At 39.1% G+C, this 72,089-nt stretch overlaps 2 protein-coding genes across 2 annotated transcripts; both read right to left on the bottom strand.

The window, feature by feature from the left end:
* Positions 1–15,050: 15,050 nt before the first annotated feature.
* On the bottom strand, positions 15,051–23,001 carry Ankrd7 (ankyrin repeat domain 7). Its single transcript, XM_036181861.1, has 6 exons — positions 22,760–23,001; positions 18,304–18,418; positions 17,978–18,151; positions 15,838–15,944; positions 15,162–15,299; positions 15,051–15,087 (listed from the first exon to the last, which is right to left on the bottom strand). Exons 1-6 carry the CDS (start codon positions 22,999–23,001, stop codon positions 15,051–15,053), a joined length of 813 nt encoding a protein of 270 aa, XP_036037754.1.
* Positions 23,002–36,063: 13,062 nt separating this feature from the next.
* On the bottom strand, positions 36,064–42,765 carry Lsm8 (LSM8 homolog, U6 small nuclear RNA associated). Its single transcript, XM_036182784.1, has 4 exons — positions 42,605–42,765; positions 41,590–41,630; positions 39,049–39,176; positions 36,064–37,164 (listed from the first exon to the last, which is right to left on the bottom strand). Exons 1-4 carry the CDS (start codon positions 42,633–42,635, stop codon positions 37,074–37,076), a joined length of 291 nt encoding a protein of 96 aa, XP_036038677.1. The 5' UTR covers positions 42,636–42,765; the 3' UTR covers positions 36,064–37,073.
* Between the last annotated feature and the right edge of the window lie 29,324 nt (positions 42,766–72,089).

The following is a 72,089-nucleotide window of genomic DNA, read 5'->3' on the forward strand; positions in this document are numbered from 1 at the left end:
AAAAGGCCAGACGAATGGAAGCACGTGAATTGTGAACCAAAGGCTGTGGAGCCCCCAGCTGGATCAGACCCTCTGGATAAGTGAGACAGTTGATTAGCTTGAACTGTTTGGGAGGCACCCAGGCAGTGGGACCAGGACCTGTCCTTAGTGCATGAGCTGGCTGTTTGGAACCTTGGGCTTACACAGGGACACTTTGCTCAGCCTGGAAGGAGGGGACTGGACCTGTCTGTACTGAATCCACCAGGTTTAAATGAATCCCCAGGGGTGTCTTGGCCCTGGAGGAGATGGGAATGGAGGGGAGGGGCTGGGGGAAGGGGGGGGGGGGCAGGAGTGGGGAGTACAGGGGAACCCATGGCTGATGTGTAAAATTAAAACACAAATATAATAAAAAAGGGAGAAAAATGAAAAATTATATTCTTTGAGGAAAATGAGAGTAATCAAAATTTTACAAATTATCTATTCAGAGACTAAGATCGTCAGTAATGTTTTCTTTCTTACTTTTTTTGTACTATCATGATTATGAACATAACTGCAATAAATCTAAAATAAAGATAATGTAAAGTCAGTTTAAGAAGGTAAGTTGGCCTGAGAGATGGCTCAGTGAATAAAAGCACTTACTTCCATGCCCCAAGACCTGAGTTTGGTCCCTATGGAAGAGGGGAACTGACTCCCAATAAGATATTCTCTGGGCTTCACCTGTGCCTGTACAAGGACACAAGTGCTTGCACACATGCACACGTGCACATACACAAACATGCACGCACACACACAACTAAATTTTTTTAAAGATTTAAGTTCTTGCTTTTGAATGTGACAGAATTACAGTATTTATGTTTGCCACTCTCTTGAGCGTCTGTGTAGCTGACACCTATTCAATGAAGTGTGGCAGGCATGTACTTGTCAGACTCCATAAGCACCTTTATTGTCCTGTCTCCCACCATGACACTTGGCTTCACTTTAGGCCCAGAAACAGTGTAGCAAATTCGCATGGACTGAACTCACTCCCAGGTGGTGGGAAAGGAGTGAGCCCTGCCTCCTTTCAGTTTTTTCTGCCAGCTAATTGTCCCAGCAATCAAAGCGGAGCACTATGGTTACCTGTTCCCACCATGATTCTGCTGTGCATGTTGGTTTTCTGTTTTCTATGCTGTGAATGAAGGTGAGGCACAAAAACATGCACGAATGTGTGCACACACATAAACAAACACACACACACACACACACACACACACACACACACACACACACACACGTTTCAGTGTAGGTTCTAGAACTCCCATAACTTAGAGCAATACATTTTGAAAGTTCAGCCAAATGAATTTTCATAGCATTCGCAGAAACTACTTATATGAAGAAAAGTTAAGTAATAAACTACTTGTTATCTTGGAGGACATGAGGAAATTTCAAAAGACAAACATGTATAACATGGCCAATCAGCTGAATTACTTATTCAGGCTGAGAGGAATCTGTAAGATACGTGTGTGTGTGTGTGTGTGTGTGTGTGTGTGTGTGTGTGTGTGTGTAATTTATGGCTTAAATATCTATATGTACTTTTGAAAATGAATACCAAAATCATTTCTTACATACAAGTAAATTCAGATCATCAATGTGCCTTAACTGTTAATTTTATGTCCTGATTTTATCACATTAATTGCCAAGGATATTTATCCAAAGTACCTTTCTACTAATAAGTTTAACATTTTTGTAGTACATTACATCTACTACAATCTCTGTATAAATGCAAAAAATTTTCTTCTCATAATAATTCAAGAGACCATAGAAAAGTTTTCAATCATTCAATATATCATTTCTAGTTTTTAGTACACATAGTGTCAGGAAGTTTAATCAAGAAAGTCTTTGAAATGATTTTTTATTTCTAAACCGAGGAAAACTTTAATTCCATAGTTAATTATTACACTGCACAGAAAAGGCTGTTTCCTTTCTTGAAAGCAAATATAAAGCAACAAGAACAACTGCTCAGTCAGTCAGCTGTTGACTTGGTTTTCTTCTTGTTTCCATGATTGGCAATTATCTGATGATACCTATCCATAAAAAGAATACACCATAACTTCCAAATTCATTAAGAAATCCCATCCATATTACCGAATTCAACCCTTCTCCAGCACTTCTCCGCTTTAGTTTGTCTCTCAAGTCATCTCTGACAATAGGCACATTTCTTTTCATGTGGTCTCACTCTCGGCCACCCCCATCACAAATATGATTTTTAGAAGTGACCCATAAAGTAGAAATAAAAAGATAGCCGTGAATCATTGTTGGTGTGTTCATTTGATAGGACTGCCATAACGAAGCACTAGCCATGCAGTTTAAACAGGAGGTTTGGTTTGGTTTGGTTTTCCTCCATTGTAGATGAGAATGTCAAGATTAAAGTTTTGGTTCCTACTGAAGGCCAAGAGAGGATCTGTCCTCTGCCTCCCCTTGCCTTCTGGATTCCTGTCTTCTTGCTGAGTCTCCACATCAGTTGTCCCTCTGTGTAACACCTTCCTTTGTTTCTCTCCTTGTGTATTAGTCTGATTTTTGTCTAAAGACATCAAATTGGATTGGGGCCTGTTCTACTGGCTTTTTTTCACCATAATTACCACTTAAATACCCTATCTCCAAATATTTATACATTCATAAAAGAAAAAAATGGGATTAAGGCTTTAATATATGACTTTGAAGGAAACAAAATCCAGCTCATAACCCTTAGGTTTAAGAGAAAATTTATGAAGTGAAGATACTAGTCAGGAACTCAACTAAATCAATACTTGCATCATGCCTGAAAGGAACCTAATCTAATCATTCACTAGTAAGCCTATGTTTCCAACATTTCAGTGACTTGAGATGAGTTAAAGTTAACTGTAAAATGAAGAGCTAAATACTATTCCATCCTTTGAGACAGTTCCACCCTGTTTTGTTTTGTTTGGGGTTTTGTGTTGCTTGCGCATGTTCCCCAGATCCAACCCAGCACCTTGCAAGGCAAACTAACACTGAGCTATAGCTCCAATTCCAGTTTCACTTACTATTTTAAAAAAGTTTCCACTTTTAGAATGTCATAGAACCAGAGAGTGATGAAACACAGTATCTACCTGTTAAAATATACTGAACAGACAACATCTACTCAAGCAATAAAAATCCCAATAAGTCTTTAATCCCAGCACTTAGGAGGCAGAGGAAAGAGAATCTCAGTGAGTTTGAGGCCCAGCCTGGTCTACAAAATGAGTTCCAGGACTGCCAGGACTGTCACACAGAGAAATTCTGTCTCTAAAAACACCCCCCCCAAAAAAAACACAATAAAAAATTATCTTTTTAAGTATAATTGAATTTGATTGCCAAGTATTTGATGGAGAGTTTTACATCTAGATTCATCAGGGAGGTTGGCCTTCAATGGTTTGTTTGTTTGTTTGTTTGTTTGAGACAGAGTCTCACCATGTAAACTTGTCTGACTCAGAACTCACTATGTGACCAGGCTAGCCTTAAACTCATAGAGATCTACCTGCCTCTGCCTCCCAAGGTGTGAACCACCATACCCTTCCTGGCCTATAGAGTTTTCATCTGTCATATTCTTGTCTGGCTTGGGTATAGTGTAGTATTGGTTTTGTAAATGGAATCTGCCAGGATTCCTTCCCTTTCTGAAGTATGGGATAATTTGAGAAGCATTAGTGTTAATGCTTCTTTACAAGAAGTCTAGTAGAGGGTTGGGGATTTAGCTCAGTGGTAGAGCACTTGCCTAGAAAGTGCAAGGCCGTGGGTTCGATCCTCAGCTAGAAAAAAAAGAAAAGTCTAGTAGAACTGGGCTGCATATTCATCTGGGCTTGGGATTTTGTAGAAGGGAAACTTTATTATTATTGAATGTTGTTGATATGCTTAGGTTGTTTATAGTACCTCAGTTTAAGTTTAGTAGGTCATATGTTTTCAGAAGTGTATTCATTTCTTCTATATTTTTCAATTCATAAAACACAAAATTTCTAAGTATGCCTTAATAATCCACTGAATTCCACTGGTAGCTTATAATCTCTCTCTCTCTGTCTCTAAATTTATTAATGTGGATCCCCTAGCTCAGTTTTTTGTCTTGTTTATTTAAGAACATGCCAATCTTCTTTAACAATCTTTATGTTTCCTTAATTTTTATATTGATCTTTCTGTTTCCATTACATTAATTTCTGCCCTGGTCTTTATTGTTTCTTTACACATGATGAAATTTACTTCATTGTAGAGTGATTACATCATCTGCTAGGAAATGGGTGGGATTTAAGATCATTATATTAAAATAAATCAATCCAAAAAGATAAATAATGTGTATTTTCATTCATCTGTGGGTTCAAGAATTCTTTATTGATACATAAAATGGTGTATGTGTGTGTGTCTGTGTGTGCATGTGTCTGTGTGTGTGTCTGTGTGCATGTATATGTGTGTGTGTGTGCATGTGTGTGTGTGTGTGTGTCTGTGTGTATGTGTGTCTGTGTGTATGTGTGTGTGCATGTGTATGTGTGTATGTATGAGAATGGAAGAGAAGCAGGAATTGGGAGAGAGAGAACTAAAGGTAGGGAATAGTAAGGGGTAAATTTGGTCAATGTATATGATATACATGATGGAAGTGGCTATATGAAACTCAATACTATATAAATTCAGTAAGTGCCAATAAGTACTCAAAACAAAATAAACATTAAGCAGATAAGGTATCAATTGTTTATGCACTAAATCACAAAGAATCAATGAGAAGTTTTGAAATTCATTTAATTAAAATAAAAAATGAACATCTGATTTCTCTCCACAGTGATTCAAAAAAATGTTGCTTAACTATAAAAAAAAAAAAAAAGTTGGGTACGAAGCTCAGCCAGTAAAGTGCTGGTCTTACAAGCACAAGGACGTGAGTTCAGTCCCTAGAATCTGTGTAAGAAGGGTAGCACTGTGAGCTGCTGAGAGACAGAAATGACTGAATTCTGTGGCATCCTTGGCCAGTCAGTCTAGTCAAGCCTAACGGTTAGCATCAGACCCTGTGTGAAGAAGGCAGATACTATTGCTAATAAAGGCACCCAAAGTTTACTTCTGGCCTCCTCACACATACACATGCACCAATACACACACACACAACAAGCTAGGTGAAAAAAGACAGCACAAACCTACAGCTTAGCAATGGAGAGGATGTGCAAAGGGAATCAGAAACCCAAAACCAGCTGGGATTATACAGATACTTCAAGATCAGCTTGAGCTACATAGAGAGACTAACAGAAAGATGCAGAAAGAAGATAAAGAAGAGAGAGAGAAGGAGGAGGAGGAGGAGGAGGAGGAGGAGGAGGAGGAGGAGGACAGGAAGAAGAAGAAGAAGAAGAAGAAGAAGAAGAAGAAGAAGAAGAAGAGGAGGAGGAGAAGGAGGAGGAGGAGGAGGAGGAGGAGGAGGAGGAGGAAGAAGAAAAAGAATAAAGAACATAGAAAAATGAGAAGAGAGGGAGGGAAAGGAAAGATCAAGAGGAGGGAGAGAGAGACCAAGCCCAAGCTCCCATCTGGACCAGAGGTGAGTGCCTGGGGTTATAGCCAGAGAGGGAACTGCCCCTGGGTCCCGCTGCCGGACACAGGCCATCCCGGGAGGACCTGCCCAACTCAGCCCCAGATTCCAGCCAATGGGCAGGCCCTGCAGGAAGGCTCCCCATTTCCAAGACTGCAGGCAGACACTGCAGTCTCCACACCCTGTACCCACACCCATCTGCCAGAGAACCCAGCCACTTCCTGAGAATCAGAGACCAGCCCCCAGCTTCCATCCTGCCCTGGAACTCCCATCTGGACCAGAGACCAGAGGAACTCCCATCTGGACAAGAGGAGCTCCCATCTGGACAAAATAAGGAGACCCCAGGGACTTCCCAAGACTCAGAGTCCAGCACCCCAGCTCCTATATGGCCAGCACTCTCATCTGGAACAGCGCTCCCATCTGGCCAAGAGCTGCCATCTGGACCAAAGAGAGGCTCCCTAAATTTGTCACCTCTCTCTGGACCAAGTACACTGATAAGACCAAGAACAGACCAAGACCAAGAGGAGATGGGCAGACATCAAGGCAGAAGTAGATACAACAAAATGAAGAGCAATACAGCATCACCAGAACCTAGGCCTTCTCCAACAGCTAGACCTGAACATTAGGGAATGGAAGAAGAAGAAGAAGAAGAAAACAACCTTATAAGTAACATCATGAAGAGGCTAGAGCCTTATATACAAGAAATCAAAAATAAAGTAGAGGAACAGACAAACAAAAAATGGGAAGAACGCTATAAAAAACTAGAGGAAAGGACAATTAAAGCACAAGAAAACAATAAGTTCTTGAAAGAAAATCAGAAAAAACCAACGGAGACAGTACAAGACCTGAAGAGGGAAATAGAAAAACTGAAGAAGACACTAGAAGAAGGAATGCTGGAAATAGATTATCTGAGTAAACAAACAGGAACTTCAGAGGCAAGTATAACCAACAGAATGCAAGAGATGGAAGAGAAGATCTCTGCTGTTGAAGATACGGTATAAGAAATAGATTCATCAGTCAAAGAAAACACTAAAACCAACAAAGTCATGACCCAAAATGTTCAAGAAATTTGGGACACCATGAAAAGACCAAACCTATGAAGAATAGGGATAGAGAAAGGAAAAGAATACCAACTCAAAGGCACAGAAAATATATTTAACAAGATCATAGAAGAAAACGTTCCCAACTTAAAGAACAAAATGCCTATGAAGATACAAGAAGCCTATAGAACAACAAACAGACTAGACCCCAAAAAAAGTCCCCTCGCCACATAATAATTAAACAACTAAATGTACAGAATAAAGAAAGAATATTAAGGGCAACAAAGGAAAAAGGTCAAGTGACTTATAAAGGCAAGCCCATCAGGTAACACCTGATTTCTCAATGGAGACTTTGAAAGCCAGAAGGACCTGGACAGAAATAATGCAGACACTAAGAGACCATGGATGCCAGCCTAGACTAATATACCCAGCAAGGCGTTCAATCATCACAGATGGAGTGAACAAGACCTTCCAAGACAAAACCAGATTTAAACAATACTTATCCACAAACCCAGCCCTACAGAAAGCACTAGAAGGAAAATTCCAACCTAAGGAAGGCAGATACACCCATGAAAACAAAGGCAATAGATAACACCACAGCAGTAAACCCCAAAGGAGAGAAGGACACACACACACTACCAACAAAAAATAAAAATGACAACACGAACGAACAATCACTGGTCATTAATATCCCTGAATATCAATGGACATAATTCACCTATAAAAAGACACAGACTAACAGAATGGATATGAAAACAGGACCCATCTTTCTGCTGTATACAAGAAACACACCTCAAATTCAAAGACAGACACCTCCTAAGAATAAAAGGCGGGGAAAAGACTTTCCAATCAAATGGTCTTAAGAAGCAAGCTGGTGTAGCCATCCTAATATCCAGCAAAATAGACTTCAAAATAAAATCAATCAAAAGAGATGATGAAGGACATTACATACTCATCGCAGGAAAGATCTACCAAGATGAAGTCTCAATTTTGAACATTTACGCCCCAAACAAAAGGGCAACCACATATGTAAAAGAAACATTACTAAAGCTTAAATCACATATAAAACCCCACACATTCGTAGTGGGAGACTTGAACACCCCACTTTCACCTCTGGACAGATCGGCCAAATTGAAACTTAACAGAGACATAATGGACTGAACTGATATTATGGCTCAAATGGACTTCATCGATATCTACAGAACATTCCACACAAACAAAAAAGAATATACCTTCTTCTCAGCACCCCATGGAACCTTCTCTAAAATCGACCACATACTTGGCCACAAAGCAAATCTCATCAGATACAAAACAATTGGAATAACCCCCTGTGTTCTATCAGACCACCAAAGTTTAAAGTCAGATTTCAAAAACAGAAAAAACTACAGAAATCCTACAATCTCATGGAAACTGAATAATGTTCAACTAAATCACCAATGGGTTAAGGAAGAAATAAAGAAAGAAATTAAAGACTTCCTAGAGATCAATGAAAATGAACACACCACATACCCAAACTTATGGGACACTATGAAAGCAGTGCTAAGAGGGAAATTGATAGCACTGAATGGCTACATAAAGAAGCTGGAGAAACCTCATGCTAGTGACTTGACAGCACACCTAAAAGCCCGTGAATAGGAAGAAGCAAAGTCTCCCAGGAAGAACAGACGCCAGGAAATTATCAAATTGAGAGCTGAAATCAATAAAATAGAAATAAAGAGAACCATACAAAGGATTAATGAAACAAAGAGTTGGTTCATTGAGAAGATCAACAAGATAGACGAGCCCTTATCCAAACTAACCAAAAGAAAGAGAGAGAGAGCATCCAAATTAACAAAATCAGAAATGAAAATGGGGACATAACAACAGACAATGAGGAAATCCAGAGAATCATCAGGTCATGCTTCAAAAACCTCTACTCCACAAAACTGGAAACTCTAAAAGAAATGGATCATTTTCTGGATAGGTACCACATACCTAAGTTAAATCAAGACCAGATAAACCATTTAAATAGTCCAATAACCCCTAAGGAAATAGAATCAGTCATTAAAAGTCTCCCAACCAAAAAAAGCCCAGGACCAGATGGCTTCACTGCAGAATTCTACCACATCTTTAAAGAAGACTTAATACCAATACTCTTTAAATTGTTCCACACAATAGAAGCAGAAGGTATATTACCAAACTCCTTCTATGAGGCTACAATTACCCTCACTCCTAAACCAAAGATGCAACAAAGAAAGAGAACTACAGACCCATCTCCCTCATGAACACTGATGTCAAAATACTCAATAAAATTCTGGTTAACAGACTCTAAGAACACATCAAAACAATTATCCAACATGATCAAGTAGGCTTCATCCCAGGGATGCAAGGGTGGTTCAACATATGAAAGTCTGTCAATGTAATACACCATATAAACAAACTCAAAGGAAAAAAACCACATGATCATTTCACTAGATGATCATTATATCTTACAGAAAAAAGCATTTGACAAAATCCAACACCCCTTCATGATAAAGGTCTTGGAATGATCAAGAATACAGGGAATATACCTAAACATAATAAAGGCAATCTACAGCAAGCCAACAGCCAACATCAAATTAAATGGAGAGAAACTCAAAGCAATACCACTGAAATCAGGAACAAGGCTAGGCTGTCCCCTCTCCTCATACTTATTCAATATAGTACTTGAAGTTCTAGCCAGAGCTATAAGACAACACAAAGGGATTAAGGGGATACAAATTGGAAAGGAAGAAGTCAAGCTTTCCCTATTTGCAGATGACATGATAGTATACATGAGTGACCCCAAAAATTCCACCAAGGAAATGATACAGCTAACAAAAACCTTCAGCAACATAGCAGGATACAAGATCAACTCAAAAAAAAAATCAGTAGCCCTCCTATATACAATAGACAAACAGGCTAAGAAGGAAATCAGAGATACATCACCCATTACAATAGCCACAAATGATATAAAATACCTTGGGGTTACTTTAACTAAGCATGTGAAGGACCGATATGACAAGAACTTTAAGTCCCTGAAAAAAGAAATTGAAAAAGGTGTCAGAAAATGGAAAGAGCTCCCATGCTCATGGATAGGCAGGATTAACATAGTAAAAATGGCGATCTTACCAAAAGCAATCTACAGATTCAACACAATCCCCATCAAATTGCCAAAACAATTCTTCACAGATCTGGAAAGAATAATACTCAACTTCATATGGAAAAACAAAAAACCCAGGATAGGCAAAAGAATCCTGTACAATAAAACAACCTCTGGAGGCATCATGATCCCTGACCTCAAGCTCTACTGTAGAGCTATTGTAATAAAAACAGCTTCGTATTGGCATAAAAACCGACATGTGGACCACCAATGGAATCGAATTGAAGACCCTGACATTAACCCACACACCTATGAACATATAATTTTTGACAAAGAAGCCAAAAATGTACAATGGAATAAAGAAAGCATCTTCAACAAATGGTGCTGGCACAACTGGATGTCAATGTGTAGAAGGCTGCAAATAGATCCATATCTGTCACCATACACAAAACTTAAGTCCAAGTGGATCAAAGACCTCAACATAAATCCAGTTACTCTGAACCTGATAGAAGAGAAAGTAGGAAGTAGTCATGAATGCATTGGCACCAGAGATCACTTTCTAAATATAACACCAGTAGCAAAGACACTGAGAAAAACAATCAATGAATGGGACCTGTTGAAACTGAGAAGTTTTTGTAGAGCAAAGGACACGGTCAACAAGACAAAGTGACAGCCTACAGAATGGGAAAAGGTCTTCACCAACCCCACATCTGACAGAGGGCTGATATCCAGAATATATAAAGAACTCAAGAAATTAGACATCAAAATGCCCAACAGTCCAATTAAGAAATGGGCTATAGAACTAAACAGAGAATTCTCAACAGAGGAAGTTCAAATGGCTGGAAGACATTTAAGGAATTGCTAAACATCCCTAATTATCTGGGAAATGCAAATCAAAAGGATTCTGAGATACCACCTTACACCTGTCAGAGTGGCTAAGATCAAAAGCACAGAAGACAGCTTATGCTGGAGAGGATGTGGAGCAAGGGGAACTCTCCTCCACTGATGGTGGGAATGCAAGCTTGTACAGCCACTTTGGAAATCAATATGGAGCTTCCTTAGAAAATTGGGAATCCATCTCCCCCAAGACCCAGCTGTAGTACTCTTGGGCATATACCCAAGGGTTGCTCAATCATACCACAAGGGCATTTGCTCAGCTATGTTCATATCAGCATTGTTTGTAATAGCCAGAACCTGGAATCAACCTAGATGCCCTTCAAGTGAAGAATGGATAAAGAAAATATGGTGCATATACACAATAGATTACTACTCAGCAGAGAAAAACAATGACATCATGAGGTTTGCAGGCAAATGGTTGGATCTAGAAAAAATCATTCTGAGTGAGGTAACCCAGACTCAGAAGGACAAACATGGTATGTACTCACTCGTAGGAGGATACTAGATGTAAAACAAAGATGACTAGACTGCTACACAACTCCAGGGAGGCTACCTAGAAAACGGTACCCTAGGAAAGACACAGGGATCACCCAATGACAGAGAAATGGATGAGATCTACATGAACAACCTGGACGACAGTGGGAGTAATGAAGGGCAAGACTTGAGGGAAAGAAAGCTTAGGGGAGCAGGAATCCCAGCTGGATCAAGAACAGAAAGGGAGAATGAGGAATAACAGACCATGATAAATGAAGACCACATGAGAAGAGGAATAGGCAGAGTGCTGGAGAGGTCCCCAGACATCCACAATGATACATCCTCTGTAGACTGCTGGCAATGGTCAAGAGAAAGCCTGATCTGACCTAGTTTGGTGATCAGATGGCCAAACACCCTAATGGTCGCACTGGAACTCTATTCCAATAACTTATGGAAGTAGATGCAGAGATCCTCAGCCAGGCCCAGGTGGAGCTCCAGGTGTCCAACTGTTGAGAAGAAGGAGGGACTGCAAGAGCGTGAATTGTTGAATCCAAGATTGCAAAAAGCACAGGGACAAATAGCCAAACGAATGGAAGCACATGAATTATGAACCAAAGGCTGTGGAGCCCCCAGCTGGATCAGGCCCTCTGGATAAGTGAGACAATTGAATAGCTTGATCTGTTTGGGAGGCGCCCAGGCTATGGGACTGGGACCTGTCCTTGGTGCATGAGTTGGCTGTTTGCAACGTTGGGCTTACACATGGACACATGCTCAGCCTGGAAGGAGGGGACTGGACCTGCCTGTACTGAATCCACCTGGTTTAAATGAATCCCCAGAGGAGTCTTGGCCCTGGAGGAGATGGGAATGGAGGGGAGGGCATGAGGAGAAGGTGGGGGTGGGTGCGGGAGACGGGAGGACAGGGGAACCCATGGCTAATGTATAAAATTAAAACACATAATAATAATAATAATAATAATAATAATAATACAAAATCAGCATGCATCCAAAAAAAGAGGGAGAAAAACATGGATAACTTAAAATTTTCTCTAAAGTAAATTATGTTTAAATAGCAAGTGTTAGTTATAGGTAATGAAGTATTTCATTTCATTTGCTATAAATTAAATCTCAATGTATTATATCATATTTCCTCATTGACTATTAGAGATTAGAATGCACGTTTACACCTGGGAATCCTTTGTAAGTATAATGAGAATATACTTCAGAATTTGTGTTGGTATTGTGTTCTCCAAAATATTGTGCACCCTAATAAATTTATCTGGGGTCAGAGAACAGACAGCCACTAGATACAGAGGCTAGAAAATGGTGGCACTCCACCTTTAATCCTAGCATTCCAGAGACAGAAATCCCTCTGGATCTCTGTGAGTTCAGGCCACACTGGAAACAGCCAGGCATGGTGGATCATGCCTTTAATACCAAGAAATTAGCCTTTAATCCCAGGGAGTGATGGCAAAAACAGAAGGATACATAAGGTGTGAAGACCAGAATCTAGAAGCATTTGGCTGGTTAAGCTTTTAGGCTTTGAGCAGCACCGTTCAACTGAGATTCATTGTGGATGAGGACACAGAGGCATCCAGACTGAGGAAACAGGATCAGCTGAGGAACTGGCAAGGTGAACAATCTGTGGCTTGTTCTGCTTCTCTGATCTTCCAGCATTCACCCCAATAACTGGCTTCAGGTTTTATTTTATTAATAAGACCATTTAAGATTCATGCTACATCTGGCGCCCAACATACGTGGTACAAATTCACGAAAAAGCCGCTTGCCTGTGGCATTTCTGGCCACAGCTCAGACCTGAGCTACATGTTGCTGGTTGTGGTGGAGCACACTGGTTGGATTCACTGAAGGCAGAGGCATGAGGATCCCGAGTTTGAGGCTAGCCTAGGAGGCTTACTAAGGAGAAGCTGCCGCCAGACCTAGCCACAAACGGTGGCAGTGGGACCATGGAGGCAGCTGCTGCTGCTGCTCTAAGTTGCAGGCTTCTTCTCATCGTGTTGGTGACTGCAGTGATGCTGCTACCTGGGACAAAGGGTTCATGCTGCTTTTTCAGAGAAGAATTGCCAGGACCATCATGTTACAAGAAAGCATTGGCAAAGGTCAGTTTGGAAAAACTTGGCAAGACAAATGGTGGGGAGAAATTGCTGTGAAGATTTTCTCTCCTAGAGAAGAACGTTCATGGTTCCAAGAGACAGACTGTGTTTGCTCAAACCACAGAGGATGCACAAAAAAAAAAAAAAAAAATTCTAAAGGGAACCATGACCATGACTAACAGCGACTTTGGAATCTTCAAAAGGATGACAGGATCCCACAATGATGATTCAATGATTCCACAAGGACTATTGAAAAGCCATTAAGCTGATTAACACCACAGAAAGATCGACTCTGGACTACAAACTACTCAGGACAATTTTGATATGGGTAGCTGAGATGATCCAGCCTAACAGACAACTTAAACAAGGACTTGAAATAAGCCCTGTACTTTCTCATTATGCAGCAACTGGACAAATGATACAGGACTTGACAATTAACCCAAAAATTTTCTTTTCAGGATCCCGTAAAGATGTCTTCACCTCAAAAAATCAGGGAGTAATTTTAAGATAACAATGCCCACATTCCCAAAAGGTGGCATGGGAGGCTTTTAGTCGTTTAATGAGTTTTGGATATTGTCATTTTTACAATGGTTGGTTACAAGTTGTTAATTGTTAATGGTCAGGAAAAAAGCTGAACATGGAGATTAGATTCAGAGGTTTTGTTTTTTTAAAAAAAAAGAAAGAAAAAAGAATATAGATATGAGGTAAATATGAATCTACTCTGAGAAAAAAGATAAAGAATAATAGGATAAATGGGTATATCACTGTATCTACTGTAAAAAGAAAAAGGGATGATATAAAAATGACAAAAGGTAGACTATTGAATCTATTATGAAAAGAAAAAAGATATAATATAGATATGATAAGATAAAAAGGTCAATTGTTGAATCTACATTTAAAAAGGAACTACTTGTTTTAAATAGGATAAGTAATAAAATTTTTTGTCTGAGTTTATCAAATATTGGACTGGACATTGTCAAAAAACATATAATGGAATTTGTATCTGAATTTGTCAAATGTTAATGGACTAGACATTGTTAATGTAATTCTTAACTGTATATATTGTATATACTTATTGGATAGTTTTTCTTGTATTAGTTATAAGCTTTTTTAATTTTAGACAAAAAAGGGGAAATGTAGTGGTATTGTGTTCCCCCAAAATATTGTGCACTCTAATAAATTTATCAGGGGTCAGAGAACAGACAGCCACTAGATACAGAGGCCAGAAAATGGTGGCACTCATGCCTTTAATCCTAGCATTCCAGAGACAGAAATCCCTCTGAGTTCAAGGCCACACTGGAAACAGCCAGGCCTGGTGACTCATGCCTTTAATACCAAGAAATGAGCCTTTAATCCCAGGGAGTGATGGCAAGAACAGAAAGATATAGAAGGCATGAAGACCAGAAACTAGAAGCATTTGGCTGGTTAAGCTTTTAGGCTTCTAGCAGTAGTTCAGCTGACATCCATTTGGATATGAGGACACAGGCTTCCAAATCTGAGGAAATAGGATCAGCTGAGGAACTGGCAAGGTGAGGAAACTGTGGCTTGTTCTGCTTCTCTGATCTTCCAACATTCACCCCAATAACTGGCCTCAGGTTTGATTTTATTTATAAGACTCTAAGATTCATGCTAAAAGAATTCTGAGCCATCAGACTGAAGTTATGTAGAACAGTGGTAATAACGAATATTCATAGCATACATTCTTTACATTATTAAAGATAGGCATAATGAAGGGAAATGAGTACATTCATCATCTGTTCTTCAGCAGTACTAATTAAATATTTCACTGATGGTTAACAGAAATCCTGTCCTGGCACAATGCACACTCCCATGCCACTGTAGTTGCTACTGTCTCTCATCCAACATATAAATCTTGCATTGATTCTATAAATGGAGGAAATGAAGGATCTCTAGGGATATAATTCCAGGGTTTATACATGATTTCCCCTTTTTATTAGCTTATAAAAGCTGTGTTTGGGGGGCTCATTCTGTGTACCTCAAGATCCTATTTCAGTTATTAAAAGGCATAAAGTAGCACTTACATAGTAAAGCCATTAAAAGAAGCATAATCCTCTGCTGTAAATCCATAAATATCTCTGCAGGATAAGTTCATATCTTGTTGAAAAAGAAGTTTTATGGAATTCGTTGGTTCAACAGTAAGAGCAATCATAATGGCTGTTCTGGAACAAGACATACACAAATTTAGTCTCCTAAACTTACCATTCAAACCTAAGTCCTCTATTCTTAGGGCTTCAAGAAGAGAATGGAAAGTGTTGAGGTGATCTGCTCAAAATGGCACAGTATTCACAGATCACGGGAAGGCACCCAAACACGGTCACCAGGAAGCTCTAATACATTGATTTTTCAGTCTCTGCCTCCTGGAAGCCTCCTGCTTTCAAGATGTCTCAAAATTCCACAAGAGAGACTATTAGACATCCTAGGTCCCCTTTCCAGTTAACTACAGCATCAGTTCCTGTATAAGATTCCAAAGTTACTATATATGACTAATAACTTAAAGCTACCTATATAATTAAGCAGTTCAATTTTATACATTGAAAAAAAAAAAAAACATTTGAGAAGTATAGGTAATTTGCCCCAAATCATACCATACAAATAAAATATCATACAAAAATATACTAATAAATATGTGTATTTACATGGTCTTATTAAGCAATTGCAATTATATGGCATCTTATTTAGCTTTACTTATACTTATACCTGTGGTTGTTATCTGATGCATTAACATCTGCTCCTTTCTTCACAAGAAATTTTACCATATTCATATTATTTTCAGCAACAGCAAGTAAAAGTGGAGTGTAGCCATCCTGTAAAAATTATTTCAAAATAATTAGTTGAATAATGTTTAATTTGGTACCTTTTAGGTTTAAGTACAATTTTTTAAGTATGCTCTATATACTCTAATTTTTGAAGTATTTTAATGTCTAACAAAAATATGACTTTGAATTAACGATGGCTGCTACATTTTTAAAAGTCAAATTGTATTCTAGGATTAAATCAAATCATAGGTATAAAGTGATCAAGTCATGAGTACCCATCATTTAATGTAAGTTTTGTATACCATTAGCTCAAATGTACATACAATTATGTATAATTGTGCTTCTAAAGTTTTATTTAATAACTTCCAAGACTATCATATACACAAAATATCAGCAAAATGAAGTGACAAGATATTTCATTAAAAAATATTTTTTAGTTATTTTTCAATTTCAAAAGGAGAATTAGGCTACTTTTAGTATAATAACTAATCTAATTCAGCTCTATTACTGAGTAATAAAATCATTATAAGATGAGTTTTATTATTTTATATTAATACTAATTTGTGAAAAAATCAAACATTCATATCTGATACTGTAACACAAATCTTAAAAGGTCTTATTAATTTAAAAAAAAAAAAAACCCAGAGCCAGATATTGTGGTGAAAGCTGAAAGATCAGAGAAGCAGAATAAGCCACAGCCAACCTCACCTCGCCAACTCCTCAGCCAATCCTGTTTCCTCAGGCTGAAAGCCTCTGTGTCCTCACCCTTGAGGTTCTCAGTTGAACTGTTTAAAAAACCTCTAGTTCCTGGTCCTCACGCCTTATATACCTTTCTGCTTCCTGCTATCACTTCCTGGGATTAAAGGTGTGTGTCCTTTCCAAGCAAAGACATGAGATCCCAAGTGTTGGGATTAAAGGTGTAGGCCACCATACCTGGCTCTGTTCCCAGTGCGGCCTTGAACTCACAGAGATCCAGACAGATCTCTGCCTCCCAAGTGATAGGATTAAAGGCATGTGTGCCACCACTGTCTGTCCTGTATGTCTAAACTAGTGGCTGGCTCTGTCCTCTGATCCCCAGATAAGTTTTATTTGTCAAAGCATAAATAAAGTATCACCACATGATGTGGCCATTTGAGGAATTATCACTGATGGATATGTTTCTCTTCATGTCTAGATAAAAGTCCACAGTGAAATTCAAAAACTTAAAAGAAAAAATTTATCACATTTCAACAACCTATTCATCTCTCAATTCAATTTGGTAAATACATTCTCTATATTTAAAAAAAAAAACAAATTTCTGTTACATGAAGTATCTGCAATTAATGCCCTGTTTAGTGGCTCTTTTTTTATGAAAATGATGCAGCCTTTTTTATTAGAATCTATAACAGACCTATGAGCATCGTTGCTCGAATTACCACCACCACTCTCATAAGAGGCAGAATTGAGATGTAAGAGCAGATGTATGTCTCAGAGGATCACAGACAGCAATGTTACAACTGAAAGCCATTGCCGATGGATTACCAGACTCCACGCACTGCAAAGTATGGATGGAGAACAGCTGGGCTGGGCAGGCATCAAAGGCAATGGAATAAGCCCCAAACCAAAAGATGGCCAACATTTTGGGAGCAATTGCTGCACAGTCTCCTGTGTCTGTAGCTGCTTGTCAGCACAGCCAGGAAGATGTACATGGGCTGATGCAAGCTATGCTCATCTGGGATGATAATTAATAAAATGGTATTTCCCAAAAGAGCCACTAGATACACTGCAAAGAATGGAAATCCAATCCAAAACTTCACATGCTCTGGGCTAGGAATTCCAATCAAAATTACAGTTGTAGGGTTTAGATACAACATGTTATTGGGTTTCACTGAGCTTAGCATTCTGTCTTCTCACCACTGACCATGAGAGCTGAAACTTCTGCTTACAGAAGCTGGAGGCAGTAACTCAGACCTGCTGTGGAAGGCTGGAGCTCTGTTTTCTTGGGTGGTTGAGGACCAAGGTATTGCTTCTTCCCAATTTACATTCATCCTTTGGGATAGCTCTGAGGCATGAATACATATTTTTCTCTAATAGAAACTTACCTTATTTTTAGCTTCAAGATTAGCTTTGTATTCAAGCAATTCATTGGCTAGTGAAATATTTTGACCACAAACAGCATAATGAAGGGCAGTATTACTATTAAAATCCACCAGATTTGGGTCTGCACCATGCTGTAGAAGAACCATAGCACAATTCTCCTGTTGACTCTGTACTGCCTATCAATGGAACAGCAATAAATGAGTGTCCAATTTCCTATTTCAGATATGTAAACTTGTGTTACAATTTAAAGCATGAAAACCAATAAAATTTAACTAGGATAAGTACTCAAATACATTCCACTTAAAAAGAAGAAAAAAATGGAACACACCTTGATCAATGGGGTTCTGTTTTCACTATCCTGGACATTAATTTTGCATTGATTCTCAATTAAGAGATACACAATATCTATATATCCATTAGCACAGGCCAAATGCAAAGGTGTTCTATATTGATACAATAAAACGAAGTTAGTAAGCAAGATTAAATATTAAGATATTTGGTTTATGTGTTTATTTACATTTAATGAAATTTATGCTAATTATAATTGATTTTGATGAATTTAAAAGGCTAAGCAATTGTTTTGAGAATCAAATACCACTTTAAAGAAAATTTGGCTCTATTAAATTCAAAGTTTTTTTCAATTTATCTTCAGAAGAGATGATAAAATGAGATAACACTAACACAATTCAGATTGCTCTCCAAAACCTAAGAAACATCCATGAATAACAGAAATGACAATGTCAAAGGCATTTTCCCTTGTTGTGTGTGTTTATCTGCCCATCCAGTAGAACTAACACTTCCATCTAAAAACAAACATATGGTTAAGAACCTAAGGACTCACCAAATTATACATTTTACATTGTTATAGTAATTTTTACTTCTTGAAAATCTACAGGTTCATGAATTATAACACAATACTAATTAGCTCTATTCACATTTTGTACTTGCTTTGGGCTTTGGTGTAGACTATCCTTTAATGAACTTCTATGGTTGTATGGTGATATCATTATTTTTGTTTTACATAATTTTAGAATATTCCACATGCCAATAGCCCATATTCCAAACAGAGGATCTCAGATTTCATGTCCCTGTTTCATATCTACCTAAACAGACTAGTATTAACCTACAGGAGCAGAAAAAGAAATGACCCTCAAAGGAAGGCTTCAAAACAGGATAACATTCAAAAGAGATAAACTAATAAAAAAAAAAAAAACTTCTTACATGATGATGTGATTTACCACCTATGGGAGTAAATTTTAAAAAGTAAAAACAGTTTTGAACAATCTGCTAATTCCAGTTTAGATTACTTAATGACATTACAGAAGGAACAATAACAATGTAACTACAATTCAAAGTCAGAACTCTAATCAATTACACTATACAGATGAAGAGAGACAGCATTCAGGAAAAGGAGTATCACTTTAGACAGTAGAATGGATTTTTTGTATGTAAATGGAGGCTTTTTTTCTGTCCTGCCCTGTCTCACAGCTGCTTGTAAATAATCACTCAGAGGTTTGATATTAATTATAAACCATTTGGCCTATTGCTCAGGCTTATTACTAGCTAGCTGTTACAACTTAAATTAACCCACTTCTACTCATCTATATTTTGCCATATGGCTGTTGTGTCACTGGTCTGCTGGCATCTTGCTCCTTTGGTGGCTTGATGGTGTCTGTCCTGACTCTGCCTTTCTTCTCCCTGTATCTCTGCTTGGATTTCCCACATGGCTCTTATGCTGCCTTGCCATAGGCCAAAGCAGCTTTATTTATTAACCAATGGGAGAAACACATATTCACAGTGTATAGAAAGATATCCCCTATCATTCCCCTTCCCTGTCTAATCAAAAAGGAACATTTAATTTTAACATAGTAAAATTATATATAACAAAACAGTTATCAAGCTAGAATTATAGTTATAATATTTAATCTATTTCTATTTGGCAAAATTTAAAAAAACTCTAACATCTTTCCTATCTTTGTGAGTCTAAAGTTTCATATCTAATTTATCTTTTATCATAATTAAGGAAAAATATAATTATAACTATCTAGTCTTCAATTCCATCAAAGACCTCAGAAGGATATAGTATTATCTAAGTAAACAAGAAGTGTCTTGTAAGCAACTTCCAAATTTCTAGAAATGACAGATACATCTGGCTACCCAGATAGTCACCCAAAGTTCCTCTGTAACTTTGGGGCATCTGTCTTCAGCCCATAAATCTAGAGTATCTGACATACTTTTTTGTGAAGCAAGAAATTTGAAGGACTGTCCTGCCCTGTATTTGGCAAAGTTTATCAGTTGCTGTCCTCCTCTGTGTCCTGAAGAATGTCTGGCAAACTCTTCCATGAAGCAGAAACCCTGAAGGACTATCCCATCTTGTTTTGGCAAAGTTCATCATTAGTTTTCCCATGGGTCCTGCATGTCCAGTTAATACAGCATAAAGTCAAGCAGTCAAAGCAAAAGCAGTTTCTTGCCCAAATGGCTAACCTTGCCACAATGAAAGCAAACTCCTTTGGAGTTTCTTTGATGTCCATCATCTCTGAAGTAAATTGGTGCTGCCAGGAGCAGATGTGTTTCACTGTCATGAAAACCTTAGGTTAACAAAACATTTTAAATGCCATATTCTATAGGTTTTTGAAATATTTGAAGACCATCTATCTAAAATATATTTCTATATCATCCTGAAAGCACATCTACAAATTTGATCATCATAAATGACTATTAACCTATGTTTCTTGATTATCCTATATAGTTTATAATAATAGCCTTCCAAAACTAGAATTATACCTTATATTTTTTAATGAGCTATATAAACACAATACCTTAAGTAAGAGTATAATTATATGTACAGTATAAAAAATTGACTTTAAAGTTGTATCAATAAAGTAAAATTCATAACAATGTAAAATATTTTGAGATTAAGTTGTTTGGATTAAAGTAGATTGAATAACCTACCATTTATCATTCTAATAATATACCTTTTTCCATCATTTCTATACCATTTTTGCTTATTTATTTGAGACAGTGTTTCTCTGTATAACAGCCCAGGATATCCTGGAACTTGCTTATAGAGCCAGATGGCCTTGAAACTCACAGAGATCCTCCTGCCTCTGCCTCCTGAGTTCTAGGATTAAATATGTGAACCATCACACCCAGCTTTAGATCATAAAATGGAACCAGATCATTCATACTGAACTTTGTGTTTGGTGGGAGGAAGAATAGAGAATAATAGGGGAGAATATGATAATAAAATTCTGTGTATAAATAGATATCAATGGACATCGGCAAATAGTGAAAAAAAATCACCTAGAAAGGATTATTAAATACATTAAGTAAAAGTGAAAATAATTTTTAAAGAAAAAATCTAAATAAAATCTGAATATATGGAACAGATATTTTGCAATCATAGAAAGCAATACTTGGTGAGATAAAATGATTTAAACATCATAATCTAGATAAAATAATCCCACAAACTACTTTTTCTATTATTCCCCCCTCATCAAACTTGTAGTGATTACTGATTTAGTTCCTTACTGCCAACTTCTTGGTAAAAATTTATAATTTAGCTCAAAATGAACTTTTTAATAAAAAATTTATCTAGACTTCAAGTCAAAAACAGAGAGCCAAACACTTTTAATCCTGTCTTTGATAACTCCTTGAAGAAACATATATACATATGTGTGGGCATATATGTGTGTGTGTGTATTTATACATATCTATATATACATGTAAAATTTTAAGAACTTAGTGCCAAGGAACTTTTGAGGTTTCTGTCCAAGCATTAGATTTATCACTGCCTACAAAACCAAATTATTGGGGTTTTTTGTTATTGTTGTTGTTTTAATTACAGAAAAATACATGGACCTATGAGGGGCATTTCCCATTCAAACAACCCAGGGCTACTAAGTTTTGTGAGTTTTGTTCAGTAGTATTGAATGTGCTTATTGGATAGTTTAGCAAACTTACTTTATCACAGATTCCATACACTGCCTAATTTACATAGTTATTGAGCATATATTTGTTGAAGAAATTAATTCAAAGCTAAGCAAATAAGTGGTAGATAAATGTAGCACACTGGAGCTGGAGAGATAACTCAGCCATTAAGATCACTTCCTGCTCTTGCAGAGGACCTGAGTTCAGTTCCCAGCACCCACATCAGGCAGCTCACAACTGTATGTAACTCCAGGTCCAGCAGATCCAGTGCCCTCTTCTGCCCTCAGCAAGGATATGATGCACATAAACTCAAACAGGCACACACACAAATAATAAAAATCATAATAATTTTGAAAAAGATGAATTGTAACTCAGAAGAAGAAAAACATTCATTGTCTAGCCAAGGAGTTTGTCATCAGGTTTCTTTGAGAACAGAAACTGTTTTGTTTATCTTGGTATGCCGAGGCTTAAAGTCTTAGTAGTTTCATTCTTGGTGATTGCCTCTCCTTTTTGTTTGTTTGTTTGTTTGTTTTTGTTTTTGTTTTTCCATTAGTAAAATCTAAGTGTTAGGATGCTAGACACAACGCATACCAAGAAGAAAAACAGCAAAAGAGAGAAAACAGTGTACAGTGGAGATTAAAAAGAAAGGAAAAGGGTCCAACACCCGGGTAAACATTCACAAATAAGTTAAATAAGAAGCCAAAAGCTCAAGTGTGGTCCAACGCAAAAGACAATGCCTCTGCTCAGGGAAACCCAGAATGAAATCCAATTTTGAGCAGCTCTGATACGCTTTCTTTACGGTTGGAACAGCCAGCCTCCCCAGCCCTTCCTCCCCAATCCTGGCCTCTGGTCACCTGCTTTTTTTGTCCTGCCCATTCACATCATGTTTCTTGCGTTCAAGGTATTTCTTGAACTTTTGCACATTGCCAACTGAGGCAGCTTTGTGAAGTTTCTTTAAGGGCTTATCTTGAAGGTGATGTCCCCCACTTGTGGACAGGCTGGGGTCAGTACTGGCCATGCTCATGAACAGTTCTGAGGAGCGGCTGTGGGAAGTGTCGGTCTTCCCCTTTCCCCAGAAGCTGAAGAGTTTCTTCATGATGACAACGTCTTTAATTCTATCTGAGGTGTTCCTGGGACTCCTAACCAACAACCCTGGTCCTCTGTCCTAACCACCTCATTCACAGCTGCATCTCAACTTCCTAACCACCTCACAACTGCCTCTCAACCTGACCAATTCCGGAGGTGTGTGAAGACAGGAATCTTCGCCTGGCTACATCCGGGGACCAAGGAAGATCTCGGTTACCTAGAAACTGCTCAGGGCTTCTACTGCGCAATGGCAGTCTTGATTGTGATCCACTTTGACTAGCCAACCCAGATTTTCACATATAACTGCCTTTGGCTTTACTGTCACATACGGATTCTTGCCAATAGACCCCGAGCCTTGGAGAGAAACTTGTTAAATTACAAGTAGTCCGTTTTCCTTCTAGGATAGATTTAATAGTCTGTATTCTAACCAAGTGAGATTAGGACAAAGGGGATGGATCTCTGCCAGCGACATTGTTGCCACTTGCATGGTAATGTTTGTCTTATACAATAACTACCATCCCTGGATGATCTCAGTATTAAACATGCTTCGTGAATATGCCTCTCACATTCCACTTCATTGTCACAAAATTGACAAGTGAACTCACCACATATAAGGCCCATTAATCTTATCCCTTTTTCCTGACCTCAACGACCTTTCAAACTGTGTCCTCACTATTCTACTAGACTGAACTCTGTAACCATTCATTAAAATCACCTCCATGTAAATGTCTTCAGTAAATTTGCCTCCATTCCTTAGGTGCCTAAACCAAAGCCGTAGTAAAGCCTAAATTATTTTGTCTTCCCTGAGGCTCTGATTATGACGAGAGGGTTTTCCAACATCATGCAGTCGGTTTTCATTCCGACTAAGAACATCAACTTAAGTAGACTGTTACTCAGTCCATCAGCACTTAACTATTTCCCAGGCCCAACTTTTGTCTCATTTCTCTCCACTCTTTTGTATCTTCTCTGATGCGCCTTGGTTAATGGCATTGCTTCCTAATTTGATCAGAATGACATTAGAGAAACTCTACAGGACTCTAATAAGCCTACATGGTTACCTGCATCTTACTAAAACAACAACAACACACATTTTACTATCTTCCTCATGCAGATTGTATGTCCAATATCTCAATCAAAAGCCAGTATCACACTTAGGTTTCCTAGACACTGTAGCCTACTCAAAAATCTCCCCTGCTTCCCTTACGTGTCCTAAAGCTTTCCTTCACTATTCACCAGTTCTGACTAGCATAAATATGTGCTGATATGTGCCCCATCAAGAAACAAAACACGCTGGACATGGTGGTACAACCCGAAACTCCAGCATTTGGAAGAAGGAGACAACAGAGTCAGAAATCTATGGTCATCTTCATTTACACTGGGAAGTCAAGGCCAACCTGGGATCCATGGAATTATCTCAACAAATCACAATTCCCTTTGCAGCCTTGCAGCCTTCACTTTTTTTTCGTAGAACTCCTTAAAAGCATGTTTCATAATCCTATAATGAATGTCTATAAATTTCCCTCCTCTGGGCTCGTCCAAACTGTTCACACTATGACCTCTTTACCCTTACCACTCTGTTGGCACTGCTTTTAAACAAAATTGACCATTGTCTTCATCAAATCCAATCCAATAGTTACCTGAGTTTTCATAGTCATAGAATAGCATTTGACGTGGGCAATTATAAACTTCTATTTTGGGTCAGCAAGCCATCTCAATGAATGAAGTGTTTGTCACCAAGCCTGACAATCTAAATTTGATTTGATCCTCAGAATCCACATGGTGTGAGGAAAGAACAGACTACTGAAAGTTGTCCTCTGACAACTTGTGTGTAGCTAAACTCTACCCTTTCCCAATAGAGAGACATACTAAATTACCAAAGATGTCATTTTAAAAAGGTAGAACAGTTGCCTAGTTTGAGCTTTACCTTTCTAATGATTCATCCTCAGAATAATTTGTTGGTTGTTCTTGACCTCCAATACCGGGGAACCCAATAAAAAAACCATTAACATTGTTTCCATCCTTGAAAGCATTCATAAAACTTTACACCTATATGTAAACCAAAAACAAATGACACCAAATCTAACACAATATAATCAGAACCTATCTTATTTTTAAATCCTATATTTTTACTGTATTCATTCAGTCCTGTGACTTAAATATTATTCACATGCTATTGAACTCCCAAACTGAGAATCCTCTAGTCCTTACAGTTGTTAATCAAATTCCTAGTGCAGTAACTACAAAACACCCAGAATTTGAACATCACTTTCAACGCAAAGTGAACTAGTATCATTTCTCTTGTTTCATTAATATTTTGAGTAACATTCTTTCTGGTCTTTATGTTCCTTCCCTTGTTATACTCTGCTCTCCCAGAACTATTGTCAACCCACTGAGTTAAGTGAGCCAGGACGTTTCAAGTAATGTCATTTCTTTGCTAAAATCTTTCTAAGAACTTCCCAACTCTTTCATATTAAAGGCTGGCTTTCTTCTAATGACCTGAATGTCCTTGACCCAGGTTTCCTTCCCTACACCTGATCTCTTCAACTTATTGGAATTCATTTGTGACAACCACTTTTGGTGTTTTACTAAACACACTGTGCATGCTTAGTCTTAAAGACGAGAGCACTTTGTGTCCTCTTTCCAAGATGTTCATCCTGCAGCTATAATGACATCTCTGAGCAGAAAGCAACCTTGCTCTGCCTTATTATTATCAGAGAACAGGACAATCACACTGGTTCTTGGGTAACCACAGTAAGGTTAGGCATACTTAATTGTCCAAAAAGACAAAGAACCAAACAGAGAACAGAAAGTAAATAAAGTTCTTAATGAAATGGCAGTCTGTGAAGAAGACTATACCTTATAAGAAGTAGACAAACCAAGAAAGGAGCAAAGAACTAATGTCTCTGAGCCCTTGTTGAGGACATAAGATGGATATAAAAACTTCACTCTGCCCATTGTGAGAAATGTTTTAAAAAAAATTTTAACATACTGCCTTTTCTATCACGGGGTTAAACAATACAAAACTCCATTTTCAAATTCATTTTTAATGAATTACTAGCAAGCAGTTTAAGGATAGTGTGTCTCAAAACAAATAGAAGTGAACCTCTGACTACTTCTCATTTCTCCCTTTCCTTAAACACAAAATTTTCCCTGGCACCGTTCTTAAGAAGAAACTGTCTCCTACTTTTTCCCTCACATTCTTTCTCTACTCCAACTTCTGTAAGACTTCTCTTCCTTCTTCCTGGGAGCAGAATCATCTATTCCAAGCAAACTCTATCACAACCCAGGTCCTAGCGAGGAACAGACATTCAGAAGCTCTACTGCCTTTGCCTCTGATGAACTGTCCCTCCATCTCTTTGCTTCTCAACTTGTTCTGCTGCCCAAGCTCAGCCTCTTCTCTGTCTCCTCTAAATGCCTCTGAGAAACGTTCATAGGGGCAGCTTAAGTAATCAGATTTAAGTAATGCAATAGATTCCCTAATCCGCAGTTGTTTTCAGAGCTATGGTAAATAAAAACACTAAATTAAAATTTGCAAAATAAACACTCTATAAGTTTTAAATTGCCTATCATCCTGAGTTGTGTGATGAAATCTCTTCATTTTATCTGTCTCACCTGTCAGTGAGTCATACATTTGTTCAACATAAACACATTATATACACTATCCACTCACATTACTTAGCACCCACATTTTATTAGAGTTGTGCATTGCTGTCTAACTAATCTTCATATTACTTAGTACTGGCCCAAAAGTACAAGAGTTGCAATGCTGACAATAGTCCCAGTGAATTACAAAGTGTTCCATTTATGTGAAAAGGTAAAACAGTACAGTCACAATTTAAGAATGCAGCACATCTTTGCATCATTAAACAAATATTCTAAAGCATAAACAAATGCAATACATCTTTAAATAGTGATTTATAACACAGGCAAGAGGATTTTGCAAGCTCAGAGATCAGCATAGACTACAGAACAAGACCTTGTCAACTGTCATCCCCACCAACAGCAAAAACAAAAAGCAAACTGAAGCAGAACAATCTCCATTGCACTGCCCTAAATCATTTGCTCATTTTCCGGAGAACTGATACGTGCAGTGAGCTGGGGTCTTTAGTTCATGCCTCCCTCCCAGTCATTCCCCTAATCATTGTTGACTGTCGCTTCCTCGCCTAGACTTTTTGCTTATCATTTAAGATCCATCCTTCTCACATGATATTCTCTAGGAGGCCACTCCTCTCGGGTTTGTATAAAATGCATTATTTATCTAAAACCATAAAAATACGGGTGCTGTGCCAGGTCAGACATGCTGATACTTTTCAGTTTCATTTTTCAAAGAGAGGGTGTGACTCCCCAAAGCAGACCCCACCCAGGCCAGGGGCATCTTGTCCACTCTGTCAGTGTAAATCCTTGGTCCCAGAAGCCCGTCATATTCCCTGAGCCCTGTAAGACCGAAGTTTGAGTCAGTAAGATCTCCTTTGCTTTTCTTGGGACAGGGAGGGCTTGAGTATACTGGTGTCTTTCCCCCAACTCTTTTGTTTTTCATTTCTCTTTATTAAGGAATTTTCTACCCACTCTACATACTACCCACAGATGCCCCCTCCTCCCTCCTCCTACTCCCCCACACTTTCTCCCAAACCACCCCACATCCCCCAAATCAAGGTCTTCCATGGGCACTCAGCAGAGCCCACACACTGAGCCTAGGCAGATCCAAGCCTCTCCCCCATTGCACCAAGGCTGTGCAAGGCTTCATACCATAGGCACTGGATTCCCAGAAGCCTGCCCATGCACTAGGGACAGATCCTGATCCCCCTGCCTGGGTGCCCCCAAAGCAATTCAAGCCAAACAACTATCTTCCATATCCAGAGGGCCTAGTCCAGTCCCATGGGAGCTCCACAGCAACCAGTCCACAGTTCATGGGCTTCCACTAGTATAGCCGGTCATCTCTGCACATCCTCTCATCATGATCTCAATGTCCCTCACCTGCAGAATCCCTCCTATCTCTCAATAGTTGGATTCCCAGAGCTCAGCCTAGTGCCTGGCCATGGATCTCTGCATCTGCCTCCACTTCCATCAGTCACTGGACAAAGGGTCTATGATGACAGCTAGGTTATTTGCTAGACTGGTCACCAGAGTAGACCAGTCCAGGCACCCTATGGACCACTATCAGCAGACCAAGGTGGGGTCATCCTTGTGGATTCCTGAGAGCTTCCCCAGTACCCTGCCTCTTCCTATTCCCATGATGTCCTCATCTATCATGGTATTCTCCTCGCTGCCCTTCCACTCGGTCCCTGTTCCAGCTTAACCCTCCCATTTCCCTATGTTCTCATCCCCCACTCCTCACCCTCTGCCACCCCCCACACCCAGTCCACTCATGTAGATCTTATCCCAGAGAATTCTCAACAGAAGAATCTCAAATGGCTGAAAGGCATTTAAGGAATTGTTCAACATCCCTAATCATCAGGGAAATGCAAATCAATTCGACTCTGAGATATCACCTTACACCTGTCAGAATGGCTAAGATCAAAAACACTGAAGACAGCTTATGATGGAGAGGATGTGAAGCAAGGGGAACACTCCTCCAGTGTTGGTGGGAATGCAAACTTGTACAGCCACTCTGGAAATCAGTATGGCGGTTTCTCAGAAAATTGAGAACAAGTCTTCCTCAAGACCCAGCTATACCACTCTTGGGCATATACCCAAGGAATGTTCAATCTTACTACAAGGACACTTTGCTCAACTATATTCATATCAGCATTATTCATAATAGCAAGAACCTGGAAAAAACCTAGATGCCCCTCAATTGAAGAATGGATCAAGATAACAAAAAAAAAAAAAAATGTTATCATGAAATTTGCAGGCAAATGGGTTGGAACTAGAAATACTTTCTTCAAAGGTGTGTGGGTTAAAGTCAGGGTCTTCAGTTCGATTCCATTCATCCACATGTCAGTTTTTATGCCAGTACCAAGCTGTTTTTATTATGGTAGCTCAATAGTAGAGCTTAAGGTCGGGGATCATGATGCCTCCAGAGGTTGTTTTATTGTACAGGATTCTTTTGGCTATCCTGGGTTTTTTGTTTTTCCATATGAAGTTGAGTATTATTCTTTCAAAATCTGTAAAGAATTGTGTTGGTAATTTGATGGGGATTGTGTTGAATCTGTAGATTGCTTTTGGTAAGATTGTTGAGTTTTACCTGTATTCCTTAATATAAAATTTTTTGCCCCAAGTTATCTTTCAATATCCATGAGATAGTTCCAATATACAAAATCAGAGGTGCAAGTTCCTTTCCACCCCCACTCAGACTGGCCCATTCACAGTCATCTCTCAACATTATCAAATCTGACTTACCATTCAAACTACTTGGCTTTGGGTGTTTTTCTCTGTGCTTTCGCTTCTTCTTTTTTTGTTTGTTTGTTTGTTTGTTTCATATCTTGCTACTTTAAACATGTTACTTTGTACCAGAATTTATTTTCATTTCCCAAAGCCCTCTGTCATTCTATCAGCCTTTCTCCCTCAAAATCCTCTTAATTTTGAGTTTCCCTGAGTCACGTTAAGTTTCTTAAGAGTTCACCATTATTAGGATAAAGCCACTATTAGTACTGACTGATTGTATGTTTCAGACTGTTTTAAGTGCTTATGGGTCTTCACAACCCAAAGAAGGCAGGTGGTTATCTTACTCTCACTGGAACAAGATATGAGAATTGACAGGCTGGCGTTACAAGCCAAACCACATGCCCAGAATGTACCTTTTGTAGTATTCCACACTGGCCTGAAACCCTAAACCAAACACCTTGAGAAAAATTACCCCTCTTATCTGTCTCAACCCAAGTGTCTCTGCCCCTTTCTCCATCAGCCAGAAATGGATGAGAGAGCTAAGTGCTTTTAAAATAAAATGCTTTAAAACATCTACCATTTTATTAGTAAACTTATTCTTTGACAATTTCGTACATGCATGCAAAGTGTTCTGATTTCAATAACGCCTACCTTCTCTCATCCTCTCCTCAACCAATCAGTCATCCTCTTTCCCTACAGACCCCTTTCCTATGCTTACCTCTTTGGGTTTTGTGATGACCTTTAACCTATAGGCTGGCCTCAAATTTGTAATCCTCATGCTTCAGCCACTCACGTGTCAGACTTAAAGGCATTTGGGGCCACCATAAATGACTTAAAAGTTTTATCTCTTATTGTTACTTCATGTCATTTATGTCATTTAAAGATGTTATCAATTACAGTGCCACATTCTCTACCAACTTCGTTTTTCCTATCTGCAGAGTGCAATTTATTATAATATCTGATTTTCTCTATGTGAAGCAAATTAAACAAAACATGTATTACCCTGTACATGTTCTCCCATGTAGTACCCTGTACATGTTCTCCCATGTATTACCCTGTACATATTCTGCCCCTGAAGCACTGACACACACAGTATACCACATGACACGTTACTATTTCCAGACACCCCCTACCCACTCAATACCACTTCTGTATTGTTGTTCAACATATTTCAAACACAGTAACAATTGTTCACTTCTCATTGTAAGTATTTGCAAATCCAGTACACATGAAAACAAAAGCCAGACATTTACACAATGGAGTATTACTCAGCTCTTTAAAAAAAAATGACATAAAATTTTCAGGCAAAAGGATAGAAATAGAGAAAAAAAATCATAGTGAGTGAGGTAACCCAGACCCAGAAATCTAAATATGGTATGTATTAGCTTATATTTAGATATAAGCCATCAAATAAATGATAACCAAGCTACAATCCATAGACCAAGAGATATTAGGTGTAGAGGAAGGGACTAGAGGGTACACATGGATCTCCTTAGGAATGGGAAATAGAAGACATTTTATGGGTAGATGGGGTGGGAATGGGGGAGGGGTGAGGGGGATGGGGGGAATGAGTGGATGAGGTGGGAAGGGGTCGGGAGGTGGGATGAGGTGGGGAACGAGGGGAGAGACTGCTAGGAATGAAAGACATTTGAGGGGTGGAATGGATAGCTAGTATATTGGACACTTAATATATGAAGGCAATCCTAATGAATCTCCAGTTAGTGAGGGAGAAGGAACTCCAACTGGCCATCTTCTGTCACCAAACAAAGCTTCCAGTACTGGAACTGGGTCTCATCCCATTGAGTTGATAGCAGAAAGGTGATGAGGGAATGACTTTCTGTATGCTGTGAGTATGTTGTTGCTCTGATTGGCTGATAAATAAAGTTGTTTTGGCCTATGGCAATGCAGCTTAGAGGCAGGCAGAAAATTCAGAGACAGGAGGAAGGCTGAGAGAGATGCCAGCTGCCCAAGGAGCAACATGTAATGGGACACAGGTAAAGCCACAGAACATGTGGCAATGTGTAGATGAATAGTTATGGGCTGATTTAAGATATAAAAGCTAGCTAGCAAAAGGCTTGAGCCATGTCCATGCAGTTACAATATAAGCCTGTGTGTTTACTTGGGGGACGCTAGTGGGAGAGATTTGTCCTGACCAGCGGCAGGACAGGACACAGAAAAGCTCTGACTACAGAAAGGGTCCCCATGGAAATCCCCAAACAACCCAGGCTATTGCCAAGACAATAAATTGCTCTCCACAAACTAACAGCAAGGCCCCATAGCTAAGACAAAATCCACATAACTCATTGAACATGGAGAGGTTGAGCTGGTACCTACAAAGAACCTTCACTTCCACGTTCTAGTGTCTTTGACATGGAAAAGTACTCTGCAGGGTACCAAAAGGGAAACATAAACAGCAACAGAACCATAAAGCCTTTGATCTATAATCTGTACTGCCTGCAAACTAAGCTAGAACAATGGTGGCACAAATCTTGTGGGAGTAACCAACAGATGTCTGATTTGATTTTAAGGTTTACTCCGTGAGAAGGAACCCATACCAAACACTGCTTGGGTAACCAAAAACTGGAGACTAGATACTAGATAGCCCAGAGCCCAGAGCCCTAGAGTAAAACCAATCTCCTACAGTGCATGGGAAGAAATACAGAGACCCAGCTAGACATCACACACACACACACACACACACACACACACACACACACACACACACACACACGCAGAGAGAGAGAGAGAGAGAGAGAGAGAGAGAGAGAGAGAGAGAGAGAGAGAGCTCAGAGCTCATACGAACTTACAGAGACTGAAACAGCAATCACAGGACTTATATGCGTCTGCACCAAGTCCTCTGTATATGTACTATAGTCTTTAGTTTAATACTTTTGGGGGACTCCTGAATATGCAAATGAGTGGTCATTGATTATTGTGCCTTCTCTTGGGGCTCATTTATTTTTCTGTTGACTTCCCTTGTCCAACTTGGATATGATGGTTTTTATTTTCTTTTATTGTATTTTGTTGTTACTTCCTAGAAGCCTGTTCTTTTTGAATGGGAGACAGAAAGGAGTGGATCCCAATGAGAGAGGAGGTTGGGAGGAACTGGAAGTAGTAGAGGGAGGGAAACTATATTCAGATTATATTGTATGAGAAAAGAATACATTTAATAAAAGTTGGGGGAGGAGCCACTTGGAAGATGGCTTCTTTTGTACATGAGTCACCCTGTCATTAGTATCATTTCTGAAAGAAATTTTTAAAAAACACCCAGAATGCTTAGAATTTACTACTACCCTAATGAGAAGAGAGAAGTTATACCATATAGTTTAAAGAATACAGAAATAGGACAATAGAGTGGAATTTTACAAGTATTTGTAGCAATTCTTTATCTGTGCTACAAAAAGATAAAGAATGATTAACAAAAGAATAATTTAATTATATGAAAAATACACAAAATAGAAAAAGGACCTAACATAAATGCTAGATTTTTTTTTAAGGTTTAATGTGAAATCTTTTTTCATCTTTGTAAGATGTCTTGAAGACAACTCATCTCCTTGAGTTCTCAACTTCTCCATCTCCCAAATGCTGCTGGCAGGAAGCAGATGGTTAGTTAGCCCAATGCAGGAAACACAGATGCTGAGTTCTATTTTGCCCCCATCCTTAGCATTATCTAATCTACAGAATTACAGCAGAAATTTTATTGGAAAATAAAAATGAAAAAAAGTCAAGCTGAATTATATCTATTTTAAAAAAGGTGATTGTAGCTTTAAATGAATCTGCCTTCCTACATTATATCCTAGGACACTAAAAGAGCTTAGTGAATTTATTAACATAAATCTTTGTGTCAAGATGATTTGGTTGAGGTACCACATAGAAGGAAGCTTCACCAAGGATCAACATGTGTATTTTGTTCCCTGGCTTAGAGATGGTATTTATTAGCAGCTTGACAAGTGTCCCTGACACTTAGAAAAGGAAGTAATGGTCATTTGGAGGCAGTATCAAGTCACGAAGCACAATTAAGCCCAGGTCATAGGGAGGAATGGTAATCACAACACCACTTACCAAGTGTTAAAGACAGCTCTGGGCAGCAGAGCCAACTATTTCACAACTACATGAATGCTCAGCTGGTCAGAACAGAACACTACTACTCATACATCTGTGTAAAACTGGATGGAGCTAGTTTCTTGTGAATACTTCCTTCTAGTCTCCAATTGGAACAATGCAATTTTATCTCATTTGCCGAAGACTCAATTAAGACAGAGTACACTGTGTTCTAAAAGGGGACGGGGAAGAGGGGAGAGCCTCAAATAAATAAAATGGAATCTTAAAGACTCAGTGGGGTAGCCAAGTGCCTGGTTCATATTAACAATTATTCCCATTTGTTCCATTGTAGATGCAGTAAACCAAGATCAATGAGTAGAGATCAAAAATTTTGTCCACAGGGAACTTTAATGAGCCCAGTTCAGAGGACTATCTATCAATGAGTAATAGTAATCCATTTTGATACTCTATTTTCAAGTCATGGGAATAACTAGAAAATCCTAGATGAATAAAGAGCTTCGGTGTCTCAACATACAAAAGGATCACTACAGGAAGCATCCAGCATTACACCTGGAAAACGATATGCACTCAAGTAAAAATGCCCAGAATATATCATCCTGTGGTGAAAGGCTGTTAGAACTGGCTACTAAGCAAATGGGTTCACATAGCATTATAAGATGCTGTTTGCATTCTTATCCACTGAGTCAATTCTTTCAGTGTAAGGAGAAATGTTGACATGGTTATCCTATATTGGAATCACGATTTTATTCCTCTGTATTCTCACATTATTAGCTTAAGTTTTGAGAATGCTCTTCTAGGGGCATTTTTTTGTTTGTTTGTTTGGTTTTTGGTTTTTGGGTTTTTTTTTTTTTCAGATTTTTTTGGTTTTACGAGACAGAGTTTCTCTTTGTAGCTTTGCGGCTTTCCTTGATCTCTCTTGGTAGACCAGGCTGGCCTCCAACTCACAAAGGTCTGCCTGGCTCTGCCTCACGAGTGCTGGGATTAAAGGCGTGCGCCACCACCGCCCGACATTATTTTTTAAAAAGATATTAATAAAAATTTATCTTTAATGTTTATGGCTTTGTAGTGTTTTGTAAATACATTTGTAGTATTTTTAAATCCAAACTGCCAGCATGCAGCCATTTAACAAAGTGATTTAACCTAAAAGTAACGTTATATTGAACTATTTTTTAAGAATTATCGTTCAACTGCAAAGAAAATAACCCCCCTCCCATTTATAAAGGCCTGTTTTGCCCCTTTCAAGCCATTTTAATGAAAATAGCTTGCCAAGAAACATTGTTTTCTCCATTTTTATTATATTTGTGTTTTAATTTTACACATCAGCCATGGGTTCCCCTGTCCTCCCCACTCCTGCCCCCGTCCCCCCCTCCCCCCCCCCCCAGCTCCTCCCCTCCATTCCCATCTCCTCCAGGGCCAAGACTCCTCTGGGGATTCAATTCAACATGCTGGATTCAGTACAGGAAGGTTCAGTCCCCTCCTTCCAGGCTGAGCAAAGTGTCCCTGTGTAAGCCCAAGGTTCCAACCAGCCAGCTCATGCACTAAGGATAGGTCCAGGTCCCACAGCCTGGGTGCCTCCCAAACAGTTCAAGCTATTCAATTCTCACTTATCCAAAGGTCCTGAGTTGGGGGCTCCACAGCTTTTGGTTCATAGTTCATGTGTTTTCATTAGTTTGGTTATTTGTCCCTGTGCTTTTTCCAATCTTGGTCTCAACAATTCACACTCTTACAGTCCCTCCTCTTTCTCTACAATTGGACTCCTGAAGCTCCACCTGGGGCCTGCATTGTCAGTAAGCTGGTTTTCAGTTTTGCATTGTCTGAACCACAAACAGGCACAGATACAATTAAACAAATTGACTTGAGGCTCTTTAGGAATATTGACTCCACAGTCTCATTAAGGAGCATTAAAAACCTTGATACCGCATAAAACTAGACGTTCTCTTATAGCTCTCATGCAAAAAAAAAATCGTTTGAAGTGGCCGTGAGCAGAGTCACATACATCCAGGAATAATCAGCCTTTTGGTCTTTGGTCATTCACTTCTTCCACAAAATAAAGCATTCTAGATGTTTTATCCAGACTCATCAGGAAAACACAGTATGACAAGCAGTTTTGGGAAAAGGTGTGTGGACTTCATTTGTAGAATTTGAATAAAAATTTTGAAAAAGCGTTAAATATCTAGCATAATTTTTGTAACTGGTTTCGAAACTTAAAGTACTGTGTATTAAACAGCCTATCTGGCTCATAGTCCCTAACCTTACTTGCTTTATCCATTTTGTATCACATTAATTTTATTACTGTCTACCAAAGTTTACATTATAGGCTAGGCATGATAGTACTTCCTCATCTTTCCTCACTAGGCTTTTTAACTCAAACGATTACATTGACTCTGAATATTAAGTGTTAATGAACACTGAAAAGGGCCCACTCCAGAACTTCCCAAACTGTTCATTATCTTTTCCTGTTCAACATATTTTAAGGTAAGTTATAAAATTATGGTATTCAGGCCAAATAGAGCCTGCCTGCTTCATAAATGAGGTTCTGCTGGGAAGAGAACCAACACTATGCATTTATTATCTGCTGCCTGCTTATGCTGTAACCAGAGAGGTGAGCAACTGTTATGAAGACCACAGGACCTTTGAAGCATAGAAGTTTAACTATTTAGGTCTTTACAGAAATTTTTGCACTTAGTTAAAAAATGGAAAACATTAAAAAGATTGATTTTATTTCAATTACAAGAATGTACACGTTTTTTTATTCTATCCAAAGATACCCATTTGGCCCACACATGAAACTGAGTTTTGTGAATGCTTTAAGTATGTAAACATGACCTACAACACTGCTTCTGTAAATTCTTTGAAAAGTCAAGAAAGCAGGTTCATGGAACAGGCAAACAGTGTGGCAGCAGAACACTGCTCTGGATTTAAGTAAATACCCACAACACTGAACACGAGCTCCTTAATGGCAGATATTCTAAGTGAATACCCACAACACTCAACACAAGCTTTAATGGCAGATATACCCCCATTCTTTTTTAAAAGATTCAGCAGTACAACGGTATTTGAGATACACAGAATCTGTTTTCAAATACTAAATTCTGCGAGATTACTGGGCATCTAAAGATTTTTCTACATCCTCCTGCTCATTCTTACTTTCCTATTAATTTTTATTGCAATTTGTTTCATTACTTAACCAAAATTTTTATTCACATCTCTTAGACCTAAGGAACAATTCTTCAACCACTATAGGGCAGTACGATAAACATCTCAGGTGTGGCTCAGGTACCTGTAGAAGACAATTTACTGTCTAGTGATTTTCCTTAAAAAAAAAAAAAAAACACAGAAAGAAACATGTCTCATTTATTACTATTAATTGCACATATGTTACAATAGTCTAAGTTCTCTTTACAGCCAATTTTCCATAAATATTAAATTACCAAAAGTCATGGTATTTTCTAAGTTTTCAAAATGATCCTTAGATTTTTACATCATTTAGTAGAAAAATAAATGAGGCAACCACATTTATTAATTTAGGCAATGTTTCCCAATAAAAATGTAGAAATATTTAAATTTACATAATACAATATACGAACACAAAGTCAAAATCCACAACTACACACTCATAAAAAAAATCTAAACACCATCTTCAGAACAAGCAGTTTCTGTACAGGATTTACAGCCATCTAAGCACATGCTGAGTCTTCAGTGTGCTACAGAGTTCAGAGGCTCTGCTCGGATGTTCCCCAAGTCGAGTGCAGAGTCTGTCTCTTCATCAATTTCTCCAATGACGGCCCTATTATTTGTGTGGGAACAGACAAGAGTTAAGTACATGCTGAAATAAACTTCCATACAATTCTCAAATCCCATGAACTACAGCATCTTCCAAACATATGGCACTGAAAAGGTGCAGTAAAAGCGTAAAGTAGGAAGCAAATGCCATTTCATGACTCACTGAATTACCCATGTAGTCATAGCACTCGAGAAACAATGTGAAGGCAGTATTAAGGAACAAATATTAAAGAGATACTGCAATGGGTTTGAACACTGGATCTTTGAAAACTAATGGGTGATATCTGTTGCATTTACTTACAGTCAAACAAAAGCCCCCACGGGGGCAATTGCAAGCTCCTAACAAAGACACTAATCCATTTACTTTACAAACATTCTTAAAACTCCATGTCTTCTTCATGAGCTCTTAAAAGCAGGTTATAGCCCCAGTAGGTTTAGGGTAAATGTCCAATTTTGGTTTCTTTGTATGTAGACTTAGGAGGCACTCTAAAAATCAATGAGTCCACTCACTCACAGTACAATGTTTCATCTGTACTGCTGTGGTCAGAGGACAAGGGACCCTCTGCTCTGGCTCATCCTTTACTACTCACGTTATAATTTCACCTAACTCATCTCTAGAGAACATTTTATAAATTATGAACCCAATTTTGATTAAGGAGAAATCTACCTATTTACCACATAGATTTCAGGTAATGTTAAGTGAATAAAGCACATATTCTTTTTAAGATAAACTTACAGTATTCACTAATGAATTAAACTTAGTCCATTAAATGAATTAAGTATCCCTTCTATCATCTTATATATCCCTTCAAACTACCTAAATCTACTAATTACTAATATCTTTTGCTGTCCTGTAATCATATTTTGACTCTTCAGAGTATTCTAGAAACATTTAAATTAAATTTAAATTTTAGCCACATAAGGCAGATTAGACCTATAATCCTAATACTTGGGAAGTTGAAGGAGAATGAAGAAAGTCTGGGCTATACAGCAAGTTCCTGGAAAGCCAAGGTTACCTATTAAAAAAAAGAAGAAAAAACACCAAAACAAACAAAAACATCAACAAAAAAAATCTCCCAAACTCCAAAGTTCAAATTTAGTTCCGTGGTCACCAGGTATTCCTCAAATACCACATCTCCACAAAGCAAGTAGGTGTACTGCTCAGAACGGTTGCAGCCTTTGTCAAGTGGCCACCTCTAAGACAGTCTCCACCTAGACTGTCAGTGTCCTCAATTCAAGACACGAGTTTTTCATGGGACACGTTAAGTACATCCTGTTCACTAAAAACAGTGACAGCTAAATGAGCCCGAATTATTTAAAATAGCCCAAACAGGAGATTTTTAAAAGAGATTTTCCAAGATGTTAAGACGTCTCTTGAAGAAAGAATTTGGTGCAAAGCAGGGCACTTGCTGGGTCTATCCAAGTCAATTTCCTATTAGAAACACATGGAAAACAGTGGTTCAGGCTACACAGAGGCTATGGTAATACATGGATGTAAAGTTCAAAGTCAGTCTAAGCAACTTAGAAAAGCCTGGTCTGGAAATGTAAAAGTAAGAGAGCTGAAGAGCACACATCAGTGGGAGACTGCATGTTCTGCATGTACAAGACTCTACGTTCAAAGGGCAACTTTCAAATACGTAAATACACATGAAGTCTCAGGAGGTAAATGTCTGGTTTGTGAAGAGACCACTTTAGTTGGTTCCTAAGGTATCTCACCATAAAAAGTATAAATTAAATACCAGATAAACTATATCTGTAAAACAGATGAATACACAATTCTATTAACGTATGGATAACATCGTATAAATTGGGAAAAATCTCTCTTCCATTACGCAAGCACACCAGTAGTGAAAATGTAACTTTACTCAAAATGACTTATTTTACTTACACATTGTCACCTCTCACGATGTATAATCCTAATACGACTTGTTCTACTCCTTGTGAAGAGCTGAACACCCTCTCGTGGCTTTCATCCAAAATCAAATTAATGGTCTGGTCAAAACCTTTTAGTGTTCCCTGAAAAGAAAACATGCAAGAAAAAACAAAATATATTCTGGTTCTGAATATGTAATTCAAACTTACAACCATTTCAGCTGTTGGCTAATAAGTACTTATGTCTTAATATAAGTCCACTTGCAGATAAAATGTCTTCTGCAGTCCAGAAATATTCCATGACACAGAGCTTGCCTCTTACTTGCTTTATGAAGGGAAACACTTGTACCACGAACCTGACTATGGTGCAGCTGCAAAGGACACCCAGGCACTAGCACTTCCAAGTAAGTACCCTCACACTGTCTAGGAACTAGCACTAAGAACACAAACTAAAACAGGACACATTTAAGATAAAATGATAATAAGGAGACACACAAACCAGCCATACAACGATCACTCACTGTATGTTACTTCTTAGTGAAAGGAACTTGCTAAAGAAACACGCTGCGCAAATCACCGCCACTTTCCTTCACCTTGGAGATAGTAGTGTTTTGTCCACTTCAAATACAGGACCCGATGCTCCAGAAAATGATGATTCAAGATTTCATGGATAGTAAACAGTAGATTCAGTATAGAAAAACAAGAGGAGCTCTAGAGCCAGATCACAAAGTAACCATGCTATTTATTCTGCTGTAAACAATGCTTTCCAGAAATTAATCTATAAATACACACAAAATCACAGGGTAGTTACAGCTTACATTCAGTATATCCTTGTTGCCAATGTCTTATGTGTATGTACTATTGAATTCTCTTAGTATTATGGTAGACATATATAAAACCAAAATAATCAGAAACTTAAGTTAAAGAAAACAATCAGGAAAAATTGTGTGACTACAGAAAAATGTAGTATCAGGAATGTTGTTTAAGTTTCTGAAGAAATAGTTTATTTTGGATTTGGATGGTTAATCTCTTGGGTCTACCATTAAATTCCCATGTTCTTAAAGCCATAATTATATAAAATCAGAATGGAATAAATAGAAACTTGTAATCTGGGAATTGGGAAGAAAAACAAATTAGACTCTTTACTATTGCAATTAGAAAATAGTGGTTACCATAAACCCCTAATAAGGTCTTCTCACCTTCATTTTATATGCAAATATTTTGTCAGGTGACTATGTGATAAAGACAGAACTACCGAATGTAATGTAATGTTTCTGTTTAGCTTTTTTTCTATAAACATTTTCTAACAGAAATAAGAAATTTAAACATGAGGTTTTCAAAAATCAGCTATTTGCAAATTATCTGTTGATAGCAACAAACTTCTTACAGTGTTGAAACTAACATACTCTTAATTACTTATTACTAATTGCCCACAGTTCACAAATTTAAGACTGAACTCACCACTACCACAGACAAACACATATTTGCTTCCTTTATTAAGAACAAGCAAGGGACGTAATCTTGGTTTTGGAATAAAACACAATTTACAACACTACAGTTTTGTCACTTGCTATACTGAATGTCTGGGAAAGTAACTCCTTTTTTGTTTTGTTTTGTTTTGTTTTGTTTTCTAAACTTGGTTCCCAATATACAGTGTAAGTGGTAATTCTTCACAAGGTTGTTTGCACACTAAGTAACACACAAAATTCTTAGCACATGATATACATTTAGTCTATGGCAATCTGTCCCTTTGACTGGTATTGCTCACTAAGGAGTAAGAAGAATCAAAATGATTAACAAGAAAATAAAGGGGCTGAAGAGATGGCTCAGTGGTTAAGAGCATATACTGTTCTTCGAAAGGAGCCTTCCTGGCACCCACACAGTGTGGCTCACAACTGCTGTAACTCCAGGTCCAGTGAACCTGACAAAGTCTTCTGGGCTCCTTGGGTAGTGTAGTCCCACACACAAGGCAGACATTCACACAAACATACACACAAACATACACACAAACATGAGGAAAAATAAATCTTTAAGAAAAAAAAAAAAAAAACTGAAATCACAAATGAGAAAACATGGGATTACAGTTATGCAAGAAATATTTCGGAGACAGCAGATAAAGCAAAGGTCCCAAAGATCATCCCCTAGTGAAGTCATAGCTAATGTAGTTTCTGAAACTGCGCTATTTCTGAAGAACAATGAAATCACTGAATACACATTTCTCAGATTGGATCTCCCCATTGTTAACAACCTACAGAAAGCATATGCTTGTGTAAATCCTTAAAGATCTCTAAATTAAAAACAAACAAAAGGGGATGGAATGGAAATAAAACATCCAAAAAGAAAATGAGTCAGCTTATTACACAGCTCTGCATTTTTTATCAGAAGCCTTCAAGGTTTATTAGAGAAGTTATATTGGCAATCAATAGACGAAGGTCTGTCAGCTGAATCACAAGAACACTAGAATCCAAGTTATACTGTGGTACCTGAACATTTGATCAGAAATGTTATTTACAATCAGTAAGCCTACAAGAAAGAGAAGAATAAAAATGCTACTCACCACAATCATTCTCCCATCAGAAGTGATAACAGCAACTGTTCCTGAGAACTGAGTCAAGGGAAGTATTTCTTACAAGATTACAAACTGAAAACTTTCACCCTGGTAAGGAAATGGTTTCAATTACTTAAAAAAGAAAGGGGGGGGGGGCGAATTAAGATTGCACACAGCCACAGCTCATAAGGGGGAAAACTTAAGTTTTTTAAAAACCATTTCAATTCTACCTTGAAAACACTTAGTGAAATCGAAGAAAGGTATAGTCTGTGACGTTTGCCCCTGGTTTAAAGAGCAATGGTTTCAGTCTATGACATTGAGCAAGACAGTTTCTTCCTTTCTTAGACCCATTTCTTCACATCTGAACTAAAAATTGGATGGGTGTTAATCAATGCTACGTCATTTTAAGCATGTTAAGACCTTTCTAGTCCAAGACCTGGTCACAATTAATGCCATCAAGTACCAATAACCTTTTCATCACTAGAAGCTCTCTGTATTTAACTTCTGTTTCTTCTTTGTGCGTATGCTCAGTGCAATGTTTCTGTCCTGACTTTAAACCGGCAGTTCTCATTCAAAATCTTATATGGGCTTTGGAAAGCTACTTGCCTCTCACTAAACCCCATCACGATTACAAGCTTTCTTTTTATTCTATCGCATAGACACTTCCAAGTGGAGGTAGGGGGCCGAAATTCAAATTTGAGAACCACCTTTCTATTTATGCTACCTCCGAACAAACAGCAAGCCTGCGAGTACCTACAAACTGATAGTCCTTAGGAAAAACAGTCCATCTTATTCCCAATTCTGCCACACACAAGCCTTACGGAATCTGGAACAATCAATCGAAAGGCTACTTGCAGGAAAGTTCTGAGGACACTGGGATCTGTGATGCGGGGGAAAGGGCCCCGGGTCGGTCCGGATGGTGCCACGGCGGATCGGGACCCCGAGCTCTCCCCGCGCCGCCCGCGACCCCGGCCTCCGGTCCCGCCCCCCGCCGCGGCCTGAGCAGCCGCCTGCCGAAGGATACGGTTGATGTAGTTCTCCAAGGCAGACGTCATGCTGCTGGGCCCGGAGGTCCGGGACTAGCAGAGGGACCTGCAACAAGGAGACAAGATCACGGCCCGCGCGCAACAGGTACCGGTTCGCGCCCGCCGCTGAAGACAGATATCGCGAGACTTCCGAGGCCTTAGCGGTAGCCAATCCGCAATTGATAGAAGCCAGACAAACAGGAAGCAGGGCGGTGCTGACTGGGGCGCCTGCGCAGTGTGTTTCCGCTGGGCTTCCGGGTGGCGGTCAGTAGGAGGAGTTAGACCAAGGCGGGGAGAGGCGGAAGGGAGGAGCTCTCCCCGGAAGGTGGGCTGGATGGAGCCGCGGGGAAGGCGCCAGCTGGGAAAGCACTGGGGTAGTTACTGAGGTAGTGTGGGAAGACGCGCAGTGCCGGAAGACCCACGAGATAAGATGTTTGCTCGGCGACCGAGGGAGGAGGAGAGCTTCTTTGTTCTCACAGGCAACGTGGATGCAGGGTGGAGGGAGTCCAGCTTTCCCCAGGCGTGAGCCAGAAAAGTTCAAAAAGGCAAATGGGGCAGTACAAAGTGAGCATATTGTAACCACATGATGTACATTTTCGGAGAATCCAACTACTTAAAGAAGAAAAAAAAAAAACTTTGTGTGCCCTGAATTTGGCTCTTCAAATGTCACAAAGCAGCCTTTAAAAAATGAACTCCAAATAGGTAAAGGTGTATGAACCTCCCTTAAGAAATAGATGGTTACCTTTCATTGATAGACGAGGCTTAGCTTTCCCTGGGTTGAAAGTCTATAAAAAGTCTACATTACCACTGTGAAGGAACCGATTGGAGAAAAGTGTAAAATAAGCACCGGGGTGGGTACTAATTCTGTCTCTGATAATTGATGTCTCTGTTGTAAGTCCACAGAGTGTGTGTGTGTGTGTGTGTGTGTGTAAAACAGGAAAGGCTTGCTCACCCTATACAAGTTCTCAAAAGTCTTGTATCAATAAGCTATGACTCCCCTCCCCTACTATGTTATTTTTTTTTTTTCTTGTGGTGCTTTCAATTCAAGATTGGAGATGAGGAATCTGCACACCTAATAACGGGAAAACAAGCAATATTTCTTTAGTTGTTGTAGGGGTTAAATGTCTTTCTTAGCTGAAGAATTAAGGCTTTGGAATGCCTTCACTTTCTGTGCCTTGGTTTTACCATCTGGTTATTGGAGAAAATGACAGTTGTTGTGTCATCAAACTTGGAGAACTAAAAGAATTCCTTTAAAGCTTGTTATGCAAACTCTGTCTATTACTATTCAAGAAAATAGATTGCATCGTAACTAACATTTTTTCATCACCCCAAAGCTTATGCTAACATTTTGTATACTGTTGTATTTTCATTATAAGTGCTTTATGGGAGGGTGATGTGTGATGTGTAAAAGGATTGGAAAGCTTAAAAAGAAAAAGAGATAAGACTTAAATTAGAACTTGAGGGAAAGTACAAGTACACTTTAGGAAAATGGACTGGATGCTATTATTTAGTAACAGTATGGATGGAAGTGAAGCTGCCAGGAGTCCCAGTTTGAGTTCCTGGTTCATTGCAGTAAGAATAGGAAGTGAAGGGACTCACTGGAACATGGTAAACATGGCTCTAGTAAGCCTTGCCCTTCTCCCCTAGCCCTCTGCTGTAACATGAATCCTAAAAGGTCTAATTAAATAAAAAACATGGAGCCAGAAATCTGGGTTAAAACCTGAGAGATCAGAGGAATAGGAAAAGCCACAAGCCAACCTCACTTTACTGACCCTCAGCTTCCAAAGACACCTGCTTTCTGTATACCCATGCCTATATGCCTTTCTGTTCTGCTAGCTCATTTGCTCTCTCTGTCCAGCTACATCACTTCCTCTTCCTGCCTAGCTCTATCACTTCTTGTTCATCTGTACAGCCCTCCATGGTTATCTAGTGTTGGAATTTAAGGTGTTTGCCACCATGCCTAGCTCTGTTCACAGTGTGGCCTTGGAACTCACAGAGATCCAGATGACTCTATGTCTCCCAAATACCAGGATTAAAGGTGTGTGCTACCATTGCCTGACCTCTCTGTTTACGACAGTGGTTGGCTTTTTCCTCTGAACCTCAGATAAATTTTATTGGGGGACAAATAAAATATCACCACACTCTGCCTTTCTAAAAACCATTAGATTACATTCCTAAAGCCATCCCCCAAGGTCCATTCCCATATTTGGCCAATTCCTCCTCCTGAGGTTGACTACCAAGATCCAGCTATCAAAGTATTGAAGTCCAGCAATCAAAAGCCCCCTTTGGCTCACCCGATTAACATGCCCAATCAAAATTAAGCACCCTATCCTAACACAGGGTTTCTTCTGTTGCCTTTATAAAGCACCATTTTCCTATGGGCCACATCTGTCTCCTCTCAAGAGACAGTCCTTTGTGGCCCCACTCCTCCCCAACCCTGGGACAAATACCCCTTACCCTCTCCATTGTCCTTTTCTCTCCCACATCTCTTGTTCCTTTCCCCTTCTTCATCCTCTATCTGCTGTCTTTTTCCCTTATCCCTGCCCTCTTGTCCCTCTGGGGCAAACAAATCTCCTTTGTACTGGGAACTTGGTCTTGGGGTGTCTTGAGCTGATTTCAAGGTTCCCTACAGGATAGATAGCAAAAAATATGTGATCAGAAAACAGAGAAAAGAAAGTCTATATCTGTATCCGACAATTTATGCGTAGCATGGTAATAGTTGATGAGGCAGAAGGATAGAAATAAAAGATAGAACTGTTAAAGTAGACAAGCCTAACCTGTTAAACCATACAAATGTGTTAGTCAATCAACAGTATATAGCCAGTGTTGTTGTTGTTGTTGTTGTTGTTGTTGTTATTGGAAGTTACAGGACAACATTCAGAACTCAATTATCTCTTTCTACTCAGGGACCACAAGAATCAAACTCTTTGTAAACACTTTGACCTGCTGAGCCATCTCCTCAGCCTCTACCCTGTGTTTTCAGCTGGTTTCTTTTCTGAGTTTTGCTGTCATGAAACATGTTGTTATGGTCAGAGCTGTTCTTTGATTGCAACCAAGCTCCATTGGACAACACTGCCATTGCTATTGTTGCCCATGGAAAGTACTCAGTGGTGTGGGGGAAATGATACATGTGACAAAGGATGGTTTATGACCCAGGGTGCTTAGACCCACACACTGCTGGCTGTTTCCTCAGATTTCAGGTTAGGGCATTAACACAGCAGGAGAGGCAAACTCAACACTGGTCTCTATCTGATGCATTTTGTCAGTTTCTTCACTGTTACACATGAATGTAGCTCAGTTTCTCTGATGAGAGTTGGCAAATTACCATCTGGAGCCAGATTTTTTTTTTTTTTGTAAGTGCATTTTGCTGCCACAAAGTCACAGCCATTAATATTTATGCTGTGTGTGTCTGCTTTAGGACTTAAGTAGCACAACTGAGTGATTCCAGGAGTTACAGTAAACCTAAAATATTTACTATCTGGCATTGGGCAGAAAGTTTGAAGATCTTGCTTCTGACTAACAAATAAAAATTCTCAAGCTTTTATGGCTGTATTTCCAAACCCATTGCTCTGATCTACCTCACTGCCATAATGCTCACTTCTAGCTCTGTTATTTCCTCCCTCTTTCCTGTTACTGTCATTTCAATCAAGAACATGCAGATATTTTTCCAACTCAATTAATCATGTAATGACATTTTTCTCATGCATAAATATGATAGAAAATAATGATCTTTATTTTAGCATATGCTCCAGAAAACTAAATTAAAATCACAAATTGTATTATAACAATGCAATGAACTGAAACAATTACCAGACTTTTAAAACACAAATAATTCAAATTAGAGACAGCTATTTGCAGGATTATTAATCTTCATTTTTCAGGTATTCAACATCTAAGCTCTTCCTGTGTCTCTAAGGAATTCTCTGTAAGTTTAGGTGGGAGAAAAGGCTCAATGTATCATGCATCCATTTTCTTGCAATGATAGTCTTGAGTTGTGCTTAAGACTAGACTTTTACTTAGGGACTAGTGCTGCAAAACAAGACATACAAGCAACCTATTCTACTATGCACATTAGTCTGGCAACAGCAAGTTCATAATATGATTTTAGGCTACAGTGAAGATTTCATTCAAAAGTGCTTGATGCTATAAGTCATGACTCCATTTTTGTCCTTATAGATCTGTCTTTTCCTAGGAATTAGACGTGTTTTTGTGCTACAGAGCTTGTTATACCCAGTGACAACATTAAAAGATCTCATGTGCTCCTCAAACTGTCCATGGAATCTTCTTGGACTTCTAGAGAACAAAGATGCTTCATTTATAGGAATCCTTAGCATTTTGTCTTGTTTCATTCTCTGATCTATGGCAAATGCCCATTTCTGAACCAGTCCCTTTGCTTAGGTCCAAGGATCCCTACAGAGTTTAACCTAGGAATAAGGGTCTGTCTATACAAACCACTTGACTGCTTTAAAGGAGAAATAGATGAGTTCTAAAGAAAATCAGACTCCTTTTTGCTGGAAATAAAGGGGAACAGAGGCTGAGGAAGCAGCCAACAAATATCTACTCTTATCTAAGATATATTTAAAAGATCTGTGCTAGCTAGTTTTATGTCAACTTCACACAAGCTAAAGTCATCATCTGAGAGAAGCGAACCTAAATTAAGAAAGAGCCTCCATAAGATGAAGCTGTAAACAAGCCTGTAAAGCGTTTTCTTAATTAATGATTGAGGTAGGAGGGCCCAGGCCATTGTGGGTGATGTTATCCTTGGGCTGTTGGTCCTAGGTTCTATAAAAAGAAGGCTGAGCAAGCCATGAGGAGCAACCAAGGAAGCAGCACTCTTCCATGGCTTCTACAGAAGCACCTGCATCCAGTTCCTGCCCTGTTCAGATTCCTGACCTGACTTCCTTCAGTGATGAACTATGATGTGGAAGGGTAAGCCAGGTAAACCCTTTCCTCCCCAAGTTGTTTTTGGCCATAATGTTTCACCATAGCAATAGTATCCCTAACTAGGACAAGGTCTAAGATTAAGATAGCTGGGGGAGTGGCTTGGACCTGCCTCAACTGACTGTACCAGGCTTTGCTGACTCCCCATAGGAGGCCTTCAAGTTTTGGAAGAGGGAATTGGGGGTGAGTTGGGGAGGAAGGCTGTTGGGAGCATGTGATGATATATTGTGTACACCAATAAAACTTGCCTAGGGCTCAGGGAACAAAGTCAGCCACTGAATTAGACATAGAGGTCAGGCAGTGGTGGCACACATCTTTAATCCTAACACTTGGGAAGCAGAGATCCATCTCGATCTCTGTGAGTTCAAGGCCACACTAGGCTACATGACAGAAACAGAACCAGGCAGTGGTGACACACACCTTTAATCCCAGGGAGTAATGTGGCAGGGCACAGAAAGGTATATAAGGCATGAAGAAACAGGAACACTCTCTTGAGGCTGAGGACTTCATAGAGGTAAGCTAGTGGCTGGCTACTCTGCTCTGCTCTTTCAGTTTTCACCTCAATATCTGGCTCTGGGTGTTTTATTGTAAGATTTTTTTAAGATTTGTGTTACAAGAGCTAGAGGAGGGATGAGAGGGCAATCTGTTTTTGGTATGTAAAATGAATTAAAAAATTCTTATTAAAGAAAGAAAAGATAGTTAAGTAGTTAATCAATTTAGTTATACTGGGTTGAATCATAGTCTCTGTACATGTGCATATACATGTGCCTGGAATACCTACAGTACTACTAAATTACTTTTTCTTTCATATAAGCTATGGTTGAGGTTTTCTTCATAAACAGCTTAGCTTTAGTCTGGAAATAAAGATATAATGTTGTATGTCATACAATTTCTAGCCTTTTAGTGGGAAGCACTAAGGTCTTATTGTTGGGAATATAATATCCATCCTTGGAAACTCAAACCCACAAACTTTCTAGACAAGAGAATTAGCCACAGTCACTGTTGACTCAGGACATAAAGAAGCTTTCTTCCAGTATCTAGGGCAGTGGTTCTCAACCAACCTTCCTAATGCTGCGACCCTTTGTTACAGTTCTTCATTTGGGGGTTACCCCCAACCATACAATTCTCTTCATTGCTACTTCATAATTTTGTAACTGTAATTTTGCTACTGTTAGGAAGCATAAGTATTTTTTGGAGACAGAGGTTGTCAAACAGGTCATGACCCACCGGTTGAGAACCACTGTTCAGTGAACCTCATCAGCTCACCATACTTTCAAACAGCTTCTGAAGGAAGCTTGTCTGTCCTATCCTTGTTGACTCTGTAATTCCTTATCATTTTCCTTTGAGCTGGTGTTCAACTATTCCCAGGTCTTACAGTGCTGTATAGATTGCATTTAATGAACTGTACAAAATAAATACTGTATTGTAAATCAAAAAAACTATAGCCTTTTGTATGTAAGAAATGTTTTAAAACTTACCACCTATATGTCAATCCTCAGAACTCTTTGGCATGAAAGATGGGTTATTTCCATGAAAACTGGTCTCATTTAAAGGATATTATTCAAAGGAACATTGTGTATGAATAACTGGTGTTCTATAGGCTGTTTAGTTTTAAAGGTTGAGCTGGCTTTAAGTCAAGGCATTGCTGGTGTTATGATGAGCTAATATTTTTTCAGTCTTTAGTACTAGGATAGAATTATAGAGCTGTATTAAAATTTTCATGAAAAATACAAAATAATATGTTGTGTTTTAGTATCCATGATAATAAACGATAACATGTATCTATGTGCAGTGATATTGAAACAAACAAACGGTGATGGCATGGTGTTGGACTCCTGTGAGTTTGATGCGAAGCTGGTCTACACAGTGAGTTTCAGCAACCAGTGCTGCACACTAATGCCCTGTCTCAAAACAAGAAAAATTTCTTCACTTGTTATCCTTGTGTTTTTGTAGTTAATGTGGTTTTGTTGTTGTTATTTTGTTAGTTGTTATTGCTGTTTTTGGCAAGTTGTTAACTTTATTGGAATTACTTCCAGGTTTGTGAAGGAGAGGTTACATATAGGGGTGTGAGTAACTTAAAATTAACCTTATCATCAGAAAATCTCACCCTAGGATGGGTAATGTCACTGAAGCTGGACTGTAGACTCTTCTTTTAGAAGTCTGTAGACTTCTGAGAACAAGGATAGATTTGTGTAGTATTCAAGGTAGAGAGTCAAGGTATCTTTCAATTGTTATTTTAAGTAAAGAAAGTCTATTTGGAGAAAAAAATATAATAAGCTATAAAATTGTGCTTATCTTCAGAGACAGTGAAAATAACGAACATTTGTTTGGTTATCACTAATTTGAAGGCCACTGACTTCATCCTTTAGCAGTAGTTGTAATCTTATAATAGAAATGAATATTTGTTCTCTATATTGAAGGGCTCACAGGAGTCTTTAGAGTTGAACACTGGCTTTGGTAGAGCATGGGATACAGAGAAACAGCATCATTTTCACATTTCTATTTGTTTCTATGGCAGAAAATATTAACATTCATAAGATATTGCAATACATTTCAGTAACATGCTCAGGAATGAAAATGTAGGAGGAAATTTGCAAGAATTAGCCCAAGAAGAAATGTCCTGCTAGGCAGATTCAAGACGCTACTTGAACAGAGTATTACTATTTCAAAGTTTGTCATGTCAAAGTCAGATGGTTTTAAACATTCCTATAATGTAAGTCTGTGTTCAGCCTTGGTCATCAAATGGCCTAATGATTATTAGGCTCACTAGTCATGCTGGTGAGTCTAGATTGTTTATCAATCAAACTCTTTATTGAACTAAGTGCCTTAAATCTCAACCTGGTGATCTCTGTTGGTTAATGAGACAGCTTCCTAAAAGCTCTTGATTTTCTTCAACTGCTGAGCTTGTTTCTCTCTGTGAAAAGTTGGCCAGACCCAGGATCTAATAGCTTCTTGGAGATGCACACCACTTCTTTGGAATCAATCTACAGTTGCAGTATCCCTGAAAACTCCGTGTTTCATGGCTCACATTTCCCAACTTTGGCAACACCACAACTTAACTTATGTGTGCTTAAATGCAAAGTCTTAAATATTGTTTTATGTCATATTAAAATATTTTGTAGTTTGGAGCTTTTCCCTCAAGGGAAAAGTTTTTGCTTAAGGCATTTAGTTAATATGAGGATTCAATAACAGGTCTCACACTATAGTCTAGATTGGCCTTGAACTCAAGAGCAGTAACCCTGCATTAGGCTCTCAGGTGTGGAGATTGAATGTATAAACAAACCATCATAACCAGCTGAAACCTCAATTTTTGAAGAAAAAGCATGTAGTTATTTGAGTACCTACCTAGATTGAATTAAAGTATCAAACAAATTAAACATTTTTTATTTAGACTAGATGTGTGTGTGTGTGTGTGTGTGTGTGTGTGTGTGTGTGTGTTAGTCAGCTTTATATGAAACAAAATACTTGAGATCAACAACTTTAAAAAGAGGATAGATTTCTTTCATCTGCCACTTTCAAAGGTGTCATCCTACTGTCACTTGGCCATGTTGCTTTGGGCCTTTGGCAGCATAATCCTCCATAATAGAAACAACTTTTAGGAGAGGCTGCTCACCATATTGCCACCATGAAACAGCTAAAAATGCTAGAGTGCCACTATCCCCTTCTGAAGCCCCTTCTTTGACCAAACATCCTTTCCACTGGGTCTCACTTCCTAAAAGCTCCTCACTTCTAATTGCTCCACATGATTCTTTGGGGGCAGTCAAGATGCAAAACCTAACACTCTCTTCACTTTCATGTATTATCACCTTTTTTTTTTTTTAATGAGCCATTTGCTGTCACTGCCTCACATATCTGATGCCAAATTCTTTCTCCCCACTCCACCCCCCACCATCTGCTTCCCATTAATATGCTGAAACGTTCCCCAAGTTTCTTACTGATGCTAGACAGTTGCTTAATCCTCACTCTGACTTGTGGCACTGGAGGGTGCATTGTATGCTCTACTTTTAAAAGATACAATCTCCCTTCTCTAATGACTAGGAGCAGTGCGATGTTTTATTCCTGGCAGTTTATACACCTCTCTTTTTTAGTGTCATCTGCCTGCAGAAGCTTTTTACAAAAAGAAAGAAAGAAAAAAAGGAAGGAAGGGAGGGAGGGAGGACAGAAGGAAGGAAGGAAGAAGGAAGGGAAAAAAGTGTTGTGGAATATTTAACTGTGTAAAGATGTGTTATATTTGTTTATACTGCATAATGTTACTTTAACTGTAAAGGTTTGTTACTTTTGTTTTTGTTTATGCTGCATTTGTTTAACTATGTAAAGATTTGTTGCATTTGTTTCACCTTGTTGTCTAAGGCACCTGATTGGTCTAATAAAGAACTGAATGGCCAATAGCATGGCAAAAAAAGTATACATGGGGCTGGTGGGCAGAAAGAATAAGTAGGAGTATAAATCTAGGCTCAAAATAAAAAGAAGGAAAGAAAAGAATGTGGAGAAGGAGAGGGACATGCCTGGGTCCAGAAGCCAGGCATCTAACAGCCAGATATGAGAAGCAGTGAAAGTAAGATATACAGAAGGAAAGAAAAGTGAAAACCCCAAGGCCAAAGGTAGATTAAGGAAAACAGGATAATTTAAGTTAAAAAAGAGCTACCCAGAAACAAGCCAAAGCCAGGCCAAGTATTCAAAACTAATAATAAGTCTCCATGCCATGATTTGGGAGCTGGTTGGTGGCCAAAAAGAAAAGGCCTGGTACAAAATAGAACATGACAGATCAAGCTAACCCCCTTCCTATCCCTATTCTCTCTATTACTGCTGCTCTAAAGTTGTGTTGCCATTTCCACATTTCCGTGTGTGTGTGTGTGTGTGTGTGTGTGTGTGTGTGTGTGTGTATGTGTAACATATTCCTTTGGTTTTACTTATAGTCCCAGGTAGCAATGCAGGGCACTCGGATTGGCATAAGCCCTGCAGAAATGAGGACCTCAGACACCAACATGGCTCCAGGTGGCAGCCCAGGAACTATGGACATCAACACAGACCCTGGATACATTAAGGACATGGACCCAGATATGGCCCTCAGCCACAGCCCTGGTATAGATGCTTCATGGCCCCAGTTGACAATACTGGCCACCCAAATCAGCCAGGCCCTAGTAGGGGCACAGCCCTCAGACACCAGCATGGCTCAGGTGGCAACCCAGACCCATCATCTTCATGGTCACTAGAGCCAACATGGGCCAGGGACACCAACACAGACCCCCAGCTTCAACCTGTGCCAACTTGTCACCATGGCCCCAGGTTGCTGTACAGGTCAACCAGATTGGCATGGCCTCCATGGCAGCATGGCCCTCAGACACCAATACACCCCAGGTGTTGCAGCCCAGACCACGGGCCCCTGCACAGCCCCCAGGATAACAGGAGGGACAGACAATAACACAGGCCCCCTTGGCCATAGCCCTGGCCTAGACATCACCGTGGACTCAGGTACCTAGCAAGCCATTTACATCAGTCTATTCCTTGCCACCCTCACCTCTCTAGGTCTACCTCTCTTCCCAGTCCAAGAACCATTCTGCCTCTCCCTCTCTTCCACCTCCCCACCCTGTACTCTCTCACCACAATGCTACCTAACCACCCAATATCAGAGCTCTTTGTTACACTTGGTTGCACTTGGTTGAGTCCTGCCCACCCCAGCCACAAAGCACGGCATGGAACTGTTGCCTTGCCTCTCTCTCATACCTGCGCCTAGAAACCTTGGGTGGCACTTGGTTTGATGGTACCTAACTGCCCAGTTGATTTTACCCCCCATCCACACCATCATGTCTGTGAGGGAACCATGTCTGTCCTCCACAAATTCCCAAGTTCTTTATTTCTGAATAAGGGTATGCCCTCTTTTCTGTCTGTTATTTTGTTTATTTGTCTGTTGTTCAAATTTTGCTTGTCTTATAAATCTATGAATTCTCAGGTCTGGAGGGGTTTTTGTTGTTGTTATTTGTTTTTTATTAACTTTCTTCTTTCTTGGTTGCCCCAACTCCAATTACTGACAGTCATGTAAGAAAATCCAATTGGTGTAAAAAGAAATTAAAAATACACAGGTAAATGATGGGTCAACTCATAAAGTTATCTTGGTGACATATAAGTTTCTGGAACCAGATGTGCTTGAACCCATTTCTTTCCTTTCTTGTTTTGTTTATTGCAGTTGTTTTCGCTCTTTAAGTCAATATTCCTTTTCATGCTTAAGCTATGTGTAATATAGTAGAGAAAAATGCTTAGATTCGACCTTACTTAACTGAAGCTTGAATTCATGTACAGGAAACTAGATGAAGCCTATTCCTAGAATTAGTTAGCATTCTGTATGACCATTCATATCATGACAGAAAGTTCAAATATGTGTGTGTGTCTATATTAATCTTGTAAATTTTGAGATTAATATTTATACCTTAAGAAAAGTTTTAAAGAGCCAATATAAAACCAAAGGATTATGAGATAGTGGCAATAACCTTGTTTTCTCTTCTGTTCCATACCAGGTGGCTCTTCTGACATAAGATAGAAATTTTGAATTTTCCTTTAACAAGCATGCTTGATTGAGAAAAGGCGAGAACCATGCTCCAACTCCAAAGCCAGCTTTAATTTTTAATTGAATTGGGACTACAAAAAGACCATTCACCTTATATGTCTATAGAGAACAGCAGAAACAAACATTTGGGAAGATTTATGAAAGTTTTTTTCTGTTGGAAGTGTACTATACCATTAGGCCAATTTATTCTTTTTCTTGGGACATTTTCTCTGGATGATTTGTCCTTTTTCAAATGTCTCATTTGTCCAGTGGTCTTCAGATTCCTTAGTTGGATGCTTTTATTCTCCTAGAAATACAAAAAGAAAACCCTGTTCCAACTCTGACTTTGGGGAGTTTCCCTTTTTGTCAGGTTATAGCTGATCAAATGAAAGGCAATTGTTAGTCCTATAAATGAGTTCAGATTGAATAGCCATGTGTTCAATGAACTATTGCCCCTCGTAATCAATAGGGCTCTCCTGTTCAAATCTAATATTTAGCAATTTTTAGTGGTATCCACAGCTTTTCTTATCCTGTGGAAACAAAAGCAAAATGTCTTCCCCAAAATAACACATATGCTGGTTTCCATTCTGAGGTCAACACATCTTTAAAGTATATATGCTGATTTAATTCAGCAGTTTTTTCTCTTATCCAATGTCTCTACACAGCTGTTGTTTCTTTAGATTAACATTTTAAAAATTTAAAGTTAATAAAACATTGTGTAATCTGTCTCTGGGGGTCTTTATTAGCCCTTTCTGTTTATCAAGCATGTCTTCTAAAGTGCAATTAGATCTTTCTATAACTGCTTGTTCTACAGGATTGTGTGGTATACCTGTAATATCTTTATGTTGTAATATGCAGAAAACTATTTCATTTTACTAGAGACATATTCTGGAGTGTTCTTAGTCTTCACTTGTACAGGTATTCCCATAATGGCCATAACTTCCAGTAAATGTGTAATTATAGAATCAGCCTTTTCAGAACTCAAAGCAATTGCCCATTGAATTTCTGAATATGTATCTATGGTATAGTGCACATGCTTTAATTTTCCAAACTTTGCAAAATGAAACCCATCCATTTGCCACAGTTTATTTCTTTGGGTTATTTTGTTCTGGTAATGTAGTTTGGTTATACAAAGAAAAAGTAGGACATTTCCTTATAATTTCCTTGGTTTGTTGCCAAGTGATAGAAAAATCTTTCTTTAAACCTTTGTTATTAACATAGAGTTTCTTATGAAATTCTGGGGCTTCTAGCACTTTTCCTGCCAATAGCTGATCAATTTCATAATTACCTTGTGTTAGAGGGCCTGTATGGGATCTGACACGTGTTATATACAGGGGATGATTTCTATTTCTGATTACTTGTTGTAGTTGAATAAATTTCAATGTTAAATCTGAATCATCTGGAATAAGTTGAGTAGTTTCAATATATAAAACAATTCTTTTTGCATATTGAGAGTCAGTAACTGTGATGGCTATTATTGAATTTCAACTTGCCTATATCTGGAATGAACTATAATCCAGAAATGGAGAGCACACCCGTGATCCTGATTGTGAGGCAGGAAGACAACATGCCTTTGATCCAAATCTTGAGGCTGGATAACACATGCCTTTAATCTGGGCTGCATGTTCTGTTGGAAGTCTGCATAAAGACAATAGAATAAGAAAGGGTGTGTTCTTCATCTGCTTGCCCTCACCTCCATCAGTACATCCATTCCTTCTTCGAGATCCCAGAAGACCATCTGAGACACCAAGCCTCATGGGACTGAGCAGTTATTAGATTCTTGGACTTTCCATTCACTGCTAGCCATTGTTGGACTATAATGTGTTTGTGATGGTACATGAGATGTTAATGAACTGAACCTTTGAAACTGTAAGCCAACACCTCAATTAATTGCTGTGGTCATGGTGTCTCATCACAGCAATAGTAAACCCTAACTAAGACAGTAACTATATTATGACATTCTGGAAAATCTAATAATATCATGAGAATACCATATAATTCTGACTTTTGAAGAGACTCATAAGAGTTTTGAGCCACTTTTAAATTTGCTGACTTATAATGTGCCTTTCCAGATTTATTTACATCAGTAAAGAAATTAGGGACTCCAAAAATTGGTGTTTATTGTACAATATGAGGAGGGATCCAGGTAGTTCTCTTTATAAACTGAAGTCTCTTGCTTTTGGAATATTTATTACTAATTTCTCCCAAATAATTACTGCAAGTTCTTTGCCAATATTCATTTTCTGCCCATAATGAGGCAAATTCAGCATTAGTGAAAGGCACCACAATTTCTGCTGGGTCTATTCCTGCTAATTTATGAAGTCTTAATTTTCATTTCAGAATCAATTCAGAGACCATTTCTATATAGGCCTTTAAGTTTGTACTCTGTTTCTGTTTGTGTAGCAAAAATACCCATTCTAAGATATTATCTTCCCTCTGCATAAGAATCCTGTAGGAGAATAAATAGAAGGTAGCATGACCAGGATACAATCAAGCTCTGGATCTAAGTGATCCATATATGCATCCTGTAATTTCTGTTTTACCAAAGCCAATTCTCTTTCATCCTCAGCTGATAATTTTCTTGAACTATTTAAGTCCTTATCACCTTGTAAGGTTTGAAATAAACCTTAGGTTTATTAGATATTTTAATTGTGACAAACCAGGTAATACGAAAAGGGATTCTTTAGGTAATAAAGAAGGCAAGGGACTTCCAGGCTATAAAGAACTCATTGGCTGGATCACCATATTAATAGCTCTTAGTTCTGTTACCATTCTCTATTTTCCAAATTTCTTTTTAATGAAAAATATAGGAGAATTCCAAGAACTGGTAAATTCTTCAATATATTGAGTATTTTTCTGATGTCAAAGGCTATTGTTACACTCATATAGATTTATCAGTTAAGCATTTTAAAGTTAGGGCTGTTGGTATCTTTGAAAGGTCAATGGCTGTTGTGCCTTGTTTATGTACAACCTGAAAGTTCGGGGACTATTCTTGATAATACATTTTTAATATTTTTCTCAGAAACATGTGTTAGTTTATGATTTGTTTCTGAGACTGGAGGAATGTTAATCTGGGTTTTCCATTGCCACATGTGGTTTTAATTTTCCTATCTATACTTCTGGCCCTATATGCTCAACTCATCTTGCACTTTTTTTTTTTCTGAGATAAAGTTCTAATCCCTAGAAGCTGAATATTTACCCCCTGAAGAGGCCATTGTGGATGCCAAGATTTTTATGAAATTATTGTTAATCTATTCTTGTTTCTAATAAACTTTCAATCACAATGCCACTTATTTGTATTTTTAGCTTTGGTCTTTGATCATTTATGGAAGTATACCAGAATATTTGTTTTATGGTCTCTGTGGAAAAATTCATTTTATGTGCTGAAGCTGTTCTGTCATCTAGAGCAGTATGGTATAACAAATCTTTCTCTATACTGTCAGCCAGCTCCCAAATAATCACATGGAGACTTATTAATTACAAAATCTTGGCCTTAGCCTAGGCTTGTTCCATTAACTTAAATTAACCCATTTATGTTAATCTATGTTTTCTCTCATGGCTTTTTGCCTCTCTTTCCCATTCTGTGTGTTTGACTCATTCTGTGTCTCTCTTGCACCTAAATTCATCTCCTCTTCCTTTCTCTCCTCAGGTATCCCACCTATACCTCCTGCCTAGCCATTGACCATCCAGCTTTTCATTACAACAATCACAGCAAATACATCTTCACACAGTGTACAAATATCCTACAACAGTATGGTTTTTTCCACAGCAGGCATTAAGTCTTTTAGTTGTTCTGTGGAGGATTTTTCCCAATGCTGACAGGGAATAATTGAACCAAATTTGACATTGAAGCCTGTGAGAGGCCCCTAAGGTGTTTTCCAATGGCAAATGGTTACTTTGCTTGTCCCTTTTTGATCTGCATTCATTAGTCCAATGCCAGCCTTTGCCACACCTTCTGCATATTCCAGAAGTCTGGGGCCTTCTGTTTGGATTATCTCTCGAAAAAAATATTGTTTCTAGGAACACTTTGCCTATAATCCCTTTTCATATTATCTGGTTTGTCACAACTAAAACATCTAACCTTTTGATTTTTCTTAAAGTTTTTATAAATAATTTCTCCTATTTAAATATCATCATAAATGTGAGATCCAATATCAACTGTATTTCTAATCCATTCATCTATGGGTGTTGCCTTTAAAGGCCTAATCACCCTTTTGCATTCTAAATTAGCATTTTCAAAAGCCAAAGATACAACTAATATTTTGATAACTGATAATATTTATAGCTGAAATTAATCTTCTAAAAAATCAGTGACGGGTTCTTTGCAACCTAATATAATTTTAATAAATGACTCAGTCCTCATTCTGATTTTTAACCCTGTTTCAAGTACTCAAAGCTGATATATGGCATAAAACCAAGGTATGATCATCAAACGTAATTTTTACACATACTGGCCTTCAAGGAGAAGCTGGTCTTGGGAGATTTCAATACCTCTAGCCCTGCTTCATTGTTCTATGACCCTAGCTTCCTCTATTCACCATGTTTTCCATTGTAACTGAGGACCAGCTTCCAATATTGCTATAGCTAAATCTTTCTAGTCTTGTGAAATAATTTTGTTCTGAGTTACACATGAATTTAACATGTGCTTCACAAAAGGTGAAAACATACCATATAAAATTACTGCTTCCTTAAGTCTCTTCAAATCGAACATTTCTACAGGGTCCCAGTTAACTTCTGAATAGCCTTGGGGGTGCATATCATCTGGTGGTCATTCTTGAATGGTAACTGGATAAATTAAGGTTAGTTTTCTAATAACTTTGGCCCATTCCTCTTCAGTTTCATAATGCAAGGTTGTGGTAGGTTCTGCTCTAAACTTCTTTGTCTATGTGTGAATATTTTTCTTGGTTTCATTTGTAGGTCATTCTAAGTATTTTATCTTTTTGTTTTTTGTTTTTGTTTTAGTTTTTTTTTTTTTCAGATTTTTGACATGGTTTCTCTGTGTAGTTTTGGAGCCTGTCCTGGATCTCTCTGTGTAGACCAGGCTGGCCTCAAACTCACAAGAGATCTGCTTGACTCTGCCTCCCGAGTGCTGGGATTAAAGGCATGCACCACTGCCTCCTGGCTAAGTATTGTTGTATCTTATCAATTTTTTTTATTTGGCACCAATATCAAACCACCTTTGTAAGGATAAAACATTAATTACCGAACAGATAATGGTTATAATCAATATTATGTCAATCCCAGCTATGTTGATTATCCCTCCATTTAATTTTTCCATTTTCAAACTATTCATTGTGGAACCATTCAGAGACCTACTTCCCTGCATCGTAATATTGCTCCCCATTCTTAATGTGAGGAAAACTTTAAAAAAACAAAACAACAACAAAAGAAAACTAATTACCCATTTAAGAATTACCAGCTATCTCACCAGATCTGATGATGATGAGGCTGGCTGTTGCTGTGCTGCATAGATGGGCAGAAAAAGGGGGCAGTTGCAGCTGCTCACTCTCAGCCCACAGCTGAGGGCTGAGAGTGTGTGGCAGTTGCAGCAGCAGTAAAATCTCAAGCAGGTGCTGAGGCAGCCAACCTGGCATGGCAGAAGTCCAAGGAGGGGGTTTAGGGGAAATCACTGACAGGTTAATTTATTTGGGAAGGAGAGGATGTGGGAAGGATAACAACGTGTAGGTTCAAAGTGACTTGGTGAAGTTGAGACTCCTTCAGATTAAGGAAGTGCCCAGGGATGTAAAGCATGGATTCAGACCTCACCAGCTTGGGTGGTATATGCAGCCTCAGATGTGAAGCTATGGAGTGGCCTCAGGACTGATCCTCTGAGAGTCACTCAGCTGCTGAAAGTTCTGGAATCATCTACAAGCACTAGTTTTATTGCAGTAGATTAGTTGCTAAGTGTTTCAAAACCTCCATTTCTGCGTCTATGTAAGTAGGATCTGATTTAAATAATCTCTTATGCTTCTTCAGATGCTTTAGATAGCAGAGAGGAAAAGAAAAAAAAGGGTCATTCAAGCCATTGGTAAAGTTTGAAGTATCAAAAATAAATATGTCTCTTTCACATCAATGATATATCCAGAGCTAATATTAGGAAGAACATGAAATATGTGCAAGTTCATACATCTGTTATGGTTGGCTTCAAAGCATATTAATACTCCCAACAAAATAGACAAGTGACAGAACAATGTAGCATGTTTTAGAAACACTTGGTTATACCTTCCTGTTAAAGCAAATACATTTTGTAACTTATGAATATGGATTAGTAACAGATTAAGATGTATCAAATGCTAACAAGTGAAGATAAAATTAAATTGCAAACTCTTACTTCTCACCTCCCTGCCATTCATTTCCCTTAGCCTATAAATGATGTTAACTGTATTATTATTATTACTATAATTATAGTGCTGTAAGTAATGAATCACTTGAACATATACAATCCTAATTGATGAAAGCATTGAGTTAGTGATTTTAATCATTAATGAAAGTGCTTCTTTGCAGCTTACATTTTCGTTATTTTAACTAATTTCCTGTTAACTTTCTTGGTTTAATTGATGAGTCAATTCAGTCATTGCTACAAGTACAATAATAGCCTACTGCTCAAAATTTGATCATTTCACTGCAAACAGTGGAGCAACTTTGGTCCAATAAGACAATTTGTCCTCCTAGATGAAAAACGTATCTTCCTATTTCTCGGAGTTCTGGGTCTTGGAAAGACTTTTGTTGAATGGCTTAGACACAGAACACAGAGGGGAAAGCAACAATGCCTGAACTTAATTGGGAAAGACACTACATGGAATCAAGAGGTGCTAATGTGGACATCACATCCTCAGAACACATTGGAATGACAATCCATTCCAATTAACTTAACAAAATGTTAAAAGTTTGAATATTCTAGTAGTTGAAAATGTTTTCTATATATGTCTTAGATTCTTCCTTACCTCATGATAGTGAATATACTTTTATGCTTTTGTTTATGAGAAACATGGCATATCAGCACATTTCATCCTAGATAGTATAGTTTAGTCTGGGTAATTGGCCACTAGGTGGCAGGGCTGTGATGTGAATAAAGGTCACAATTAAAATCCAACTTCAGGAATTTCTCCAGCAGAGCTTTAAAAGCACACGTTGAGCACATATTATGTAGTGGGGGTTGTTTGTTTGTTTGTTTGTTTGTTTGTTTTCAAGTGCTGAAGATGCAAAGAGAACCATTTCATGATCTCTGTCACCAATGATAACTTAGTATTGAAACCAGAAGTGCCTCTTTTTCTACACTGTAATAGAATGTAATAACCACTATTGCACAGTTCTTCATTTCAAAGCATACTGGGAATATTATGATCACTTGATCACTATTTTGGTGATGCTGAGACAAGAGGATCTTAGGTAAAAGTCCCTGAAGGGTTTGTCCTTTCCTTTAAACATATTATAAAACTGAAACTATAATTCTGTGGTAGAGACTCTCCTTAGAATGTGTCCCTAAGTTCAATCTCTACTGCTGCCCCCACAACCTGCAAACTTTTAATACAGTGAGAATATGAAATATAAAGCTTTAAAATAAAAACAACTAAAGCCAATTCTTGTCTATTGTTACTCCTAATCCATGGTTTCTCAAATATGAACAACTTTGTCTCCATAGGATGTTTGACAATGACCGAGGACATGTATCATTATCATAATTAAATGGAAAGTGATTCTGTAGCCTAGGGGTAGAAGTCTGAAATGCTGCAAAATAGCCCAGAATACTCGGACAGGCAAATACTAGTAAAAGCTCGGCATTTTGGAACCAGGTAGTACTGGACTGTGAAAGTTAAAATTTCTACGTCAAGATTGGGAAATAAATTCTGATGTTTGAAGACTAGAAAATATAGCTTGGATGAATGATTTGGGCAAGTTCACACAACGTTTGAATATGTGACAGTTGGAGCTAGAACAAGAAAAACTTGATTTTTGCCTTAGCAAACAAAAGCAAGAAAGTTGGGCATGATAGTGCACACCTGTGATCATAACAGTTGAGACCTTGACACAGGAGGATTGAGAGTTTGGAGAAGCCTATACCACATTAAAGACTCAGTCCACCACCCCAACACACACACACACACACACACACAATAGAGTTCGAAGTTGTAGTGAATGAGCACCACTATGGAACACACAGGGAAGGGGTTGAATTCATCTCTCACATTTATTGTTTTATCTTCCACTTTCATTCCTTTACAGTGGGAAAACAGGGTTGGAGAGGCAGTTCAGCAGGTAAGAGTACTTGTTGCTGTTCTTCCAGTTGTCCTACTGCCATGAAGAGACAACATGACCAAGGCAGCTTATAAAAGAAAATGTTTGTTGAGACCCGTGGTTCCATAAGTTTATAGTTCATGACTATCATGGTGTGGATCACAACAGCATTGAGGAAGAGAGAGAGAAAGGGGCAGTGGGGGGGTGGGAACTAAGTGGGAATGGCCTTGGCTTTTGAACCTCAAAGCTCAGCTTCTGTAACATACCTTCTCTAACAAAGCCATGCCTCCCAGTCCTTCCTAAAGAGTTCCATCGACTGGGAACCAAGTATTCAAACATACAATCTTACAGGGCTCATTCTCATTCAGACCACAACACCAGGGGACCCAAATTTGTTTCCCAGCACCCACATTGGGTGGCTCTCAACCTCCTTTAACTCCAGCTCTAAGGAATCTGGTGCTTTCTTATGTCTTCTGAGGACACTGAACTCAAGTGATATACATAAGCACACACATACAGAAAAGTGAAAAAAAAATTAAATTTTTAAAATGGAGAATCTTATTGAAAAGATTCACTGTATATTAAATGCCTGAAACATAAATGTCTCAGTAATGATACTTAACATTGTTGAGGTATTTCACCAATACTAATCATACCTCATTACCCGTGGTCATCATTGTGTTCACTTCAAAAATTGTAGTCAAGGCACGACAATATTGTACATAATTGCAAATGGACAACCAAGGGAAAAGGAAATAATACACATAACTATGCTTTTTTTTTAGTTTTATAAGTTTATTAGTAGAACACAGAAACAGAGAGCTGGGCCTAAATGAGATCCAGGCTGGATGGGGACTCACAGTCTTAAAACTAACAGAGATTATGCCAGATGCAACTATGGCCATGTATTTGCTCTAGGGTGGGCTGATTCTTGCAGGACTGTCCAGCAATATGCCTCAAGTCACATGTGCCCAGATTGTACTGGGCATCAGGGGAGTCAAGGTCAGCCTACAGGGAACCTTCATCTGCAAGGGGGCATGCAGGCAGAGGGATACATAACAAGGCTTTTACAAAACATTATTGGGTGAGTTATAGAAACTCAAATCAGATTCATCAACATTTCAAAACAACCTTCCTGTATGGTGGGAAAGAGCTGATTTTTTTTTTCCACAAATAGGTGAATAGGGTGTGGGCAGTAGAAATTGCTTCTGCAATTAGTCAAATACAACCTAGTTACATCTGACTTCCTGCTGGTCCTGTACCCACACAATGGAAGAGAATTCAGCTCCAAAGCTAACAGTGATGACTGCTCTATACTCTCTCTTGTCCTCCTGACCATTTTGCCCTTCTATAGGTACTCGGGGCCACTTGGTGATGATGCAGATACCCCTATCCACAGTCTCCTATCTGATTGGCTCCTTATTTTCTGAACTACTTCCCTCCTAATCCTTAACTCCTTCAGCCATAAATCACTCTTAGCTAGTGACTTGTTCTCCTATTCCATTGGCCTGTTAGAGGAGAACGTCTATGGATTCTATTGCCTTAACTTTTTAACTCCTTCCTCTTCATCTATTCCCTCTTCCTTACATCCTATACCTGTAAATGAACTTCATCAGGCCATACTTATAGGCAAAGCTAACCTGCCATTGATATTGCATCTTCCATCAGTCTTTAGCTGACAACAATATTTTCATCTTGTAAGTCATAATCATTCCTGTCTTATGGAATGCCTCCTTCAGCATACCACCTGCTATTATTTCCCCCATGTTAAAAAAAAAAAAGTCTTACTCTTTCTGCTTCTTCTCCTTGAAATAAAACTTCTCAAAAGAATTCTCTATAGTGACTGGCTTACTTTTGCCACTACCTCTCAATGCATTTGACATTTCATCACTGCTATTCCACAAGCCATTCTTAGTTAGGTCGTAAGTGCAATTGGTATGTAACCCAATAGAAAGCTTTCAGATCTCATCAGTGAACCATCAGCAGTGTTTGACAGAGTCAATGACATTTTCTTCTCTAAAATATTTTCCGTATGTGGTTTCCTAGATGCTACAGTTTTCTCTCTTCTCTGCTTGGCTGATCCTTCTCAACTCCTTTGCTTTGCTTTGCGATTTTGACCCCCTCCAAACTGTCCTTTCTATTTATATTCTGTTCCTAAGCAATTTTATCCAATTTCATAATTTTAAACACCATATGCTTATATCTACCTAGTTTATGTGATTGTCTGGATTCCAGAGTAGTGGTAAAGCACTCTTTATTGTACTCAGCTAGATGCTTTATAGCCATCTTAATTAACATGTCTCACAACACAATGTACAATTCTTCAAATTTCCTCACCTCAGTTAATGGCTACAGCATACTTTTGGTTGTTCACACCAAAGTTTTGTAATAATGTTACAGACTTGTGTCAGAGAATCGGCCTGTTGGGGTACAACTCTCCTCAGAACTTCTTCCTGTCTGCAAGCAGAGGTGCCAGGACCGAGACAGAGGGGTGTTTGAAGATCTGTTGAGAACAAAAGTTGGCAAGCCTACTTCAAAACTAGATGGGTGAAGTTCTCCTGGATCATAGTGGTGGTGACAGAAAGCTTGTTTGTTTGAGGACCTTGTTCAGAACCTGTGAGATCAAAGGCAGCGCTCTTGAGTGGGTGTGGGCTGAATTGCTTGCCTATCCCAACTGAGAAGACTAGAGTTGACACTCAAGGCCTTCTCTAGAAATGGAAGCCTGACACACTTGTCCAATTGGCAAAGGTGAATGTGGCTCCCAACACTCCACTGGGCCACAGGGATTGCTCCTGGGTTTCACCCCTTGATGGGCTAAAATCAAGATTCAGAGACTTTGTATGGTCTTGTCTTGGGTGAAAGCTATCAAGCTTGTGATGTTGCACAGACAGATGAGTCTCCCTGCTGTTTCCCACTCAAGATGATATAACTCTCAGGCTTGAGCAAAAAGGGGCAGCGGCTGAGAGAGGCTCCTTCTGTGTCCTGGTACATGCAATGCAACCGGGAAGCACAGCTAAGGGGCTAGAGGTGAGCTACACAGTAGATTTCAGGTCCTCTGCTGAGCTCTACCTTCAGGAAACACAAGTCTCCTGCCACACCACAGGGAGGCAGTACCAGAATGCTTCCAGGATCCTTCCCTGCATAATTCTGGTCACAGGATTAAAGGTCGAATGTAACTATACCATGTTGTAGGAAACAAGTTTCCATGTTGAACCATACAGAACTGCCAGTGAGTTTGCTACCTGGGTATGTGTCAACTTTGAAATAACCTTCTTCCATCTCGAGTCCCGCCAGTTTCATAGCCTTTCTTGATATCTGTTCCTAATGATGAGACTAGTCTGTGTATGGATGCAATATTCTTGTAGTGAGTCAACAGGGATTTCTATTTTGCCACCTTGTTGTTCCCCTCCTCTTCTGTCTCTGTTCCCTCGTTCTCTCCCTCTTTTAAAAAACACCTCTCATGTGATTTTCTGCTAATCCTATCCTCTGGCTCTGCTTGACTCCTGTACCAAATCTGTCTCCCTTTATTACCTGTTTTATTAACTTTCTGAAACACATGATTCTCTGCCAGCCTGGATTTTTGCCCACCATCTCTTGGCTGACTTTCCTGTGTCTTCTTGGTCTCTTTCTTACAGTCCATTTTTAACATGGGTGCCAGAATAATCAGGCTGATCACATTCAGCCTCTGCTCAAATTCTCCAGTCTTTTTTATTTTTAATCACAATAAAAGTCTGTGATTAAAAGATTTTATGTGACTTAGGGTCCCTTGTCCTTACCTTGTCTTCAGCTCCTGTGCTGGCTAGTTTTATTTCAACTTGACACAAACTAGAGCAGTGTTCTCAACCTTCCTCATGCTGTGGCCCTTTAATACAGTTCCTCGTGTTGTGGAGACCCCCAACCATACAATTATTTTTGTTTCTACTCTATAACCACAATTTTGCTACTGTTATGAATAGTAATGTAGACATGTGTGTTTACCGATGGTCTTCGGTGACCCCTGTGAAAGGGTCATTCAACCCCCTAAAGAGGTCACGACCCACAGGTTGAGAACCAATCAACTAGAGTCATGTGAGAGGAGGGAACCTCAAATGAGAAAATGCCTCCATAAGATCAAGCTGTAGGCTACCCTGCAGGCCAGTTTCCTAATGAGTGGTTGATGAGGCAGGACCCAGCCTATCACTGTGGGTGGTAAAGGGGCTCTAGCTGGTGGAGAATGACAAGCCTGGCTCTGGCAGGCCTTGCCCTTCCCACATTCCCTCTTTCTTCCTAAACACTGTTAGATTAAAAGTCCTAACGCTAGCCATCAAGGTCTATTCCCTTATTTGGTCACTTCCTCACCCCGAGATTGACTACCAAGTCCAGCTATCAAAGTATTGAAGTCTAGCAATCAAAATTCCCTGTCTAAACAAAATTTAACACCTTATCCTAACACAGGGTTCCCCCCCCCCCTGCTTTACCTTTATAGACTGCCATTTGCCTATGGGTTACGTCTGTCTGCTCTCTATCCAGAGACAGTCCTTTGTCCCTCCAGGTAAAAATACCCCTTATACCCCTTGCTCCTCTCCCTTGCCCCTTCCCCCTTCTCCCTTGTCCTCTGTCTCCTGTCTTTGTCTCCTATTCCCTGCCGTTTGTCCCTCTGGGGCAAATAAAACTCCTTTTATGCTGAGAACTTGGTCTTGGGATGTCTTCTGCTTATATCGGTCCCTTCAAGTGGTTCCATCCCTGGCCTGGTGGTCCTAGTTTCTATAAGAAAGCAGGCTGAGTAAGCCATGGGGAGCAAGCCAGTAAGCAGCATGCCTCCATGGCTTCTGCATCAGCTCCTGGCCCTACTTGAGTTTCTGCCCTCATTCCCGAGTAAACCCTTCCTTCTACAAGTTGTTTCTGGCCATGTGTTCTCATCACAGCAACAGCAACCCTAAGTAATACAAATTGCTACCAGGAGCGGGTATTGCTGTATTCTTTGGGGGGAAGATTGTGGAAGGAATTTTTAGCTTTGGGCTAGAAAAGCTATTGAGTATTCAAAGCTTGGTGAGTGTCTTAGTTAGGGTTTCTATTGCTGTAAAGATACACCATGACTACAGCAACTCTTATAAAGGAAAACATTTAACTGTGGTGGTGGCTTATAGTTTCAGAGGTTCAGTCCATTGTCATCATGGTGGGGAGCATGGCAGCTGGGAGTCTGGTGGCATGTGGGCAGACATGGTGCTGGAGAATTCTGTATTTTGCAGCAACCGGAAGTGAACTGAAACACTGGGTAGTATCTTGAGCATATGTGAGACCTCAAAGTCTGTCTCCACAGTGATATACTTCCTCCAACAAGACCATACCTGCTCCAACAAGGCCACACCTCCTAATAGTGCCACTCCCTTTGGGGACCGTTTTCTTTCAGATCACCACAGTGAGCTTTTCTGTGGGAGCTTAGAAGATAAGAATGTTGACAGCAATGCAGATGATGAAGGCCTGCCTTGTAAAGTTCCAGAGGAAAGTTTGAGACTCACTTAAAGATTCTATCAGGGTCATTTGCTGTTTTGAGTTGAAAATCTGTGGTTCTGTCTGATTAGCTGGGGCTGAAGGATCAGCTATGATTAAGAGGCCAGAACCACTAAAGTGAAATCTATCCTTTATTGTGACACCTGATGCTAGTCAGCAGAAGCTAAGAAACTTGGGGTGATTAAGAAGAGATGAAATCCTCTAGTAAGTGTTCCCCTAGAGTCAACACACAAAAACTGTGTTTCAGAGGCAGCCAAGGTACCTCACACTGGCAACTGAGCATGGTAATATGAAAAGAATCACCCAAATGGTACTGGTCTTGAAAGCATGAAGGGGTCATGAAAAGCAGCTCAGGCTGTGTGGCACTGTGAGAAGTCAAGAGAGGCCATTGGTGAAGGTGTAGCTTCAGTAACAGTTAAGTCCCAAGATTGAAGTGGTCATGGAGAAGAGTTGAGGCTTGGGACCATAAATAGAGTCCAGGAAAGGCTCTCTGTGAAAGGGCAGCCCAGTTGCTCGGAAACCCCAGGATTTTGGATGTGTAAGTGGAGGGCATTTTCTTAATTAGTAATTGAAGTGGGAAGGCCCAGCCTAGTGTGTGTGGAGTCACCCAGGGACGGTGGTCCTGGCTTCTATAAGAAAGCAAGGAGAGCAAGCCATGAGAAGCAAGCCAGTAAGCAGCTCCCTCCACGGCCTCTGCATCAGCTCCTGCCTCCAGGTTCTGCTCTGCTCTCTTACTTCCCTAAATTGCTTTTGATGATGAACTGTTAAGTGGAACTGTGAGTGAAATAAACCAAATCCTTCACAAGTTGCTTTTGATCAGGGTGTTTCATCACAGCAATAGTAACCTTAACTAAGTCAACTCTAGTTCTTTGCTCACCTCAGCTCCAGCCACGATGGTGTCAACACTAAATATGTCAACAATTTTACTGTAAGTTCTTCATTTGTGCTGTTCTCTCCACTTTGCCTGTAGCTGTCCTTGTGGTCCTTTCCCTATTTCCCTAAAATAGCATCTTTCCAATGATATCATCTTTGGACACCAGTTTAAAACATGGGATTTTAGATATTCTTGCTCCCATGTCCCCCTTTACACATCCTGACAGCTGCTCCCTGAAGATTGAGATGTGAATCCAAAAGCCTTCATGATTTTATTCAGAAATGTCTTTTTTTTTTTTTTCTTCTGTCACCTGGTTTTTCTAGAATGCAACTAGAGTGTGAATCTTAGATTCTGGTAACCTTAGGATTTACATAATGGTTGAACTTATGACTATGAAACCCAGTCTTGCAGTTTCAGTAGAAGAGTGTAGTTAAAGGGCTGTATATGTGCCTCTGTGTACAAATTTCATGGACGTGAACATGCAAATTTCATCTTTATTAAATCGGAAGACTGACTGGAGGGCATTCTTCATTCCGTGTTGGTAATTCCTGCAAAGAAGGGTATTACTCTGTAAATAGAAAGGAGATGAAAAGTGAATGCAGCATTTTTATTTAAGACAGCTAAAATTAAGCTTTTAGGAAGAGGAGAACTTCTCCCTTATGAAAGGAGATAGTTGTAATATTTTATGCTTGGGAAGATAAAATATTTACTACTACTAGGCTTTAAATGTAGTTGATAATCTGAGGTCTGACACTCTAGACTGAATAAATAATTCCCTTGCTCAACTGGGAGAACTAGTTCTTATGCAAAATTTTTGGAGGTGTTTCAGTCTGTCTATGTTGATGTGAAGTTAGGGTTGGTTTCCTATCTGAAAACTCTTAAATACACTTGGAGGGGTATATCAAAACATACTTAGTTTCTTTCACAATTTATGCCTCTCTTTTTGGAAGGCAACTGATAGTCCCCTAGATTAATACACAAAGGCTGAAATGTGTTAGAATTGGAACAAAAGGTAAAGAGTAACATAAGTGTGTTACAAAACAAGTTTCTAGCTGTGGTGTTTTTCTTTGCTGCTCTTTTCCACAAGGTACTTGAGGAAAGTTCCTACAGAGGCCAAAGTTCTCCACCAAATATGATTCTGGATTAGTTCTAACATGAAGCTGAATATATAAAAACAAACCCAGAAGTTCTGCTCTGTGTAGCGTAGCAACTGAGTTAACTTGTAAACAAATTAAAGCACTTAGAACCAGATGCCCTACTCAGAAAAAACAACCACAAATCAAAACATCCCTTTTGCGGATTGAATGTCCCTTTTACAAATATGCCTCACATAATGCTGAGCTGCTCCAACTCCTCATACACTTCCCAAGGAGATGCCCTACTTTCAAATGCTCACCTAGATAACAAGTTAAGATAACTCCTTGTTTTGGCTTATTGTTCATAAGCTAGTGGAAGTTCTGGGACATCCTCCAACAGTAATTATTTCCACACTCTAGATGTTGGTCTATAACTCTACCTCAGTGACTTCAGCCTGCAGTTGCCGTGGGTTTATCAAACACTGTTTGTCTTCTCTATTTGGATCTGAGTCCAACTGTCTTGCAAGTGGCATCTGAGCATTAAGAATCAACTCATAAGGAAGGAAGAGAGGAATAATTGTATTAGTCCCTTCAGGAAGATTTTATTTATTCTTTCAAAAGTCCATTTTTTAATAAATTTAAGGTTCTAGGTAATTGTTATAGTTAAAAAAATAACTTTCATTCATTTTCTTGTTTTATTTTCTTAGAAGGGAGAATAATGTATTTAATATGCTGTTGATTTCCTGGAAGTTCCTGGGTAGCATTTAAAGATCCTAGGACTCTTTCAGATTCAAGTTTGTCTAAGTTGATCCTACAATGTTTCTTTGATATACACTCAAGTAATATGGCATTAGCTCATTAGCCCTCTCCTTTTAACCAGTATGGTAGTTTGAATGTAATTCCAAAATCTCATAGGAAGTGGTACAATTAGGAGATATGGCTTTGTTGGAGTGGGTACAGCCTTGTTGAAGGAAGTGTGTCACTGTGGGGGTGGGCTTTGAGGTTTCTATGCTCAGGATTCTGTCCAGTGACTCAGTCAACTTTTTGTTGTCTGCAAGATGTAGGACTTTCAGCTACTACAGCACCACGTCTGCCTGCATGCCTCTATGATCCCCACCATGATGATAATGGACTGAACCTCTAAAACTATAAGCTACCCAATTAAATGTTTTCTTTACAAGAGTTGCCATGATTAAAGTGTCTTTTCACAGCAAAAAAACCTTAACTAAGACAGGCGGTGGTGGCACATGCCTTTAATCCCAGCTCTCGTGAGGCAGAGGCAGGCGGATCTCTGTGAGTTTGAGGCCAGCCTGGGCTACAGAATAAGATCCAGGAAAGGCGCAAAGTTACACAGAGAAACCCTGTCTCGAAAAACCAAAAAAAAAACCAAAAAACAAAAAACAAAAAACAAAAAACAAAAAAAAAAAAACCAAAAAACAAAACCTCTTATATTTTTGGTTGTGAGCCTAGCCTTTAACAGCTGAGCCATAAAACCTGGGAACAGAGGTGAGTGGCTGGGTTATAGTCAGAGAAGCAACTGCGCCTGGGTCCCACCGCTGGACACAGGCCACTCAGGGAGGACCTGACCAACTTGGCCCCAGTTTCCTGCCAATTGGCAGACCATGTGGGAAGGCACCCCTTTTCCAAGACTGCAGGCAGACACTGCAGTCTCCACACCCTGCCCCCACACCCATCTGCTAGAGACCCCAGCCACTTCCTGAGAATCAGAGACCAGCCCCAAGCTTCCATCCTGCCCTGGAACCCCCATCTGGACCAGAGACCAGAGGAACTCCCATCTGGACAAGAGGAGCTCCCATTTGGACAAAATAAGGAGACCCCAGGAACTTCCCGAGACTCAGAGTCCAGCACCCCAGCTCCTGTCCGGCCAGCACTCTCATCTGGACCAGCGCTCCCATCTGGCCCAGAGCTTCCATCTGGACCAGAGAGAGGCTCCCTAAATCTGTCAACTCTCTCTGGACCAAGTACACTGATAAGACCAAGAATGAACTCAAGAGGAGATGGGCAGATATCAAGACAGAAGTACATACAACAAAATGAAGAGCAATACAGCATCACCAGAACCTACCCTTTCTCCAACAGCTAGACCTGAACATCACGGAATGGAAGAAGAAGAAAACAACCTTATAAGTAACATCATGAAGAGGCTAGAGCCTTATATAGAAGAAATCAAAAATAAAGTAGAGGAACAGACAAACAAAAAATGGGAAGAACGCTATAAAAAAAACTAGAGGAAAGGACAATTAAAGCAGAAGAAAACAATAATTCCTTGAATGAAAATCATGAAAAAGCAAGGGAGACAATCCAAG

The sequence above is a fragment of the Onychomys torridus genome, chromosome 3 (assembly GCF_903995425.1).
Source record: "Onychomys torridus chromosome 3, mOncTor1.1, whole genome shotgun sequence".
Taxonomy (NCBI): domain Eukaryota; kingdom Metazoa; phylum Chordata; class Mammalia; order Rodentia; family Cricetidae; genus Onychomys; species Onychomys torridus.

Coding starts and splice junctions, on each gene's coding strand:
- Lsm8 (XM_036182784.1), bottom strand. CDS start 42,635: ATGACGTCTGCCTTGGAGAACTACATCAACC. Junction 41,631..42,604: donor CTTGGAGAACTACATCAACC/GTATCCTTCGGC, acceptor CTCAGTTCTCAG/GAACAGTTGCTGTTATCACT. Junction 39,177..41,589: donor CTGATGGGAGAATGATTGTG/GTGAGTAGCATT, acceptor TTTTCTTTTCAG/GGAACACTAAAAGGTTTTGA.
- Ankrd7 (XM_036181861.1), bottom strand. CDS start 23,001: ATGAAGAAACTCTTCAGCTTCTGGGGAAAGGGGAAGACCGACACTTCC. Junction 15,300..15,837: donor GCATCAGATAACAACCACAG/GTATAAGTATAA, acceptor GTCTTGTTCCAG/AACAGCCATTATGATTGCTC. Junction 15,088..15,161: donor TCTTTTAATGGCTTTACTAT/GTAAGTGCTACT, acceptor CCCCAAACACAG/CTTTTATAAGCTAATAAAAA.